Here is a 70,828-nt window from a genome sequence, read left to right as displayed (position 1 = left end):
AACACCAAGCCTTCCAAGAGACTCCTAAACACGCTAAAGTTTTAGAGGCATCAACTGGTTAAAAAAAAGAAAAAATACCCTCAGCAAAGTTCCGGAACATCTGTCTGAGCTGAGAAGTAACATGGTTGGCAAAGTGACAGAAGTTAACATTTTTATTTGAAATAAGAAAGTCAGAATTTTTCTGACACAAACCAAGTATGATTTGGCTTACTGGCTTGCCCATGGACAATGGCTTTGTCATGCAGTTGATAATTCTACACATGGAATGAGTTATGTCTGTAATCAAAGGTTTTTACCAAAAAAAAAGCTCTACAGGAACCCGGGTGTATGGTTGCAATTTCTTATTTTTTTAATTTTTATTTTTAAAGGATTAATTTTTATCTCTCTAATTTTTGTCTCTGCCGGGTCTTCATTGCTGTGCAGGCTTTTCTCTAGCTGCAGCGAGGGGAGGCCACTCTAGTTGGTGCACAAGCTCTAGGGTTCCTCGGCTTCAGCAGTTGCGGTTCTCTGGCTCTAGAGAACAAGCTCAGTAGTTGTGGCACACGGGGAACTTCAGCATTGGCAGGCTGATTCTTTACCACTGAGTCACCAGGGAAGCTCTTCAAGGTTGTGTTTTTTTTGTTGTTGTTTTTTGTTTTTCCTCTTTGATGTGGACCATTTTTAAAGTCTTTATTGAATGTGTTACAATATTGCTTCTATTTTATGTTTTGGTTTTTTGACCACAAGGCATGTGGGAATCTTAGTTCTCTAACCAGGGATCAAACCCACAGCCCCTATATTGGAAGGTGAGGTCTTAACCACTGGACCGCCAGGGAAGTCCTATGTATGGTTATAGTTTAGGGGCAAGGGGAGCCTGAAATACAAACGCAATTACAGGCCAGCCCTGCTCCTCAACCAGAGGGAGGGGCACATTTTCTCTGCACAGAGGGAGGGTCCCTAGAAAACTGTCCATTCCTCTTTCCCCCAGAGGCACCCCTTTTCCTAATCTGCACAAAGGTACCAGAAAGGCTAACAATAGCCCTGAAACCCTTCGAGACAGCAGAAACTAATCCCGGAACGTAATTAAAACATTTTAGATGTCAACTTAAAAATGAGTGCGTGGGGGAAGTTGGGGGAGGTGCAGGTTGCATAGTTTTTCAAAATTATGTTCTGAGTAAACAAGCCAAAAGGGAGATTAGTGTATCTGTCTCTCTTTCCATGATGCTCGGCCACACACACCCCTGCCCATCTCTTCCTTTCTCTGGTTCTTATACCACATCAAAGCCCATCCTTTCCTTTAACCTTCTGCCTGATCTTTCGCCTAAGCGTTCTCAAGTTTATTCTTTTCTTTTGCGGGCGCTGCCAATTCACTTCTAGGACCACACACTCGAGCCTAACTAAATACACCAACCCATCATTAGCTCATCTCGGCTGGATTCTAATTTCCAACTCCTGTAAACCCACAAGAGCAGGGAGGGTGCCCCACAGACACACACTGCCACCTAGCGGCCGACGGTTTACCAGGCGACTCGGGGCGACGCGGGGACAGGCCTGAGTGAGGGCGTTTTGGCAGGGGCACCAGCGCGGAACCGTCAGGGTTACCTCCCTCCGCTGGGGTCATGGCCTTATCTCCGTCTGGAAACATCTTTCCAAGTCTATTTCTCTCAAAATTCATTTCATCTTTCAAAGTCCAGAGTAAACGCCATGATTTGTTTTTTCTGATCTTCCAAGGAAGGGGACCCCATTCCTCTACAAGTCTCAGAGTGGGTTCAGCTGTTTCACTGTAAGGCCGGGAGAGCCACACTGCCTAATTCCAACTCTTTCTCCTCATCTAGTCCGTCAAAGTCTCAGGGCCTCTGAAGTGCGTGCCATCAGGATATTGCAGTCTGCTGATCCCCTGAGCCACTTCCTTCATTCCCTGGAAATCTGAAAACCTGACTCATTCTCCTGGTTACACAACTACTGCTGTCATCATTCCTAGTGGCTTCGTCATCCTTGGAAACAATTCACCCCAGTGTTGGCCTCAGTTCCTTATCCGCTCATTTCCAATCATCCTATTTTCCAGTCCACCTCACACTCATTTTCATGGTGACACCCTAGCCCGAGTCATTAACAATAAATGCTTTTCTTCCAAAACCTGTTTCTTGCATCTCACACTGATCATGGCCTCTCCAACATTTTTTTTTTTTTTTAATGTGGACCATTTTAAAATTCTTTATTGAAATTGATAGTGCTTCTGTTGTTTATGTTCTCATTTTTTGGCCATGAGGCATGTGGGATCTTATTAGCTCCCTGATCAAACCCGCACCCCCTGCATTGAAAGGCAGTTTTAACCACTGGATGGTCAGGAAATTCTCCTTTAACATTTCTTAACAGGAGCAGGATCTCTAAGTTATTAACTCTATTAAATTTTCACTTCATCACCCTTCTATTTTTACTTTCCATATCCCCCAACTTAAACTGTTAGATTCACCACTATAAGCACTCCTTTGCAAAAACTTGCAACTCCTTAGCATTTCTTTCCCTCTTGTTATGTTCCTGGGTAAAACCTCAACCCTTGGTTAAATCCAACTCTAGTTACTCTGCTTGCTTGCATTCACTAGCTAAATAAATATAACTGGAGAAAAAACCTGCAACCATGCTAACTGGTATCACATTGAATTAGATGACAATCTCAAGTGAGCTCTTGTACTGCTCTGCAAAGCTTTATTGTCCCAAATCATTCACTCCCTATTGTCTAAGAAAACAATTTCACACCTTTTCCTCTCACCTCAAATTTCCAAGATCTCCTTGTCCTTTTTCACACTGACTTGATAATCTCATTTCTTATTTCTTTGAAAAACTAAAGAAATTTCTCACCATCCTACTTCACTATCAAATCTAACTGAGTCAGTACCCACACTCTCAGCTTGCTTCTTGTTGAAATGGACGAACTATCTCCTGCTCCCCGGGTCAGGAAGATGCCCTAGAGAAGGAAATGGCAACCCACCCCTGTATTCTTGCCTGGAGAATCCCATGGACCGAGGAGCCTGGAGGGCCACAGTCTGTGGGGTCGCAAGAGTGGGACACGACTGAGTGACTGGACAACAAAAACCCATCTGCTAAGGCGGTCCCTCCACCACAGAACTGACTCCTTTCCCTCTCACCTTACTCAAGAATTTCGTCCTAAACACATTTCCCTTATGTCATCACATTTCCCTTTCTACTAGATCAATACCATCTTATCTCTTAACAACACTATCCTTTAGATAAAGACAGACTTCAGAAAAGTAGATGCTTCTGAGAAGGTGAGAAGTTGGCAGACTCTTACAATACATATGAGATTCTATTTCTCAAGCAGGGTGGGTCTCAAGGTGTCCACTTTAAAGATTCTTGCCTTTTTCATAAAGATGGTGCTGAAAGTGAAGGAAGTGGTACTGAAAGACATCTACATCTGCCTCTGAAGGCAGCCCAACACCCCTGGAAGAGCACTCCCAGGAGGAGCGAGCTTGACCACTGTGCCACCATCAAGGCCTGCTGACCTGGGTGAGGCATGAAGAAGACAGAAGACAACCATATGCTTGTGTTCACTGTGGGGGTCAAGGCCAACAAGCACCAGATCAAACAGGCATGTCATGGCCAAGGTCAGCTTTGTGATCAGGTCTGATGGAGAGAAGTCCAGATGGCTCTTGACTGTGATGCTTTGGAGGGTGCTAACAAAATTAGGATCATCTAAACCCAACTCCAGCTGGTTAATTCTCAATATAAATTGTTTCACCATAAAAAGTTCTTATCATACATTCCTTCATAGTAATGAAAGAAATAATTCTTCTCTGGACCTTAAGTCCCTTCTCAAGAGCCCCGCATCTGTGCTCCCTTTAAAGTAAATTCCACCGATTCCTTAAACCATTCTCTACTAAAAGTGACTTTTATGTAATATTATGTTAGTGTTGACTTTTAAAATACTATTATGTGAGTGAAGTGAAAGTGTTAGTTGCTTAGTTGTGCCCAACTCTTTGCAACTCCACAGACTGCCGCCCACCAGTTCCTCTGTCCATGGATTCTCCAGGCAGGAATACTGGAGTGGATTGCCATGCCTTCCTCCAGGGGATCTTCCCCACCCAGGTTTCCTGCATTGCAGGCAAATTCTTTACCATCTGAGTCACCAGGGAAGCCCATTCTCCATTAGGTTTAATGTTTTTGTCCCTCCTGCTATTTGAACTACTCCTGTCAAGGTCATCAGCAAACTCTGTCTTATCAAATCGAAGGCTCAATTCTCTATCCTGACTTGACCCCTCAAAAACATGACAACACTCATCACACTCTCTTTTTAAAAAATTTTTGACTGCACCCTGAGGCATGTGGAACCTTAGTGTCCCAACCAGGGACTGAACCCTTGTGCCCTGCATTGGAAGGTGGAGTCTTAACAACTAGAACACCAGGGAAATCCTTTTTCTTTTTTTTTAAACTTTATCATTCTGTTCTTCTTGGAATAAATTTCTTCCCTTGGCTTTTCATACACCAGTCTGTTCTGGTTTCTCATTTATCTTACTGCCTTTTCTCAGTATTTCTAAATGCTGGAATGTTCCCAAGGTTGAATCCTTAAAACTCTTTCCTACACACACGCACTCTTTGGGTTGTCTCCTCCAGGGCCACGGCTTTAAATAGCATTTACATCAAATCTCAGTCTCCAATTTGGGACCTGGTCTTTAGGCTGCAGACTTGGATGTTTCCACACGGAAATAGGTTTGCTCTTATTTCTCCCTGGTCAAAACCCTTCAGTGGTGTTTCATCAGATTTAGAAAAAAAGGTAAAGCATCTCATCACGCCCTGCCAGCACTATGTGGTTGGCTCTGGGCTGCCTCCCTAACCTCACTTCCTGCCCCTCTTCTCTCTGATACGTCATCCTCCGTCCCCGCTGTTCTTTGAATGCCACGGGCCAAATGCTGCCTACCCCATTTTTTTTGGTTGTCGTTAGTTTTGTTTCCTTAACTTTTGGATTCCCATGTAGTTATAAGAAATAATACAGAAACCCCGTATGCTCCTCACCCAGTTTCCCTTTCACGGCAACATATTGCATCATAGTCACAATATCACAACCAGGGAATTGATTAAGTCTACTCACTTTATTCAGATTTTACCAGTTTTACATACGCTCATGTATGTGTGTGTGTGTTTAGTTTTATGTCACTTTATCACTTGTGTCAATTGTAATGAACACCATCACAGTCAAGATAGGAAATAGTTCTATAAGAAGGATACCCCTGAAAAAGGAGAAGGAGAAGGTGAGGGAGGAGGTGGATATTTTATGCTTCTTTTTATAGCCAGTTATCTCTTCCACAATCACAACCAGTGGCAACCATTAATCTGTCCTCCATCTCTATAATTTTATAATTAAAAAAATGTAAATGTGACCTCTTTTAGCTTCAGTTGCCATAACAGAGTAGTATAGATGGTGTGACTTAAACAACAAACATTTATTGCCTACAGTTCCAAAGGCTGGAAGTCCAGGCTCTGGGTGCTAGCATAGTTGGTTCTAGTTAAGGTCCTTTTCCTAGTTTCTAGACAGGCATCTTCTCACCACAACCTTTCAAGGCAGAGGGAGACTGAGCTAGCTCTCTGACTTCTTTTAATCTATGATATTAAAAAAAATAATTTTTATTGACTTATTTGTGTGTGTGTCTGTGCTTAGGCACAAAGTCGTGTCCGACTCTTTTCGACCCCATGGACTGTAGTCCACCAGGCTCCGCTGTCCATGGGATCTCCCAGGCAGGAATACTGGAGTGGGCTGCCATTTCCTCTTCAGGGGATCTTTCCGATCCAGGATTGAACCGGCATCTCCTGCACTGGAAGGTGGATCTTTACCACTGAGCCACCAGGTAAGCCCGTTGATTGATTGATTGATGGCTGTGATGGGTCTTCATTGTTTCACTAGTAGGGCTACTCTCTATTTGAGGTGTGAGGGCTTCTCAAAGTGGTGGCATCTCTTATTGCAGAGCATAGGCTCTAGGGTGTGCAGGCTCTAGTAGCTGTGGCACACAGGCTTTAGTTGTTCCTCCACATATGAAGGAACACATCTTTCTGGACCAGGGATCAAACACATGCCACTTGCATTGGCAGGTGGATTCTTATCCACCATACCACCAGGGAAGTCCTCAGCATATAAACTTTGAGGGAACACAAACTTTAAGATCATAACAAGATCATATAACATATATAACATTTTGAGGTTGCTTCTTTTCACTTGGCATAATTCCCTTGGACCCATCCAAGTTGCTATATGTATCAGTAGTTTGTTCCTTTTTACTGCTGAGTAGCATTACGTGATATGAATTTACTATAGTTTATTGCTTAATCATTCATCCTGTCCTGTTAAAGGACAATCAGGTTGTTTCCAGTTTTGGGCTATGACAAATAAAGCTGCTGTAAACCCTCAAGTACAGGTTTTTTATGATTATGTTTTTGTTTCTTTGGGATAAGTGCCCAAGAGAGCAATTGCTGGGTTATTATATATGCTAAGTGCGTGTTTAGTTTCATAAGAAACTGTCATATTCCATACCAGAGTCATTGCACCCTTTTATGCTTTCACCATTAATGTGTGAAGGAGCCAGCTTTTCTGCATGTGCACCAGAAAATGCTGTTATTATTTTTCATTTTAGTCATCCTGAAAGGCATGTGGTTATTTCTTACCCTGGTTTTAATTTGCACTGCCCTAGTAGCTAATGACACTGAGCATCTTTTCCACGTGCTGACTCATCCTTTGTCTGTCTTCTTCACTGAAACATCTGCTCCATGTCTTTTGCCCATTTTTTTAACTGTTGGTTTTTTTTAAATAACAGCTTTATTGGGATATAACTCACATACTATGTAATTCACTATTTAAAGCATATAATTTAGTGGTTTTTAGCATATTCACAGGGTTTGCAACCACCACCACAATTAATTGTGGAATACTTTCATCACCCCCATAAGGAAACTCCATACCCATTAGCGGTCTTTCACCGATTTCCACCATCTACTCCCTTACTTTTTCTTCATAGGATTTATCACTTCCTTCATGAGAATAAGATCCATGAGGGGCAGTCTCAGGCTCCAATAGTGTCTGTCATATAATATCACTTAAAGATTTAAATAAACAAGTGAGTCACAGAGAACAATGTGGAAACCACATCTCTCCAGGAAAAATAATTTTACTTTTTGCTCTATTCCTATTTTTTAGAGGAACAATACTTGAAAGAACAATAGGTCTTATTCTCCTTGTGAACTGTATAATCATGTCCATGTGTCCTTCTGCCTCCATAGCTTTCCCTGATAATATGGAACTGAAACACTACATAAGTCTTTACATTTGTTTTTTAACTCTGTACTCCTTACTGATCTCCTTTTGAGCCTGAACTGAAATTCAACGAGTGGATGATAATGGAAAGTGAAGTGAAAGTCCTCAGTTGTGTCCGACTCTTTGAGACCCCATGGACTGTAGCCCGCAGCCTCCTCTGTCCGTGGAATTCTCCAGGCAAGAATACTGGAGTGGGTAGCCTTTCCCTATTCCAGGGGATCTTCCCAACCCAGGGATCAAACCCAGGTCTCCCACATTGCAGGTGGATCCTTTACAGTCTGAGCCACCAGGGAAGCCCAAGAATACTGGAGTGGGTAGCCCATCCTTTCTCGAGGGGATCTTCCTAACGCAAAGTTACCTTTTTCACACTATACTTGATTTCTCTTCAGGGCTATTGAATTCTGAATCTCTTGGATCTGTCTATAGCTTTCCTGGTGGCTCAGACGGTAAAGAATCCACCTGCAATGTAGGAGACCTGGGTTCGATCCCTGGGTTGGAAAGATCCCCTGGAGGAGGGTATGGCAACTCATTTCAGTATTCTTGCCTGGCGAATCTCCATGGAGACCTGTTTACAGCGGAATAATGTAGATCTGTCTATAGGGGAATAATGTAGAACAGAGGAAAGAGAGTCCTCCTGTAAAGATATTGGTCACAACACACTCTCTTAGTGAAGCTAAGTTGTGTGACCTTAAAAATTTATCTCATGATCTTAAACATGGTTTTCAGAGTAAATATCTGCCTCACAAATCAATGCATGTAAATAATAATAAATTCCCAAGTACTAACATCTTCTATATGCCAATGTGAGATAACAGAATATGAATATTGGTCTCTGTCCTTGGTTCCTGGCACAGAACTTCTAAAATCTTTATAATTTCCTAAGCGATAAGAACACTGGAAACATCTCTTGTTCCAATCATTGTCTTTGACTAGGTCCCAGGCTCCTAAAACCCTTGTAAATTCCTCTGGTCCCCAGCAAGACCAAACCATGATTAGAAGCTTGGGATTATCAGCTCACCTCTCATCCTCCAGAGAGGGGAGAGGGGCTAGAAACAGGAGTTACTGATTGACAGTGCCTATGTGGGGAAGCCTCCATAAAATCCCAGTGGTAGGGGTTTTAGAGAGCTTTCAGGTTGGTAAACACAGACAAGGGAGGGCAACACACCTCAACTCCCTGGGGACGAAAGTGTCTAGCAGAGTTTTCGACTCTGCTAGACGTTGCCCTAAGTATTTCTCTGGCTGTTCATCTGTGTCCTTTATCTCATTTAATCAACTGGTAAACATAAGTGTTTCTTTGAGTTCTGTGATCCATTTCAGCAAATTAATTGAACCCAAGGAAGCCCTCCCAATCTACAGCTGGTTGGTCAGAAGCACAGGTAATCTTGCAACTGGCATCTGAAGTGTTTGTGTGTGTGTGTGTGTGTGTGTGTGTGTGCAGGGGGGCAGGGAGGACAGTGTCAGAATCGAGTTATGCGGTAGGACATCCAGTTGCAGCCACCGAGCATTGCTTGGTATGCGGAAAAACTGAGCCTTTCCCTTTATAGCGAGATTCTTTGGTAAGTGCTTAGACTATAGTATCTAATTTAATTGTCCGCAAAGATTGATGTCATCCAAAGAGTAAATTACAGTGTCTGGCTAATAGATATGAAATAAGACCAACTTTCATAGCCATTTGCATCTGGCTATGTCAAAATGGCCTTGTCAAAAGTAAAGTTACTTTTTTGTTTTGTTTTTTTTGTTGTTGTTGCTTTTGGGGTAGAGCTGATGTCAAATCACTGTTTTTAATGCCAGTAACAACAGCAACAACCGTCTTAAACTTTTGCCTTTACCACTAATTCCCACTAAAATACAGGGGGCTTTGTCCTTTAATTTCTCTATTATTTGAGATGTTTCACAAGCATGTACTTCTTTTTAAATAAAATAACCACAACAATGATATATCTTAATAATGGTAAGGTTGGCATAATTAGGAAGCCCACAAGTAACAGAGACAGACTACTCTGATTTTTGAAATGGCAAAAACAGTAGCTCCCAATCTTAAATAGTCAAATCTAATTATTAGATTAAATAAACATGCAGCAGTGGGGCTTAGTGGGGAGCTGGGGTGGGCAGGAGGCACAGGGGCTTTGCTCACCATTGGTAGAGGAATGAACACATTTTTTAAAAAGGATGGCTCTTTGATTTCTGTCTCACACCTTGTCCTCACAGTGTTTCAACCAGTCTTTCCGAAATCGCCTTAACAACTATCATGTAAACGTACCATCCTTAAAAATGTGTTGACTTTTCAGATTTTCCAAAAGATGCACTTTTTTTTTTTTGGAAAATGTGCTAAGGAAGAGCAGTTACTCCTGTTCTTCCCCCCCACCAGCTCTGCTTTCCTTGGTCTGGCCATTATAAAGACTGGAAAGAATCTAGTCTGAGAAGACTGCCATTCAAGATCCCAGTGAATTCCGTGAGAACAAAGCTTTTTAAAGCCTTCCTAGATAGGATCACAAAGGGTCAACCCTTGACTTCAGGCAATAAATAGGTCATAGTTTAGCCACCAGATAAGGTCTACCCTGCCTCCATCCCAGTCCAAATGGTCATAAATTCTTTTTTTTTTTTTTTTTTTGGGTCATAAATTCTTTAGTGTCTTTTTGTGAATCTTCATCACAAGGCTTTGCAAGTAATATGACTCAGTTACACTCTAGAGTCTGCTCTGTAAGAAGTCTTCTATCTGCTCATGGTATATGATTCTTCACCCCTCAAAAGTCATGGCAGTTTTCAATGAAATTCCCTCTCATCCAGTGTGTAGAATTTTACTGAGGCCTGTTTGCAATTACAATGCTGAACACGGATAGTTTATCATGCAAATACTAATTGTGAAGAAAAAGAATATGGAAAGGTACCAAGTCTATTGGCCCCAATAGTCTCTCCCATCACCACTTATGTGAGTCCACATTAATAAGACAACAAACGTTTAAGATGATAGGTACTCAGATTATTAACATATCCATGACAAAACAAGCTGATACCAATCTGACATAAATTCTTAATACTCACTTCCTGTTTGCTGCTCTCCATCTCTCTGCTATACTAAGAACTGACTCGCCCTCCAATTCTTCTTCAAGGTACTGCTTCCTGTAAATTGTAATTGGTGAGTTATTTGTTCGCTTTATCTACTTAAGCTCCTTGAGAGGTGAGGCTGTAACTTAGCCCCCCCAACCCACTGGCACACCAATAAAAAATACTTGTGGAAGAAGCTAAGACCTCATATAATTCTAATGTCTTAGATTAACTCAATTCTGGGGTCCTCCACAAAGCTCTTTCCACTTGTTCAGTAGCCAGTGGGAAGAACTTTATCAAGTAAAGGGAGAGAAGGGGGAAAGAGCTGAAGATGGTGAAAATAGGACCTCTATATTTTGAGTCATGGCTCTGACATCAGCTAGCAGTCTCGCCATCAGCAAAAAGAGAAGGGATGAGGTGAAATCGCTGTTATAAAATTCTGTGATTTAATGTGGCTTATGCTGCCATATAAGATTATAAAACATTTTAAATAAGCCACCTTCTCAAAGCTTCACCTGAGCCTACACTGCATCAGTGAGCTTTAGTGGAGTCAGAAATCAGATTTGCCTTAACCAGTTATCAAGTCTGTGTCCTCCTCCACCAGCTCTCCTGACTTGGGGGCATAGTTCTGGGGCTCAGCTGAGATGTGTGGTGAAGCACTAGTACTGTTTCCTGAGTTTGTTAGGAGGAAAGGGACAACTAGGACAGGCCATTCCTTTGACTGTGCCACAGCTTCCTTATTACACTTTTCTTTTCACTTCTCTCTGCTGCAACCACTGCCTTCCTCCCCACCTCCCAATCTCTCTCTTTTCCTCTGTCTGCTAGTTCTCCTCTTCCAGGTCATCCTCATTTGGGGGAAAACACACACACCAAACCTCTATAACACTTCAAACTCAAACACACTTTTCTTTGTACTTGCACTGAATAAGTGAGCCATAATTTCCTAAGGGACTTCCAATTTTCATCTTGCAAAAACCAACGAAGTTATCATTTGCAAGGCACTTAAACTCCTGGTAGCTATCTTTCAAGGTGAGCACAGTTCCCTTTGCCTGGATGGCTTTTTCCTATGACTCTCACTTTTTTCAGGTGTCTGGTCAAAAGACAGTCCCTCAGACCCACTTCGTCCCCCTTCTCATTTCTTACTATTTTCTTCGTGAGATTTATCGCTGTCTGGCATTTTATTACACATCCACGCATCTTCTTGTCTATCCCTTCCCTAAAATATAAGCTCCAGGAGGGCAGGGCCATTGCCCACCTCGTTCACTGCGGAGTCTCCAGCACTTGGAGCAGGGTTGGGGGTAGGGGAGGCGCTCAGGAAAGAAAGAACCGATATTCTCTCCATCACGCTCAGGCTACCGGCTCGGTTCTCCAGAGCCCCTGGACCACTTCTCTCTCAGTCCCGCCCAATTGCGAGTCCCCACCCACCTTCACCCGAGCCCGGCTCGGAGGCTGGTCCTCTCGCCTGTCCGCCACTAGGGCAGCGCAGCGCGGCCACCGCGCGGACCGGGCAGCTGCGGTTGGGCCCAGCGGCGCCGCTCAACCGCCCATCTCCGGGCCCAGCCACGCCGCTCCGCGGGTCCCAGGCCGCGGCGCCCGGGGGTGACAGCGATGCCGCCACCAAGCTTCCGTCCGCCCGGCTGCGCGGCCGTTAGGAGCCCCGCGCTGCCACGAGATGTCCAGGATTCTGTTTTGAACGATCCGTTGATGCGGGAGGAAAACGGGACTCGTTTGTCAGCGAGACGCAGGCACCCGCCCGGGGCGTGGGCAGGGGTAGCGCTCGCGGGTTCCCTCAACCGCGGCCCCAGCCTGACATCTCACCTTCGAGCCAAACTGACCAGCCGGGCCGCCACCGCCCACCGCGCTCCCACCCGGCTCCCACCCGGCGCCCCTGGCGTCTACACCGAATGCCAGGGGAAGCCTTTATGGGGAAACGGCGCTGGGCCCCACCATTCTCAGCGCCGCCGTTAAGAGAGTGTTAACATTTCTGTTTTAAGAGATATGTTCCCCCCCCCCCCCCACCCGCCACCGCCCCAACGCCTCTGCGCCCGGGAGGTGGTGTCCCCAGGTAACTGCAGGGAAGGGCCAGAGATGGGCTGAGAAGATCGAGGGCAATTTCTAATGGTTCTTTTGGATCCGTAGCTCTTTTCGGATGAAGAGCCCCCGGCTGTCTTTCCCTCCGCCTCCTGGAAAGGACTCTTTAAAATTTGGGATTAGGAATAATAAAGGTCATTCTCCATTGCCTCGTGCATGCTGCCCCGGGAAGTGGGAAGGGGCAAGAAAGGGACCCCCTGTTTTGGAGAGATTGTTTTTCCTTCTCCCGCCTACCCAATTTGGAATTGTTTGGAAACTCGTAACAGCATGGCCTTGAGCAAGGGTTGAGTCCATAGTGACGAAAGTTTTTTAAAAGGTCTACACCACATTTCTCCAAAGGGAATATTCCCAGTGAGCAATAAACTCGTGAAAAGTGCGCAAGTGAATTGGTCATCTGGGACCTTCAACTTATTAAAACCACCGGAAATTCTACTGCACGCACACCAGGATGGTTAAAATGAAGGAGGAGGAAAAGGAGAGAGTGGTGGTATTGGTGGTGGTGATGATGGTTGGGGTAAGTTGTGCCTGACTCTTTTTTGGCCCCATGGACTATAGCTCTCCAGGCTCTTCTGTCCATGGGATTTCTCAGGCAAGAATACTGGAGTAAGTTGCCATCTCCTTCTCCAGGGGATCTTCCTGATCCAGGGATCGAACCTGCATCTCCTGCATTGGCAACGGGGTTCTTTACCACTGAGCCACAGGGAAGCCCATAGTGAAATATTACTCAGCTGTAAAAAAGAATGAAAGTCACTGCAGCAACATGGATGCGCCTGGGGAATTATCATATTAAGTGAAGTAAATGAGACCCAGAAAGATAAAATATCATTTATATGTGGAATCTAGGGAAAACAATGATAGAAGTAAACATATTTATGAAACAGAAATAGACTCACAGACATAGAAAACATGGGCTTCCCTGGGAATCCGCCTTGCAATGCAGGAGACACAGGTTTCATTCCTGGTCTGGAAAGATCCTGCACTCCTCGGAGCATCTAGGCAGGTGAGCCAAATCTAGAGAAGGCCCTTGCTGTACCAACAAAGACTCAGCACAGCCAAACAAATTACAAAATTTTAAAAAGAACACATGCCTTCCTTATGACCCATGATCCCACCCCTAGATATATACTCAACAGAAATGCATACACATATTCATCAAAAAATAGGTATTAGAATGTGCATCTCAGCAGTATTTGTAACAATACCAGACTGGAAATAATCCAGGGGTCCACTAACAGGAGAGTGGATAATGACATTGTGGTATATTAACACAATGGAATATTATGCAGAAATGAGAGTGAATGCACTACAGTATATGGATGAACCTCACAAAGTTGAGAGAAGGAAAACTGTCATGCTCCAAGCATGGGCTGGAAAACAATTTCCAGCCGTGAGACAGTATGAGAGGAAAATAGAGTTTATTAGAACAGGAGACGCTGTTAGAACAGCGGGCCAGCTCAGGTGAGAGCTGAAGCTTTTTATGGGCTAGTAGCCAATTTTTATAGCCCCAAAAAGAAAATTCCTGCTGGAAGAGTGGCATTAGTTGACTGGTTAGGGTGCTATAGGGTGGGTATTTTTACCTAACATGGGGTCAGGGAGCAGGCTGGTTTAGATGGGGGGGGGGGGGGGCTCATGGCAACGGTTGCTGTGGGACACACTCTGTTCCAGAGAAGACCTTGGTACTGGGCTCCACATCTGTGGCCTTGGTACAAGGATTTACACCTATCACCTTGTGATACACAAGGCACCACAGAAACCAGGTCCAAAAGAGGACATGTTGAATCATTCCATTTATATAAAGCTTCAAAAACAGGCAAAACTAATCTATGGTGTCATAAACTTAAATATGTGGTTACATTTTGAGAGGTTGTAACTAGGAAAGGACACCAGGACTTCTGGGATGTCTCTGGTGATTTCGTCTGGGTGCCATTAGCTTTGTAGAAACAAATATCCAACTGACTATTTGTCATGTGAGACTATGTGTCTCACTTAAAAATATTTTTTTAAAATTAAGAAACAGAAAAGTCTGAACTATTATTTGTCCAAGTTATCTTCTACTCAATTCAACCTACCTTCATTTTATTTTTATTGTCACTATTGCCTTATTGCATAAGGCACTAGGAGGCACTGTGGAGTCCTGGAAAGATGTCTTTGCCTCCCAGGAATTCAGTCTAGGAGGTAGTACAAATAAAAGTCATTGCTTGGGAGTAGTCTTTGACACTATATGGTTAGTAAAGTGAAGTTGCTCAGTCGTGTCCAACTCTTTGCGACCACATGGACTGCAGCCTACCAGGCTCCTCTGTCCATGAGATTTTCCAGGCAAGAGTACTGGAATGGGTTGCCATTTCCTTCTCCAGGGGATATTCCTGACCCAGGGATTGAACCCAGGTCTCCAGCATTGCAGACAGACGCTTTACCGTCTGAGCCACCAGGGAAGGGAAGTCTCAAATAATTACCTTAGAAGAAAGTTTGGGGAAAGAATATGCATCCAAGAACATATTTGCAGGGCAGGAATAGAAATGCAGACATAGAGAACAGACTTTGGACAGACAGTGGGGGAAGGAGAGGGAGGGACGAATTGAGAGAGTAGCATTGAAATACATTATCATATGTAATAGAGATAGCTAATGGGAAGTATTGGATGAAAAGCTATGACAAACATGGTCCACTGGGGAAGGGAATGGCAAACCACTCAGTATTCTTGCCTTGAGAACTCCAAGAACAGAATGAAAAGGCAAAAAGATATGACACTGAAAGATGAACTCCCCGGGTTGGTAGGTGCCCAATATGCTATTGGAGAAGAGTGGAGAAATAACTCCAGAAAGAATAAAGAGATGGAGCCAAAGCATAAACAACATCCAGTCGTGGATATGACTGGTGATGGAAGTAAGTCCAATGCTGTAAAGAGCAATATTGCATAGGAACCTGGAATGTTAGGTCCATGAATCAAGGTAAATTGGAAGTGGTCAACAGGAGATGGCAAGACTGAACATCAACATTTCAGGAATCAGTGAATTTAAATGGAGCAGAATGGGTGGATTTAATTCAGATCACCATTATATCAACTGCTGTGGGTAAGAATCCCTTAGAAGAACTGGAGTAGCCCTTGTACCCAGCATAAGAGTCTGAAATGCAGTCCTTAGGTGCAATCTCAAAAATGACAGAATGATCTCTGTTCATTTCCAAGGCAAATCATTCAATATCACAGTAATCCAGGTCTATGTCCCAACCACTAATGCCAAAGAAACAGAAGTTGAATGGTTCTATGATGACCTACAAGACCTTCTAGAACATTAAAAAAAAAAATTATTCTCATTCATAGGAATGCAAAAGTAGGAAGTCAAGTGATACTTGGAGTAACAGGCAAATTTGGCCTTGGAGTACAAAATGAAGCATGGCAAAGGCTAACAGAGTTTTACCAAGAGAATGCACTGGTCATAGTAAACACCTTCTTCCAACACCACAAGAGACAACTCTACACATGGACATCATCAGATGGTCAATACCAAAATCAGATGATTATATTCTTTGCAGTCAAAGATGGAGATGCTCTATACAGTCAGCAAAAACAAGACCGGGAGCTGACTGTGGCTCACATCATGAACTCCTTATTGCCAAATTCAGACTTAAATTGAAGAAAGTAGGGAAAACCACCAGACTATTCAGATATGACCTAAATAAAACCCCTTATGATTATACAGTGGAAGTGACAAATAGATTCAAGGGATTAGATCTGATAGACTGAGCACCTGAAGAACTATGGACAGAGGTTCATGACATTGTACAGGAGGCAGTGATCAAGACCATCCCCAAGAAAAAGAAATGCAAAAAGGCAAAATGATTGTTTGAGGAGGCCTTACAAATAGCTGAGAAAAGAGAGAAGCTAAAGGCAAAGGAGAAAAGGAAAGCTACACCCATCTGATGTAGAGTTCCAAAGAATAGCAAGGAGAGATAAGAAAGCCTTCCTCAGTGATCATTGCACAGAAATAGAGGAAAACAAAGAATGAGAAAGACTAGAGATCTCTTCAAGAAAATTAGTGATAACAAGGGAATATTTCATGCAAAGATGGACACAGTAAAGGACAGAAATGGTAGGATCTAACAGAAGCAGAAGATGTTAAGAAGAGGTGGCAAGAATACACAGAAGAATTACACAAAAAAGATCTTAATGACCCAGATAACCATGATGTGTGATCACTCACCTAGAGCCAGATATCCTAGAATGTGAAGTCAAGTGGGCCTTAGGAACCATCACTATGAACAAAGCTAGTGGAGGTAATGGAATTCCAGTTGAGCTCTTTCAAATCCTAAAAGATGATACTGTGAAAGTGCTGCACTCAATATGCCAGCAAATTTGGAAAACTCAGCAGTGGCCACAGGACCGGAAAAGGTCAGTTTTCATTCCAATCCCAAATAAAAGCAATGCCAAAGAATGGCACACAGACTACCACACAATTGCTAGTAAAGTAATGCTCAAATTCTACAAGCCAGGCTTCAACAGTATGTGCACTGTGAACTTCCAGATGTTCAAGCTGGATTTAGAAAAGGAAGAGGAACCAGAGATCAAATTGCCAACATCCGTTGGAGCATCAAAAAAACAAGAGAGTTCCAGAAATATATCTACTTCTGCTTTATTGACTATGCCAAAGCCTTTGACTGTGTGGATCACAACAAACTGTGGAAAATTCTTAAGGAGATGGGAATACCGAAGCACATTACCTGTCTCCCGAGAAGTCTGTGTGCAGGTCAAGAAGCAACAGTTAGAACATGACATGGGACAATGGACTGGTTCCAAACTGGGAAAGGAGTATGTCAAGGTTGTATATTGTCACCCTAATTATTTAACTTATATGGAGAGTACATCATGCAAAATACTGGACTGGATGAAGCTCATGCTGGAACCAAGATTGCCAGGAGAAATATCAACAACCTCAGATATGCAGATGACACCACCCTTATGGCAGAAAGCAAAAAGGAACTAAAGAGCCTCTTGATGAAAGTGAGAGAGTGGAAAAGTTGGCTTAAAACTCAACATTTAAAAAACAAAGATCACGGTATCCGGTCCCATCACTTTGTGGCAAATAGATGGGAAACAATGGAAACAGTGACAGACTTTATTTTATTGAGCTCCAAAATCACTGCAGATGGTGACTGCAGCCATGAAGTTAAAAGATGCTTGCTCCTTGGAAGAAAAGCTATGACCAACCTAAACAGCATATTAAAAAGCAGAGACATTACTTTGCCAACAAAGGTCCATGTAGTGAAAGCTATGATTTTTCCAGTAGTCATGCATGGATGTGAAAGTTGGACCATAAAGAAAGCTGAGCACTGAAGAATTGATGCTTTTGAACTGTGGTGTTGGAGAAGACTCTTGAGAGTCCCTTGGACTGCAAGGAGATCAAACCAGTCACTTTTAAAGGAAATCAGTCCTGAATATTCATTGGAAGAACTGGTGCTGAAGCTTCAATACTTTGGCCTCCTGATTCGAAGAACTGACTCATTTGAAAAGACCCTGATGCTGGGAAAGATTGAAGGTGGGAGAAGGGAACGACAGAGGATGAGATGGTTGGACGGCATCACTGACTTGAAGGACATGAGTCTGAGCAAGCTCCGGGAGTTTGTGATGGACTGGGAAGCCTGGCGTGCTACAGTCCATGGTGTGGCAAAGAGTCAGACATGACTGAGTGACTGAACTGAACTGAATGGGAAGTGTAACACAGGTAGCTCAACCCGGTGCTCTGACACGCTAGAGGGGTGGGATGGTGTGGGGTGTGGGGCAGAGGTTCAAGAGGAAGGGGATATATGCATACTTACAACTGATTCATGTTGTTGTATGAAATCAGTACAGTATGTAAAGGAATTATCCTCCAATTGAAAATAAACTTTAAAAAACAAATGGAAAAAAAAGGAATGCTCATCATCTACTCAGTTTCTAAATTAGAAGGGATCTTAGTGTGTGTGTGCTCTGCTGTGTCTGACACATTGCAACCCCACAGCCAGGCTCCTCTGTCCATGGGATTTACCAGACAAGAATACTGGAATGTGTTGCCATTTCCTTCTCCAAGGGATCTTTCTGACCCAGGCAGGGATCGAACTCGTGTCTCTTGCACCTCCTGCACTGCAGGCAGATTCTTTACCACTGAGCCACTTAGGAAGCCCCAGAAAGAATCTGAAGAACCTCATAATTTCCTATAGCTAGGGACCAGTATGATCAACTGTCTCAGCCTTCCTAGCACTCAGGGGTTTCTCAGGACAGGGGGCTTTTAGCACTAAACCCAAGACAGTCTTGGGCAACCTGGATGGGCGGTCACTCTAGCAGGGGCTGAGCCTGTTTCATCGTTGAATTTGTTAATGTTTCTAACACAAAGTCTGGCACATAGGAGATGATTAATAAGCTCAATGGATATCTGTTGAAATGAGGGAAAATGGTAACATAAGTAAAGACACCTACTTAGGTGATGCTAGTCAATTTGGGGGCAGAAATTGTGGGCAATATGCATTAGGGTCAGGTTGAAGACAATCTTGAATGTCAAGCTGAATAGCATGTATTATATTTTACTGATAATTGGTATCCACAGAATGTTTTCAAACAAATAGAGTGACATGAAAAAATCTGTTTTTCCTTATTAAATCTGAATTGCTGAATGGGACAGTTGTAGAGTCTACAAATTGAAGTTCAGGTAGAAGTTTATTAGGAGTCCAGATAAAAAATAGAATAATAGACCTTCAGAACCATTAAGGGAACTAAGAGCTTCACTAATCTATCTTATTTTTAAATTGGCATTTTCTTATTACAGTAGTTCCCTCTTATTCATAGGGGATACTTTCCAAGACCCTCAGTGGATGCCTGAAACCACAGACTGTACCAAACCTTATATTTCCTATACATAAATACACACCTATGATACAGTTTAATTTATAAATTATACATGACACATATATGTAATTACATATAAATTACATATATGATACATACACACCTGTGATAAAGTTTAACTTATAAATTAGACACAGTAAGAGATTAACAATAGTAACTATTAATAAAATAGAACAGTTGTGACAATACACCATAATAAAAGTTATGTGAATGCACTACTTGTACAATATAGCTGATAAAGCAGCCCGCTAAGAGACTAATGGGTGAGCAGAGAATTCAGCATGGATTCATACATACACTGAACAACGAGATGTTTTCTGTCCAGGTAGGATGGCTTGAGATTTCATGATGCTACTTAGAATGGTGCACAATTTAAAACTTGTGGACTGATTACTTCTGGAATTTTCCATTTAATATATTTTCAGACAGCGATTGACCATGGGTAAGTGAAATCTCAGAAAGTGAAACTGCCAATAAGAGGTGCTACTGTATATGTTCTTCTTAGAAATTGTTTCTTCCAAAGCTTTCTTTCCCCTCCTTTCTTAAATGTTAGTATTTATATATAATACTAGTTTTAGTTAGAAAGAAATGAAGGCCCAGCAGTAAGTTTCATTCAGCACGTCTTAAGCAGGACTAAGTAAGAAGCTCCTTTGTTTTTTTTTCCTGGCAAGGGGCAGTGTCCTTACACCTGTTGCTGTCGTTTAGTCACTAAGTTGTGTCTGACTCTTTGTGACTCCAGGAACTGCAGCACGGCAGTCTTCCCTGTCCTTCACTATCTTCCAGAGTTTGCTCAAACTCATGTCCATCGAGTCAGTGATGCCACCCAACCATCTCATCCTCCGTTGCCCGCTTCTCCACCTGTCTTCAGTCTTTCCCAGCATCAGGGTCTTTTCCAATGAGTCGGCTCTTTGCATCAGCTGGCCCAAGTATTGGAGCTTCAGCTTCAGTATCAGTTCTTCCAGTGAATATTCAGGGTTGAGGTTTTAGGATTGACTAGTTTGATCTCCTTGCAGTCCAAGGGGCTCTTTAGTCTTCTCCAGCACCACAGTTCAAAAGCATCAGTTCTTCAGTGCTCAGTCTTCTTTATAGTCCAACTCTTACATCCATACATGACTACTGGAAAAAACCATAGCTTTGACTAGACGAACCCTTGTTGGAAAAGTGATGTCTCTCTGCTTGTCAATATCTAGGTCTGTCATAGCTTTTCTTCCAAGGAGCAAGTATCTTTTAATTTCATAGTTGCAGTCTGTGTTTCCTGCATTAGCAGGCAGATTCTTTCCCGCTCAGCCACCTTGTAAGCCTGACCTTACACTACTTCAGTGCTTTCATAGAATGCCACACTCCGACACAATGTTCACTGAGAAAGACAACCTACTGTTTTTCTTGAAGTTGAGTTTACCAGTTCTTAAATTCTGAGAACGTAACTTTCCCACTTTTTTGGTGTAAAAAAGTATTACTTCTCCTATAAAATGATGGTCATAGTAGATCGCAGTTGGTTAACATCTTTCTGCAACAAAAGTCCTCTGCATCCTCTTACTGGTTTGTAAAATGAAAAAATCTTAAATGTCTGCTTCATTCTCATGCTGCTTTTGGCTCAGATTTTACATGTAGATACATATACATTTGTGATGGACATGACTGACCCATATTCTGTCTCCTTTGCATACACTTTCCTGTACTGCAGTGGCTAGAAAACCCACAACTATACATTCCAGATTTTTTTGCTAGGATTCTAAGTTATGATCTATCTGTAATCTGCACACCCAAGAGACTTGAAAAGTAGAAGTGAGGTAGGAGCCACCTCCTGGCTACTCTGGCGCTTGCTGCTGGCCAGCATGATTGTGAGGTGCTGGGCTTTTGGCAGCAGTGGTCTGCAGCCATGCACTAGCTCTTGGCCACTGAAGGCTTTGAGGCAGTGTTAGCAACATTGCCTCCTGGATCACAGCCAGAACACTGTGTTCTTGAATTCAACAGTTTCAGCAATAAAGCTTTGTTTTTTAAAAATATTTATTTATACAAAGAGTCAGACAGGACTGAGTGACTAACACTTTCCCTTTCATTTAGTTATTTGCCTGTGCTAGGTCTTTGACGTGGCATGTGTGATCTTCAGTAGCAGTGTGTGGGATCTAGTTCCTTGACCAGGGGACTGAACCTGGGCCCCCTGAAATGTGAGCGCGGAGTCTTAGTCACTGAACCACCAGGAAAGTCCCAGCAATAAGTTGTGATTCCTCACCTTTCTTTTTTCTTTTTTTAAAAAGGCTGTGCTGGGTCTTTGTTGCTTCATGGGCTTTTCTCTAGTTGCGATGAGTGGGGGCTACTGTCTAGTTGCGGCTTCTCTTGTTTTGAGGCACGGGCTCCAGAGTGAGTGGGCTTCAGTGATTGCTGCAGGTGGGCTCAGTTGTTGCAGCTCCCAGGTTCTAGAGTACAGTCTTGGTAGTTGTGGTCCACAGGCTTAGCTGCTCTGAGGCATGCAGGATCTTCCTGGATTGGGGATCGAACCCATGTCTCCTGCATTGGCAGGCAGATTCTTTACCACTGAGCCACTCAGGAAGCCTGATTGCTCAGCTTTCTGAAGCTCCCCTCCCATGAGTGTGTTTAGTAATCCCATTCTAGGAGCCATTTCTGGGAAACAGCTGAGACTCTGCTCCTTCAGTTCTTCAAAAGATTTTGTAAGCATGCATGTCCCTGTATTAAGGTCTTTTCTGCTTAAAATAAAATGTAGAAATAAAGAGCCAGCACAGTCAAACATAAATAAATAAATAATTTTTTTAAAAAAGAAAGAAACTCATGATCACAGTATTTCACAAGGTGGTGGGAGGTGGGAGCAGCTAGTCTCCTGGAGGTTGAGGTTTTCCCTGACGTCAACCCGAGAGGCTACCTGACTCAGTGTCTCAGGTTCTCACTGATCAAGATGCCAGTGGTTTATTTTTACTCGCTGGAGGGCTTGGGTCTGTGATGTGGAACAATAGCAGTTTATTCCTTGGATTCTAGGTCCCCTGAGACACAATTTCTAGTTTGACTCATTGGGCATCATCATTGGGAAAGTGACAGCACTTTACGTGTGTGAATTATTAACCTAAAACTAATATTATATGTTTCCATATGCTTCTAACATTTCTAAGAACAAAACGTTTTTCTCTCATAAACACAATTTTTTTTTTCACAATTCTTTTTTTTGAAGGGTGTAATGTGTTTTCATTGATTAGAATTATTACAGTGTAATCATTCCATCATACCTATAATATACAGTCATAATCAAATATCTGATACTAAAGTAACTTACTGATAAATTCTAATATTGAACACAGAGTAGTTCCATCTCTATTAACAATAAAAAACAAAACCACTGAGTTTATCTCAGAAAATTTAAATTCTGGCCATTATTTTACAAGTTGAGAATTTGAGTAATCCAACTTTGAGACGACTTTCTCACTGTAGAAGTTTGCTCTGTTGGCGAACGTTTGTTTTGGGATTTCCTTTGAGTAATCCAACTTTGAGATGACTTTCTTACTGTAGAAGTTTGCTGTGTTGGCGACCGTTTGTTTTGGGATTTCCTTTGAGTAATCCAACTTTGAGATGACTTTCTCACTGTAGAAGTTTGCTCTGTTGGTGAACATTTGTTTTGGGATTTCCTCTTGTCTCAAGCCATTCTTGCAAATGACGCATTTTGGGGCACACCGGCTTAGTTGCTCCTCCGCATGTGAGGTCTTCCTGACTCAGGGGCTGAACCCGTGTCTCCTGCATTGGCAGGCAGATTCTTTACCACGGAGCCACCAGGGAAGCCCATCGTGGGTTATAATACTAATGGGAAGTCCTTACACCGGTCCCTCAATTTCCAAAGGACAATATTTAGACAATGTTAAAGCATTGCTGAAATTTAGCTCTAAGAAAAAGTCTGGACTAGGAAAAAAATAAAAAAAAGGTCTATTAATGCTGGGAAGCAAAGGAATTGCATAATTTACAGTTATAGATGACATATCTCGATTCAAATAGTTCTTCATACCCTGGAATTGCTGATTGTAGGTTAAACACCTTATTTTTCATTCACTGGATGTACAGACATCTTTTCACTAATGCCAACTATCTTTTCAATATTTTTAGGAAGTTACCTTAAGGGGAAATCTGCTTCCAAATTTTAAATGCCTCAGGGTGTTAAGGAGAAAATGGCAGCATTTTCACTGGTAGTTTTTAACAGGTAGGTAGCTTCTCCCAGGTAGATTCACAGAGCAGACTTATTTTTCAGTTTTTGGCTGGAACAATCCAGGTGGTAAGTGTGAAACACTTTTCCAGGATCATAAAATTGCCATCACTTCAGTTCAGTCACTCAGTCATGTTCGACTCTTTGCAATCCCATGGACTGCACCACACCAGGTCTCCCTGTCCATCGCCAGTTCCCAGAGCTTACTCAAACTCACGTCCATCGAGTCCATGATGCCATTCAACCATCTCATCCTCTGTCGTCCCCTTCTCCTCCTGCCTTCAATATTTTCCAGCATCAGGGTCTTTGTCAATGAGTCAGTTCTTTGCATCAGGTGGCCAAAGTATTGGAGTTTCAGCTTCAGCATTAGTCCTTCCAATGAATAGTCTGGACTGATTGGCATAGATACCTTTAAAAACATATTTCAATGTCTGCAATATTCAGAATGTGTGCCACATACTTTGTAAACGTCTTATTTTGTGTGGGTTCACAACCTGCTATGTATGAGATACTGCTAGGCACCGCAATATGCAACGATGCATAAAATACATTCCATATCCTAGGAGAAGGGGACGACAGAGGATGAGACGGTTGGGTGGCATCACCAACTCGATGGACGGGAGTTTCAGCAGGCTCCTGGGGTTGGTGATAGCCAGGAAAGCCTGGCGTGCTGCAGTCCATGGGGACGCAACGAGTGGGACACAACTGAGCGACTGTACTGATCCAAGTAGGTTTCTGTAATTTGATCAATGTCCTTCCTTCAGACAAACTTTTATAGTTTCCTTCACCTCCACCCAGCCTCTCCAATTATTTTGGGAATGGTTTCTTTAGGAACCCACCTGCTTGGATCCTGCCATCCAGTCAGTCCTTAGCTTTCTATACAAGAATCTCGGTTTCCCCATCCTTCCCTAAAGGCATGGTTAAACTCCACCTTTTTACTTTCCTCCGTCTCATTCATCCTTTTGGGTAATATAAGTAAATGGGAAGTCTGGGACCAGAGGCTCATACGAATTTAACTATCACGTGTATTCCAGAAAACCACGGTACTCGCTGACTTCGCTGAGTAAACAGGAAACTATCGATCCCACGCAGGAAATGACCTTGTTTGAGGGCAAGAAAGGTTTCACAGATTTCCCTTTCCCTTCAGCTCCCTACAAAACTCATTTCCGGGTTTCAATCCATTTGGTCCTTCACCACAACAGCCGACTCCGTCTAGCTCTTCCCAGTCCCAGCCTAGACAGCGTCCCTGAGAGAGTGGCCAATTGGCCCTTCCCTTTAGTGGACATTTTTATGCCTTGCTTTACATCACTACGAATCTCAGCCAATCAGTAGTTGGGATGGGAGGTACCAAAATAAACTTCACTTCCTTCCCAAACAGCCGCCCCGCGCTTGCGTCATCCTGATAGATTACTTGTGCAGCCAACCAGCAAGCAACCTTGGGCCCGGCCTACCTTAAACCCAATCAATTAAAATGAAGACGGGGAATTGGGCGGAGAATGGAAAACTTGCCCCCACTTTTGGAAATGGTTTGAAGGAGACGCGTAGGGACCTCTTAAACTTAGAATCTGCGACCAACGATCACTGCCTACTGTGTGTCTCAGACGCCCCAGTTCTGTCCCCCCTCGGCCGCACCCCAAGATGAGCCCCCCCACCCCTATATATCTCCCCCCAACCCTCATGTCAGTAGAACACGTCCCCATCCCGAGTCTTCAGGAAAAGGACCAAACCCCAAAGGGCCGAACTGTCCACGCTCCTCCCCGCGCCGCAGAGCAGGGGGAAGGAGAGACCCCGCAGACTCCCGCGCCAATCTTTCCATTCAGTGCTGTCTCTCCTCCCTTCCCCACGTTCCCGGGTCGGAGCTGACACGGGAGTGGGAGGAGCCGAAGGCCAGCTGGGCCGGCGGAGATGCTATTGCTTCTTAAGGTGGCGCAGAGCTGTGAGGTGCCTCGGCCTCCAAGCAACTGGGATGTGACGTCCTCCTGCCTCCCAGCTTCGCTTCCCACGCAGTTTCTCATCTCTGGTCCCCTCACCTCACGCCTGATTTTATTTTCAGAAAGAATAAACAGGTTAGGTAGAGAATATAAACGAATGAAAGTTACAACAATAAAGTTACGTAAAAGAAAACCAAACCATGGAGAGAACTTTCACGAGTAATCTCATCTCTGTGTTCTTTTCTCCCTGAGAATTCCTTTTAAAGTAGCGGCTAGATGTGCAAATGTGGACTCCAGTTTTGTCTGATAAATATTTCTAAGTGAATCATTTGTGTGTTTGCTTTTTGTCTCCCCACTAGATCTGACGGCAGTCGCTAAAGGAAGCAAGAGCTCGTTGCTTAGTGGCTGTGGGTGACCGCCTACTACTCTTACGGAGGGTCCCTTGGAAGCTGGGAGAGCGGAGGTGGTATATTGGGCCTCCTGCCAGTCATGCCTCTAATTCAGTCTTATCATTTGTAAAATGGGAATAATAATAGCTACCATATACATTCAGTGTAAGTACTAAAATACTTCGTGTAAATAAAAGCACATTGTGATCTGAAATGTGCAAACATCAGATAATATTACAAATATAAAGTGAAAGTGAAGCTGAGCAGTCGTGTCCGACTCTTTGCTACCCCCGTGGACTGTAGTCTACCAAGCTCCTCTGTCCATGGGATTCTCCAGGCACGAGTACTGGAGAATATGGGTTGCCATTTCCTTCTCCAGGGGAGCTTCCCCACCCAGGGATCGAACCCAGGTTTACCCCGCATTAGAGGCAGACGCTTTAACCTCTGAGCCAATATTTACAAGGGCTTCCGTAGTGGCTCAATCGGTAAAAGAATCCCCCTGCAACGCGGGAGGCCTGGGTTGGGAAGATCCCCTGGAGGAGGGCATGGCAACCCACTCCAGTATCCTTGCCTGGAGAATCCCATGGACAGAGGAGCCTGGCGGGTTGCAGTCCATGGGGTCGCAAAGAGTTGGACATGACTGAGCTACTAAGCACACGCAAATATTGACAGTCATTCGATAGCTTTTTAAACAGTATTAAAAAACTGTTTATCTTGTAAAATGTCAAACACATGCAGAAGTAGAACAGTATTAAAAACAGATACATGAAAAAAAGCCCATGTTGTCATAAGCAACATGGGTTATTATCTATACCTCTTTCCTTTATCACTTGATTATTTTGAAGCAAATTTCAGGCATTCCGTGACTAAATTCTTTAGTATGAATCTTAAAAAAATAAAGATCTTTTAAAAATAATAGCATAATTCTTTAACACATCTAAAATATAGCAATAATTCTTTTATATCACCAAAGTCAGGATTGAAATTTTGATTGAGAAATTGGTGTCTTTCCCAGTTGCTTTGTTCAAATCGGGATCCCCTGAAATGTCCATATATAGTATTTGACAGGTGTGTCGAGTCTCTTGATCTGTATGCATTGCATTTGGTTGTTTTGTCTTTTAAGCCTCTTTCAACTTGTAGGTTCCTCTTCCTCCATGCACGTATCTAAGTGCATTCTGTGTGTGGAATCACAGTCCCTCCCCAGCACTATGAAGTAGGTGATATTATTATCCCCATTTTACTGATGAGGAAACTGACTACCAGAGCAGTTAAATGACTTAAGCTCTCAATTATTGAGTGTCAAAGCTGGGATTTGAATACATGAATTTTATCCACTACACCATGTTTCATGTAACACAACAAGTGTTTCATAAATGCTTCCAAAATATGTTTTGTGGCATATTGGTCACCAATACTGGAAGAAGCATTCTGCTCAATAGCAAAATGTAGAATAGCACACATGAATTTGTGTAGAATAGCGCACATGGATAATTAGACAGTAGGTTCTAATATTGAGAAGCGTGGATCCTTTACATTTTGATTCTGTTCCATATCACCTTCCTTAATAGAAAGTAAATGGAGAATGAATGCAAGTGCTTCTTCCTGTCTCAGGGGAAAAACAAAACAAAACTAGATTTTTTTTTTGTTTTTGCATAAGCAAAAACCATACAAATAGTAATTATAGATATAGTGGAAATGAGAAATTATGATAATCTTTAAGCTTACATTTTTGGTGTATATCCATCTATGTGTGTGTGTGTATATACACAAATATATACATACATATATCAATACATATATATTACAAAAATCAACTACATAATCATATTATACAAACTTTTTTTAACATGATATCCTCACTGGAAAATATTTAGATGTATAAAAAAAATTAGTTCTTTAAAATAATAACATGACTATTGCAAAATAGCTAAATGGTAAAGACATAAGAAGTAAAATAATTACTCAGTAATTCTACATTCCAGAGTTAAATATATTTACTCATTTAAAAGCTAAGTAGTATTCTATTATATAGCAGTACTATAAGGTATTTAACAGTTACCTTATTATAGATGTTTAGCTAATTTCCTACAGCTATAGATAATGTTGCAGCAAATATCTTGTATACGTCAACTAATTTCTTAAGCTTTTTACTTTTCTCAGTTTCTAGGAGAAGAGATTCTAAGCCTTGCCTAATTTTCTCACTTTTAGTACTTTGACCTCTCTATCCCTGATCCTCAAATTTCATATACATAAAAAAAAGTAAAAAAAGGATTGAAAAAAGAAACATAACAAAACATGTAACACAAAGTAAGAAACATCTGATGCCAAATTATCTGTATGTGGGAGAATGAATCAATGTTTCAAAGAGGAGAGAAAAATACAATTTTAATTCTGGATTTTGGAAGAGAGGAAAGAGAAGGCTCAGCTGGAATTGACTGCCTTTAATTACAATTAAAGGAATGACTTTTAATTCTGCAGCTCAGGAAGATGGGATGGAAGAATCATTTGGATTTTGAATTTGTTAATTTAACTCCTGATTTTGCATTTTACTAATAATTTGGAACTCAGACACAATCTATGGCTCTATTTCAACTTTCTCATCTGTAAAACAGGCTTAATAATAGTGCCTTATGGGATTGGGAAGAATTAAATGTGATAATACATGCATAGCTCAATCAATGCCTGGCACATTGTAAATATAAAATACAGTATTATATATTTAACCAGAAGAGGAAAAAAAAACTTTGATATCTAAATATGAAATGTAGTGATCAAGTTGTAATCCTGAGTATTCTGCCTTTTTATTTTTTGAGCAATTACAATATTTCACGGATAATATTGTTTTCTTCTTATTTAACAGAAAGTAGAGTAGTTTGAGAAAAGTTCAAGAGGCCAGATGATGAAACACATAAGAATTTGCAGAAGAATAACATGAGTTCAAGAGGAAAAATGGAGGTAGTCATCTGGTGGTGTTTTCTGTCTTTGGGTGGGGATTATTCTGTTAAGGGCAGAGGATATGAACATTCTATACTGTGACCCGGATAAGATATGTTATAGAATTGCCAAGTGAACTGAACAGTATTCTTTACACATCTGTGTACAGAGGATTAAAAAGCATTTCCACATAAATGAGATCATTAGATTCTTGCAGGAGCCTTATTGGGTGGGTAAGGCGAGTATAAGGACCTCCTCTTCGCCGCCCAGGATGCCATAGAACTTGGCCTTGCACAAGTTTAGATTCTGCTAGATTTTCCGATGTTTGGTCCAGGGTTTTCTCGGTTGCACGGTCATTGATCACCTTCTACATTCAGTCGTTCAACAAGCATTTACTGAACTCCGGGATGGTATCAGTGTAATATGCTAACTTCGGCCCAATCCCATACCCCTTTAAAAGCCATCTCAGGAAAAAAGGAAACCCATGAAAGGCATTCCTGAGAAAACCTATGTTCATCTAGGTACGGAAGACAATGAACTAAAAAAAAAAAAAAAAAAAATCAGTATGGCAGAATTAGCGTGGAACTGGAATTGACAGTTCCTGCGGCGAACGAGGGACTCTCCCGACAGACAGCAGTGGGTGTCATCTCGGGCGGATGGCGAGCTGCACGGGCTCCAGTGGCGGCCGGAGGGGAGCGCGGGGGCCGCGCGTCCCCAGGGCCGCGAGCTGCGCGCGTCGGGTCCCCCCAGGAGCTCGGGGCGGGGGTCGGCGGCTCGGCTCCCCGGGCGCAGCGCACCCAAGGCTCTGAGCCGCCCGCTCCTCCTTAACCCGCGCGGGGAGGCGGCGGCGGCGGCGGCCCGGCGGGCGGGGGCGGGGGAGGGGCGCCGAGCGCGGCGCGGAGGCCGGGGAGGAGCCGGGGCCTGCAGCGGAGCCGCGCCGAGCCCGAGCCCCGGCCGAGCCCTGACACCTTCCGTCCGCCGCCTGGCTCCCCGGGGGAGTCCGGACTGGCCGGAGCCCGAGCAGCGGCGGCGCGGGGAGCCCCACGCGCCGGCGGGAGCGGAGCAGACGCGAACTGGACGAGAGGAGGCGCGGCCGCCTCAGGGACGCGCGTCCGGAGCCGCGGCCTCCTGGCCCCGGCTGCCCAGGCCAGCTCCGGGAGAGCGGGGAGCAAGCAAACCCCACCCTCGGGGGCGCCCCGGGAGCGGAGGCGGGAGGGGGGCGGGAGAAGACCCTTCGCGCGCAGGCAAGGGACCGAGGAGACCCCGCTAGGGGGTGAGTCTCTCCTTCCTAGAGGCGAGGAGGATCCCCGCACCGGCCCGGGAATGGAGCCCCCAAAGTAGAGAGGTGATCCTTACCGTGGAAACGAGTGAGCAGCCCCGCGTGCCTCCACTCTTGCAAACACACTCTCCGCAGTTCTGGACTTTTGGGGGACGGAGAGAAGGGGGTATGCCTCTGGAGTAGGCACCCTGCCGCCCAGCCCGTGCTCACGGGGGCGAGGACTGCTCACGTTCAGAAGCAGAGGACACCCCAGGGAGAGAAGACGACTCGGCTTCCAGCCTTCCAGGAGAGGGGAAGAAGTCCCCCCAACTTCCCTGTACCCAGACGGTGGAACAGGGCAGAGCCCCTCCGCTCCGATCTCCAGCCGACAGAAAGAGCCCTCCACTCCCGACAGATTCAGTTTGGGGGAGAGGGGGACTCCCCCAAGGGGGAGGAGACAACTCCGGGTTGAACGAGGCTCCTCCCCTCCTCCCCAGGGTCGCCGGCCGAGTGTGGGGGGTGTACCACCTTCCCCAGGTGGGACCTCCTTCTCCTCCCCCTCGCCCTCCCTCCCCTCCTCATCCTCGGGGGACCCAGTTCCCCTCCCCAGCTTGGGAGGCTCAGCCAAGAACGGGAAGAGCCACTGAGGATGAGGCTCTGCATCTGCCTTTGAAGAGAGGGGTCCCTCCAACCCCAGACTCCAGTACCACGTGGTCCCCGCCCTCTGCTGCGGCTGACGTGGAGATAGGTTAGTGCTTTCTTTCGTCTTCTGTCTTCTTTAGGCACTAGTGGGTGTAGGGGGCCTGAGATGGTGCCTCTTGGGTTTCATTACTGGGATGGTACAGCAACAACTCAGAGACCCTTCTGAGAAATGTGTTCTGAAGCTATTGGATTCAAACCCTCATCTTGCTGCAGAGGCTATGAGAAATGGGTTTCTTAGTGTTGGGGGGACTGATGGGGTGAGGTTCATTGGAGGTCCCTAGGGAAATGTTTGTTTTCATGCCGAGGGCAAGGGACATCAGAAAACCTCTGCATCTCCAGCACTCCATCCACACGGTGTCATGATGAGACACACCCCAACCCGACTGCCACACCACCCTCCATCCTTGGGCCTTGTCACACCGAGAATGGGCTCTCACTGAAGTCATGGTGGCATCTTGTGGCCTGGCCTTGTGCGGGGCTTCCATTGGTATTACATTTTCTTACCTGTAACCCTAGGTCATTTAACGTCCACCAGAGCTGTTCTCTCCAGCCCACTGTGATTACTGCTCCCTTTATAAGAAAAGTGGTCTGTCTCCACCCACTTTGCTTCCCAGCCTCCCCTCATGACATCTCCATTCCTGGCTGGAAGCATAACATCCACAGGTAAAATGGAGATCCCATGTCCCCAGGCAAGAAGAAGGTCTGCAGGGAATGCCAACTCTTGGGTTGAAGTTTGTCCCTAATGCCGGCTGGGTCCCACTGTCACCACTCCTGTCCTTTGCTGACAGTTTCCCAGGAAAAGGCAGACCCTGGAGAAGAGGAGGGGAGGGTTGATGCTCAGCTTACTTCCAGTCTTCCATGGAAATAAGCTGATCACCAGGGAGATTTGACCCCCAAGGAATTTCTTTTCAGAAAATCACTTGATAGCTTCATTCTATCTCTTCCTGTTTTGTGTGCAAGTTCTGGGTCTCTGGAACCTTGAATGTATGTTATCTTTCATAGGAAAATAGCAGGAACCGTCAAAGTCCAGGATCTTGAGAAAAGGCAAGAAAAAGGTGCCAGGACATCCTTTTGGCAGAGCTTGGGCTGTGGGTTTAGTAGCGCTCTGCCTGTCAACCTAGGATCCCCAGCTAGGGGTCTGTGTTCCTGTCTTGCCACTAGGAAATACTTTGTCTCCTGTAAGGAGCGTTAGACCCCACAGTGAATCCAAGTGAGAGGTTTCATCTTTTTTTTCTCTCTCTCTTATTTTTATTTATTTATTTGACTGCTCTGGAGCTTAGTTGTAGCATGTGGGATCCAGTTTCCAGACCAGGGATTCAACCCAGGCCCCCTGCGTAGGGAGTGCAAAGTCTTAGCCATGGGGCCACCAGAGAAGTCCCGGGATGCTTCATCTTATTTGGGTTTTTATGTTTCCTCCTTTGTTTGGCCATTGGGTGGACTGCCTGGATCTCTAAGTACATCCGCTGTGTAAGCTACCTGTTGGTCGTGGTCCATGAGATAGGGCTGTAATCTAGGTTTGTAGAGCTGCGCCGTAAAACAACTTGCATCTGTTTCTTCACATGGACGTGGCTCTGTCCTCATCATGCATCCCATGAGGGATGCAAGGCCAAGTCTATGTGTGCTTTTCAGACTAGGCTCCAATTACCTAGAATTGTGTGTTTCTGGTAGGTTGCTAAAAACAGGTGCACCGGTGCAGGAAAGTGGGGAGAATGCTGGTAAGGATGCCCAGCTGGGAGGACAGGGTTGGCCTGCCCCAGCCAGCGGGAGCCCTCATGAGTGGCTGCAGCCTGGTCTCGGGCTGGGACCACTTCTGCTAGGATTGATAGAGAGCTTCAGCTCTGATGTCTCTGGTCTAATAAGCATGAGGATCCTCGGCTGTTTACTCTAGAACTCCTTCCCCCGTTTTTGTTTGAAAAGAGCTGGCTCTGGAGAACAGCAGCCTGTTTCCCACCAAGCACTTTAGCAGATGCCAGAAGGCTACTTGTTGAATGGCCCAGAGCCAACGGGACCAGGGCATGTCCAGGTGACCCACTGCCACACAGCCTAAGTGGCTGTGCTGAGACTCAGTCTCCCTCATTCTCCTTGCCTCCGTGGGATCAGTTAGGGGCAGACAGCTATTGGGTTGGATTAACTATGACTTAGAGGGTGATATTTTCCAGATCACATCTTATGACTCGACATAGTCCCCCCTGGAAAATAAGAGATGATATTCCCCCATTTCTTCATCCTTGGGAGTTTACTAGTCCTGGCATTGGTCAGTCCTTGGGGGGGAAGGGGGGTGACACTCTCTCCAAAGGGAAGTTTGAGATTCTGACATCCTGAAAACTATTGTGAACTCACTGCAGGTTTTCTGCTTCTTTCAGGCCTACCTGTATGGTCTGTCCATTTTTCTAATTTTCAATGTCTATTATTCTCTCTCTCTTTTTTTTCTCATTCAAAAATAGTTATTGCTACACTTACATAACACTCACTAAGTGCTTTAAAAATTTTAACTCAAGGTAATCCTCCCAACAACCCTATGTATAGACAAGTTATCATCTCCATTTTCCAATGAAGAAACTGCAACACAGAGAGGTTAAGTAACTTGCCCGAGGTTGCACAGCCAGTAGGTAGGCTGTGGTGCCAGGACTGAAACCCAGACAGCTGGGCTGGTAATCAGCAAGGTGGCAAACTTAGCCACTGCTCTGTTAGTTTCTGCATTAGGTACAGAGCAAGAAGTTATCATTCCTTAATGCGTGACCTTGGCACTGTTTTCTGTACAGTTACTGGCCTTTCAGAGAAAATGGGAAGAACACTGTGCCTGTTATCTGGGGTCTTACGCATCTCACCTGGTATCAGTCTTCCCCTCCACCAGAATGTCTTTCTGTTTTTCTCTTTCTCCCAGTAGCGTAGTATTCATTAGACGTTCCATGGATGTGATGGAGCCTGCCCTTTGGCTGCCTTTCCCAGTTTCTATGGGTATTTCCTTTCAGTCTTCCAGCTTGCAGAGAAGAATGTAGCCTGACTCAGGTTCTGCCCCAGCCCCATGGCACAAGGCCCACCTGCAGAGAGAGGTCTGGGTAACTGGGTTGGTTGGACTGAGAAATGGAAGTACCTTTTGTGTACCTTTCTAATAATAGCCCTGAACACTAGCCTGGTGCCATTATTTTGGGGGAATATGGAATGTTGTGGCAGCCACCAGCTCTTTAAGCTTCATTCACATCCCTCCAGGAATGAAGCTTTGACAGTGTTTATGACGGCGTCCCTTTTATTGAAGAGGGAAACTTGAGGCAGGAAGACTTCAGGGAGCAAGGGGTGGTTAGGGAGACTCAGCGCGTAGGTGTCAAGGTTCATAATAGAACCATTCTCTGAGGTTCTACACGCTGGGCTGCCCTTCAAGAATGGGGAAGTGATGGGGGTAAGGAAGTGGGATGGGTTTAGGGAGAATGGTGCTGAGAAATCAGGAGGATCTTTTGCTGTAAGTGGCTTGTAGCTGGTAAGATTGGAAGATATTTTGAGTGCTGGGGCGGTAGCTGGAGGGCTGGCTGGGAGGGTGCTGGAGAAAGGTTAAATTTAACCTCAGTGTCCTAACCTGGTGCTGGGGAAAGGCTAGAGAAGGGCACAGAACCAGCAAAAGGCTGAGGGCACTTCCCTTTACGGAATTCACAGTGATTGGCACCTGCCAAGTGGGTTCTGTAAACCGCTTTGATTGTATCCTCCTGTCCCTCCCTGTCCAGTGTCGGGAGGGTTGCAAATGAAATGTCCCCTGAAGGCTTCTGTGTTCTTTCCTTCTTTTATTATTTTTATTTCTGGCTGGGCAGGGTCTTCAGTGCTTTGCGCGAGCTTTTTCCCCAGTTGCATTGAGTGGAGGCTACTCTTGGCTGCAGAGGCACGCCGCCGGCCTCTCACTGCAGTGGCCCCTCCTGTCGCCGAGCACTGGCTGCAGTAGTTGCCGCTCGCAGGCTCTAGAATGAGGGCTCAGTAGTTGTGGTTCATGGACCCAGCTGCTCCATGGCATGTGGAATCTCTTCCCAGATCAGGGATCGAAGCTGTGTCCCCAGTGGTGGCAGGCAGACTCTTATCCACTGTGCTTCCAGGGAAGCCCCTGCTGTGTTCTTTTTTTTTTTTTTTCCCCCTCCACTGTGTTCTTAAGGTGAAACTTCCCAGGATCTTTAGCAGGAGATAATAGGGTAAAATGTCCTTAGAAACCCAGGAGAACCCTGGTCATTGTGAACCTGCTCATTGCCATGTTCCCGTTCAGCTGGGCTAACATAGCTCCAGAACCAGATGGCTGCGGATTGTACCCTTCTTTACCCCAGTAGCTCTCTGCTCTGCCTTAGTAAATTGCCAGGAGCTCTGAGGCTTCCTGGAATGATTCAGTGTCCCTGTTAGTCTCCAAGTTTACACGGTTTTAGGGCAAAATGGTGGTGGTGGGATGGGAAAGGAGGATAGTGGGGAGAGGAGCTCAGGATAAAGGGGAATTCCCTTCGCGATGCTATTTATAAACAGCCTGGGTTGCTGTTGGGGCTCATGCTGCCCAGGCCAGGCCGCGAGGCACTAAGGTGTTTCCTTGAGTACAGAGTGGGCGGAGTTGATGTGTTGGTGGTGAGGAGCTCCAGGACTTGCACATGCATGCAGAGACTGTGTGGGTGGGGAACTGAGAGATTAGGGGATGAGTGAGCGTGCTGACCCTTGGGAGAAAGTCTCCAGGCCAGACGAGTTATGAACTAGGGGAGTGAGCCGATAGCCGCAAAGATGTGTTGGAGGCAGGAGACTGGGCCCATACGTGCGACTGAGCTTACTACAGTGTGTGGATTTGCGTGTAGTTGTATGTAACGCTGGTGCACATTATGTCAGTGTGGATTTAGGGGTTACACACCCAATATGTTTTCTGTCCAGGATTCTGAGACTTGTTAGCCTTGGCTCCTCAAGAGTGATTACCCCTTCAGCAGGAGTCCGAGGAAGAAACCCCAGCTGGAACCGGGCCAACAGTGCAGGCATAAGGGGGTTCGGCAGCAATCATGGGGGTGGGGCGGTGGGGAGGGGCAGGACGCTTCCCAGGAGGGCTTCCCTGGTGGCTCAGTGGTAAAGAATCTGCCTGCCGGTGCAGGAGAGGCGGTTGGATCCCTGCGTCGGGAGGTTCCCGGGTGGAGGAAATGGCAACCCACTCCAGTATTCTTGCCAGGAGAATCCCATGGACAGAGGACCCTGGTGGGCTATACCGTCCATGGGGTCGCAGAGTCAGACACGACTTAGCGATTGAGCATGCAGGCACGATTGATGTATGTTTGTGTGTTTGGGCGGGGTTGGGGGGGCTAAGGGGATGGGGGGGTAAGGGGTAGGGGAAGGGGGATGGGGTAGAGTGGGGGTGGTGGTGGAGTGGGGTGGGGTGGTGCTGGCTTCCACCCTAGGGAAGTGCAAATGGCTACCAAGGCGATCCTGCCACTCTTTCCAGCCCCTGCAATGCAAATCTCACCCACTGTCCTTCACCTTCCCCCACCCAGACGTCACTCCGGCTGCACCCCTCCGCCGGAGAGAGCGCCCAGGCCGAGTGGGTGGCGGCAGGGCGTGCAGACAGCCGGCGTGGGCGGGTTGGCAGCGCCAGGAGTTTGCATGGAGGTGCCGCGAGCGTGCGTGCCTAGCCGGGAAGGCAAGAGAGAGGAGGAGGAGGCGGCAGAAGGGGAGCCAACCCTGAGCCCCGGAGTGGCTATTTTTAGCCGCCTATCTGATTGTTACCGGTGCGCGCACAGCTGGGTGTCTCCCTGGCTCGGTGCAGCCGGACAGGCCGAAGAGTGGGAGGGCCTCACCAGTGACTTCTTCCTGGTGTCGCCGTCTGTGGGCGGGGACTCGCGAGGGGGCGGTGCTTTAAAGGTGCGAGGGTAGCTCCGCTCCGGCCCGTGCCCTCTGTGTTGTGAGTCTGTGTCCCGTGGGTAATGTATGCCGTGTATCTCCTTATGATCTCTGGTCGTGGGCCGCTGTCTGTCTGGCATCCCTGTTTGGCTGGTTGTCACACTTGTGTAGCTAATACTCCTCGTGTGCACATGGATGTGGGATCCAAGGGCGAGCACTGGGGATGGAACTAATGCGAAATACCTTTGAAAGTGTTGATGTGTGTTTCATTAGGGTATACTTGTGTTAGCTCTGATTGTTTTTCTTTACACGTTCGCTCGTGCTGTCTCTCTGTGGACGTTGAATGTAAATATAACAGGTGACACATAATTGGAGAATAGACTTTGGCGGGTTTTACCTGCTGTCTAAGTGGTTTTTTAAGAAATCAGTTCGACACAGGTGTTTTTTTTTTTTTTTTTTAAGATTTATTTATTTTCTTTTTTGACTGGGCTGGGTCTTCGTTGTTGCACTCAGGCTTTCTGTAGTTTCAGTGCACGAGCTGCCGAGCACTGGCTCTAGCTTCAGTAATTGCAAATGTGTGTGCAGTTGTTGTGACTGCAGGGTTCCAGAGTTCAGGCTTAATAGTTGTGGTGCATGGGCTTAGTTGCTGTGCGGCCTGTGGGATCTTCCCAAATCAGGGAGTGAACCGGTCTCCCTTGCATTGCAAAGTGGGTTCTTAACCACTGGATCACCAGCAAAGCCCTCCACAAAGCTTTAAAATATATGTTGTAGGGCTTTAAGTAAGGAGAATTGAGGAACAGCTTGACTTGCTGGGTGGCTTGATCTCCCTTTTCATCATGCGTGAAGCAAGAGGCCTCTTGGCCTTGTTCCATGCGAAGATGCAGGATAAGTGCCAGTCTGTCATCTGGCAGGCGATTGGTGACGTATGCATTTGAAGGTTCTGGGAACCTGGTTATCTCGTGAGTGGAGTCTTCTATAGGAATTAGAGAAGAAACTCTCCTTCCCCGAGAGCCCTAAGATTTGGTATTACTTGCCACAAGTGACCACAGGTAACACTTGTCTATTCTATTTTTCTCTTCTCTGCAGAATCCAAAAATACCATGGCTTCTGACCTAGAGAGCAGCCTCACCTCCATAGACTGGCTTCCCCAGCTGACCCTCCGGGCCACCATCGAGAAGCTGGGAAGTGCCTCCCAGGCTGGGCCTCCTGGTGGGAGCCGCAAATGTCCACCAGGCTCCCCCACAGATCCGAATGCCACCCTGAGCAAAGACGAGGCTGCCGTTCACCAGGATGGCAAACCCCGGTACAGCTACGCCACCCTCATCACCTATGCCATCAACTCCTCTCCAGCCAAGAAGATGACCCTCAGTGAGATTTACCGCTGGATCTGTGACAACTTCCCCTATTACAAGAATGCAGGCATTGGTTGGAAGGTGGGACAGCTTCTATGCCCTGAGATGGTTCTTAGCTTCGACAACACTTTCCTCTACTTTTGTGTCTTCCTATAACCTGGTCCACTTCGCTCTGAGCTGTCTCAGAGATGTGTGAACTTAAAAATCTCAAATCTCCCATCCCTTACTTTTTTATTTTTCAGAGTTGAACAACTTTCATAGGGTGTATCTGGGAAATTCCAGTGATACCAAACCTCTGAGTATAGTTACGGTATGGCAGGATGCTGATGCTCACCATACCCTCTTTAAAAAAAAGAAAATTGTTTATTTATTTGGCTGTGCCAGGTCTTAGTTGCACCATGTGAACCCTTAGTCATGGTATGCAACATCTAGTTCCCTGACCAGGGATTGAACCCAGGCCCCCTGCATTGGGAGCACAGAGTCTTAGCCATTGGGCCACCAAGGAAGTCGCTCATCTTACCCTCTTGTCCCTTGGTTTATTTCACAGATATTTATTGCCATTCTGCTCTGTTGAAGTCACATGCAAGGCATGGCATTGCTCCATCCTACCTAGAGATCGAACCTCATCTGGTTTGCAGAGCTCTATTGCACACAGTCATTATCTTTTTAAAAACTATGTACCAAGAAAAAAAATAATGTAATTAGGTCCTTCCGCAGCAGCTGATCCACCAAGCAAGGAAGGAGAGGATAAGTGGTTTGGCTGGAGATGAAGGAAAAAGGGGCCTCCTCTTCCATGCGTGGAAGGAAGGCTGATGTTCTCAGTCCTTGGGAGCAATCACTCACTTGCCAGTTGTTGAGTAGAAATGGGGATTTAATGTAGCTGTGTCACTCTGTAAATCATCAGCTCACATACAAGCCAGATGATGAGCTGGGAGACTGTTGAAAGCATTCAGTTTTTCCTTTATAAATATGTTCCTACTAGCTGCCACAGCCCCCACCAACTTCACCCAAGGCATGTATGCAACAATATTTCTTTCCTCCAAATGTGACCATTCCATGGGCTCTTGAGAAGACAAAAAGGTGAATTGTACCTTGTTTCACTTATAATTTATATTTTGTTATCATTTAAATCATCAGCTTTTTTTTCTTTTTTCATGGCTGTGCCACTGTGGCTTGTGTGATCTCAGTTCCTCGACCAGGGATCGAACCTGTATCCTTGGCAGTGAAAGCTTGGAGTCCTAACCACTGGACCTCTGGGGAATTCCCACATCATTAGTTTTAAAATGTTCTTTCACTATTGATAGAATGAATTAAGGAGCTGAGCAGATGTGATTCTTCTTTAATTGAAGTATAGTTGCTCTACCATATTATTAAGTTACAGGTGTACAGTATAGTGATTCACAGTTTTAAAGGTTATACTTTCATTTATAGTTAATATAAAAATCTGTATTTATTCTCCATATTGTATCAATACAATATATCCTTGCAGCCAATTTTATATATAATAGTTTGTACCTCTTAATTCCCTACCCGAGTATTGCCTCTGCTTCCTTCCCTCCCCTCACTGGTAACCTGGTTTGTTACCAGGTTTGTTCTCTATATTTGTGAGTGCTTCTTTTTTGTTGTATTTACTAGTTTGTTCTATTTTTTAGATAGCATGGGTAGATGATATCATGTAATGTTTGTCTTTCTCTGTCTGACTTATTTCACTAAGCATAATGCCCTCCAAATCAGTCCATATTGCTGCAAATGGCAAAATTTCACTCTTTTTAATCGCCGAGCAGTATTCCATTGTGTATATGTGTATATATGTATATGCTGTATATCTATATGCTACATCTTCTTTATCCATTCAACTGTGGATGGGCACTTAGTTTTGTGCAAATGTGATTTTGAGGCATTTATATATCTGTCGTCAGTTGGGTTGATTTGGGTGGAAAGATTGAAAAAATTATATAATCAGCTCTCTAGAAGCACCAAGTAGTCAAATTTACAGCAGTTATCTCTCATCAATTTAATTGCCTTTTCTTATCTCATTGCTCTTGCTATCTGATAGGTGATTTCCTCCATCAGTATGGTTATGAGGTGCTTAGTTTACCCTGACACTTGCACTTTAGCGTGTGTTATGTCCCTTTTTGTATCCTTTTGCGAACTATTGGAAAATTTCCTGCTTTGCATGATACTCAAATCTAACTTGCTTCTCTGCTTCCTCAGAATTCAATTCGGCACAACCTTTCTCTCAACAAGTGTTTCCGGAAGGTGCCCAGACCACGGGATGACCCTGGAAAGGTGAGATTCAGCTGTAATTCAAGAGGGGGGGACCAGGAAGGAAAGGAGAGTAGTTGACAGCTCAGAGTCCTGTGGCTGTTTTAATTACCCAGAAGAGGAAATCGTATTAATTAGAGAAGCAGCTTTATTTTTCTCTCAGAGGAAGAGCTTGGCTATCAAACTTATGGGTCCTCACAAGAATGAATGACCAAGGAAAGCTGTGAAATTTTTTCTTGATGGAAATATTCATGAAAAAATCGACTTCAATGCCCTCTTTTGGTGTATCAGGCTCTTTCTAGATGTAAAATAAGCTTTGGAGGCATTTTTCTATAGAAAAATATCATGGTTTTTATCTTTGAAGGGGAGAAGTGATAGATCATCCTCTTTGTTGGACAGCCATGGATGCTAAAGTCTCAGAGAGTTTTGCCTTAGATCACATGGAAGGGGTAGGTTGGTTTGGGCATTTGCAGCTCTTTGAGGTGGATGCTGTGTTCTGCATCTTCAGTATGATCAAGACCTGTGTTTGGACCACAGAGGGTACCTCTGACATACTCTGTGAGCTGTTAGGACTGGTTTAGTACTCAAAAATAGCTGTTACTCTCAGGATTCTATGTGAATTGCCAGTCATTTTTCTTAATATAGCTCTTATTTTATATGAAGACGTGACAGTCGCGCAGTCGTGTCTGACTCTTTGTGACCCCATGGACTCTTTGCAAGCCCACCAAGTTTCTCTGTCTATGGAGTTCTCCAGGCAAGAATACTGGAATGGGTGTTCATTCCCTTCTCCAGGGGATCTTGCTGACTCAGGGATCAAACCTATGCCTCCTGCATTGCAGGTAGATTCATTACCATCTGAGCCACCAGGGAAGCCCTATTTTATGTGAAAATCCTCTCAAATGTCTGCTTTTCCAGTGGCCGGTATTTCCATATATAATGATATTTTTTTTTTCTCTCGGGCGGTGGATTCTTCTAGGGCTCTTATTGGACAATTGATACCTGCCCTGACATCTCCCGGAAGAGACGACACCCTCCAGATGATGATGTAAGCCTCTACCTAAATGAGATGCCATTTCTGAGCCCACTGCTCCTTCCGCATCTCCCAGTCATTTCCTAAACGTGGGGCAAAGGTCAGACACCAGCAAGGATGGAACCATGGGTCTTGTGGGGACGTTTAGCATCTGCTTATAGACTGCTCTTTTTTCACATCCCTCAGCTGTCCCAGGATTCGCCAGAACAAGAGGCCAGCAAGAGTCCACGGGGAGGGGTTCCAGGGAGTGGAGAAGCCTCACTGCCTCCTGAGGGGAATCCTCAGATGCCACTCCAGAGCCCCACATCGATTGCCAGCTACAGCCAGGTGGGAGGTGGAGGTGGCAGGAGGCATAAGGGATGGATGGACGGGTGGATGGGTGGGTGATCGAATCGATTGATATGTCTGTCAGTTCAAAATTATGTATTGAGTGTCTGTGCTGTAGCAGGCAGATAAATTGGGAAAGAAGGAGAAAGCAAAAGAAGGAAACAGGGAAGCTGAGAGAGGGAGAGCGCAAAAGGCAGAGAGAGACAACAAAATTTTAAGAAAGATCAGAAAAATGAAAATGGTGAGAGGACAAGAAAGGGAGCCAAAAAAGGTTCTGAGAAAGTAAAGACAAGCATGGATGCAACACAGGGAAAGGGCAAGAGACTACATCAAGGTAGGAATGAGAAAAGGAGAAAGATGATATTCATTGAAAGGATGGGAGAGGATGAAGAGGACAGGCAGGAGAGCTTGGCCTCCGCTAAAGTGTTGTATGGGTCCCTCATATAGGACATGGGCCAAGTCTTTCTTGCCTCTTCCTGCAGGGCACAGGGTCTGTGGACGGCGGAGCGGTGGCAACGGCGGGTCCAGGTCGAGAGAGCACCGAGGGGCCCCCTCCCCTCTACAATACCAACCATGACTTCAAATTCTCCTACTCAGAGATCAATTTTCAGGATCTAAGCTGGTCCTTCCGCAACCTCTACAAGTCCATGCTGGAGAAGTCCTCCTCGTCTCAGCATGGTGAGTCTGGGCTGGGGAGGGGAGCTGGGATGTCCTTGTATTTTTTTTTTTTTTAATATTTATTTGGCTGTACCAGGTCTTGGTTGCAGCATTTGAGCTCTTGTTGTGGCATGTGGGATCTAGTTCCCTCGCCAGGCATTGAACCCAGGTCCCCTGCACTGAGAGCGGGGAGTCTTAGCCCATGGACCACCAGGGAAGTCCATGTCCTTGTATTTTTGAACAGATGGTGACATTCTCTTCTCTCCCTCTTTCTGATGTGTAACACGAGGAGAGGGTGATCACTGGTCAGGGAAGAAAGTGTGTCATGAGCCAAAACTGTCTGGAGTCAGTTCTCTTCTGATTTAGTGCTGAAGGACAGCTGTCTCAAGGAGCAGTGGGCTGGCTCCTTAACTGCAGTAAGTGAGCTGGAGGACTCACCCCTCTAGAACTAAGGGCTATTATTTAATGGCTGTTAGCAAGTCATTCTGAGGATGGCCACTAGGGGACAGCAGTTTCCTTTTCTTAAATCTCTGCGTTTGTGAGAAGAACCTAATTTTTTAAAATTTTAGCATATTTCTGTTAATTTGGGGGCTTTCTAGATGGTTCAGTGGTAAAGAATCTGCCTGCTGAGCTGGAGATTTGGGTTCTATCCCTGGGTTGGGAAGATCCCCTGGAGAAGGAAATGGCAACCCACTTTAGTATTCTTGCCTGGAGAATCCCCATGAACAGAGACGCCTGACCGGCTGCAGTCCAGGGGGGTGCAAAGTGTCAGACACGACTGACCGACTAAGCACAGCACATGTTTGGAACTCTATCTGATGTCTGAGGTCTTTGGAAACTATGATTCCTACATCAGTACCCTTGAAAAATAGCATAAAAAGGTGCATGCCGACATTTGGCTAAAATTTCAGCAGTTGTCCTGCTGTCAAGACGCTCCGTCTGTCAGTCGGTTATACCTGCCCCGGGGGGGCTGGCGGGGACCAGAGCTGGAGGGGACCCTGCTGTCCAGACTGTGCTTACCCTTCGAAGGCTGCCTTTTCTGCCTTCGGGTCTGTCTCGGGTCTCAACCCCGTGGAAATCCTGACCCATTTCGCCTCTCTCCGCCCCCCACCCCCCGCAGGCTTCTCGTCTCTCCTTGGGGACCTGCCGCCCTCCAACAACTACTACGTGTACCAGCAGCAGCAGCAGCAGCCGCCGCCTGGGCCGCCGCAGTCACAGCCGCAGGCACCCGCCCAGGGCACCTCTGCCGTCGGGGGAGCGCCGCCACTGCACACCCCCAGCCCCGACGGCTGTACCCCACCCGGGGGGAAGCCAGCGGGGTCCGAGGGCTACGGGCCGCCCCCGGTGATGGCCATGCACCCGCCCCCACTGCAGCACGGAGGCTACCACGCCCACCAGCACCACCCCCATTCCCACCCCGCCCAGCAGCCGCCACCACAGCAGCAGGCATCGGGCCAGGCACCCATCAACAGCTCTGGCTTTGGTGAGTAAGCGAGGTGCGCCGAGCCCGCGAAGCACTGCCAGCCGACCTCCCTGTTCTGAGTCTGGAAGGAGATGGCATTGGTTAGGAAATTAACCACGGGTCTTTTTTTTGTTTCCGGGCCTACTGGTATTTGGGATCCTCCTTCCCCCAGGAGAGATCGAACCTGCCCCGCCCTGCATTGGAAGGGCAGTCTTAACCACTGGACCACCAGGAAAGTCCCAATAGTGGCTCTTTTAGCCTTACGCTCCCACCAGAGCTCCTGTGGGCAACAGAAGTTGCAAATTGGAGCTCTATATATTAAGAGAATTTTTAGACAAATTTGGATTGTTTTACTTACTCTCTTGTCTCTGAGCTGGCTTGTTTGTAATTAAAGCATCAATAGCTCAGTTTGTCCTAAATCTCCAGCTAGGGAGAGTCCAAAGTTATCTTGGTAATGCAACCGATAACCTGTGTAGATGCAAGAATCTTGCATTCATAACTCAGCCTGTTGTCAGTTGGTGACTGTCTCACCCCTCACTATGTCCTCTTCCCCCATCCCCTTCCTCTTCACAGCCTTTCCTCCAGACTGGTGCTCCAACATCGATTCCTTAAAGGAAAGCTTTAAGATGGTGAACCGGCTCAACTGGTCCAGCATTGAGCAGTCACAGTTCTCAGGTTGGTGACTTGAGTGATGGTGCCTAAAATAAGAAAAAAACAGAAGAACCAGTGGTGCCTGGAGGGGTTGAGGGATGTAGTGTAAGTGGAAAAACCCAGTGGAAACTGGAACCAGAGGGGATGGTTAAGTGAAGCTTGCATGCAAGTTTGACATTTGTGACCCCTTGGACTATAGCCCGCCAGGCTCCTCTGTCCATGTAATTTTCCAGGCAAGAATACTGGAATAGGTTGCCATTTCCTTCTCCAAGTAAAGCTTGAGGATGGAGGGTTTCATGTTACACAAGGTGGATAATATTGATACCTTCTTCAAGTTAATCATTCATTCAGTCACTCAGTGGTGTTCGACTCTTTGCGACCCCATGGATTCTAGCATGGCAGGCTTACCTGTCTCAAACTTATGTCCATCGAGTCGGTGATGCCTCCAACCATCTCATTCTCCTGCCTTCAATCTTTCCCAGCGTCAGGGTCTTTTCCAGTGAGCCAGTTCTTCACATCAGGTGGCCAAAGTATTGGAGCTTCAACTTCAGCATCTGTCCTTCCAATGAATATTCAGGACTGATTTCCTTTAGGACTGACTGGTTTGATCTCCTTGCAGTCCAAGGGACCCTCAAGAGTCTTCTCTAACACCATCATTCTAAACCATCAATTCTTCAGTACTCAGCTTTCTTTATGGACCAATTCTCACATCCATACACGACTGCTGGAAAAACCATAGCTTTGACTAGACGGACCTTTGTCAGCAGCGTAATGTCTCAGATTTTTAATATGCTGTCTAGGTTGGTCATAGCTTTTCTTCCAAGGAGCAGGTGTTTTTTAATTTCATGGGTGCAGTCACCATCTGCAGTGATTTTGGAGCCCAAGAAAATAAAGTCTGTCACTGTTTCCATTGTTTCCCCATCTATTTGCCATGAAGTGATGGGACCAGATGCCATGATCTTTGTTTTTTGAATGTTGAGTTTTAAGCCAGATTTTTATCTTGATTAATTTTTGCCTTTATTCAAAATGAAAGTGGTTTATTCTACTGAATTTTATCTCTGGGAGAAGGAGGACTCTTTATTCAGAAACCCTGGATCACCGTTTTATAGTTTTGCCACCATTTATTGACAGTATGGGGGATTCCCAGGTGGCATGTGGTAAAGAATCCACCTGCCAATGCAGGAGATGCAGGAGACATGGGGTTCGATCCCTGGGTCAGGAAGATCCCCTGCAGGAGGAAATGGCAAGCCACTCCAGTATTCTTCCCAGGAACATTTGTGACTGACAGTATGACCACGGCTAATTCACTCAATTACTTTGAAACTTTTATTCACCAGTAAGATGGTAATTATATGAGTCTGGTAAGGAAGAAATAGAATAAGAGTTTGAAAATGTAGATGTCAATTATTGGGGGTTGTTGTTTAGTTGCTAAGTCATGTCTGACTCTTTGCAACCACATGGAGTGTAGATCTCACCAGACTCCTCTATCCTTGGGGTTTTCTAGGTAAGAATACTAGAGTGGGTTGCCATCTCCTTGGTAGCACATATAATCAGTGGTGTTGACTGATAGTGTGACTGGAGCAGTGATTTAGGTATAGAACCACTAGGGGTATTGGGGCTTCAGCAAGGTTAGCATTTCTTTTTTTTTTTAAATGGACTAGGCAGTTTATTTTTTTATAATGCCTGTCAAGCGATAGATAAATTCAGAAAGCAAAAATTAAAATTTGAAATCTCACCACATCGCAAAAATAAAAGGAGTTAGCATTTCTTGCTTCTCCTGGCAGAGCTGATGGAGAGCTTGCGGCAGGCAGAGCAGAAGAACTGGAGCCTGGACCAGCATCACATCGCCAATCTGTGTGACTCCCTCAACCACTTCCTCACTCAGACTGGTCACGTACCCCCCCAGGGGGGCTCCCACCGGCCACCCGCCCCCACCCGCATCACGGACTCCTGTGCCCTCACCAGTGGCAAGCAGGAGCCGGCCATGAACCAAGGTACTGCACGAAGCCAGTTGCCAAGGAGGTGGAGACTGGATGATGTGAAGGAAGGGGGGTGAGAAGGGCAGAAGAGAACTGGGAAACATCAGCTTATGGGCACTGATCCAAATGCCAAAGAAATAGATTGTATTTCCTTTTAGGTTTTTTTTTTTTTCGTTTTGGTTGCTCTGAGTCTTGGTTGCTGCGCACAGACTTTTCTCTAGTTGCAGTGAGTGGGCGCTGCTTTCAAGTCGAGGTGGGTGGGCTTCTCATTGTGGTGGCTTCTCCTGATGTGGAGTGCAGGCTCTAGGGCTCACGGGCTTCAGTAGCTGTGGCACATGGGCTTAGTTGTCCCACGGCTTGTGGGATCTTCCCGGAGCAGAGATTGAACCCGTGTCCCCTGCGTTGACACATGGATTCTTAGCCATTGGACTCCAAGGGAAGTCTTCCTTTTAAATCTTGATCTGGGAGGTCAGGGTTACTTAAGAAAAGGGAAGAGAAAGTCCCTGTTCTAAATTCATGTCTCAGGAAACCCCTCCCTGGATCGTATCACATAGGGTCATGATCGGCAAACCAGTGAAGTGAGGGACAGTCAGTGATTAAGGTTCTGGGTTTATCACCCTGCTGATAGCTGTGATATTGCAGGTGCTAGTTTCGGGTGCCTTTGTACCCTAAGTGACTAGGACTGAGAGCTTCTGCAGAAAGCCTTGATGCCTACAGGAGCTACAGAACAGAGTGGGGAAGGGAGAAGAGCTGAAGGCGATGGGGAGTACATCACCCTCTCTATTGGACTCTGCTTCCTTGAGTACAGGGGTCCCACTCACTTAACTCTTGTCTTGCTTTCACAGCAGTGAACTCTTACGTGCACCCTCAAGCCCCCCATCTCTACCCTGGCCCATCACCAATGTACCCACTCCCCACCCAGGACTCAGCAGGATACAGTCGCCCAGGTAAGAGCCAGGAGGCTTGTTTTAAGCACCAGCGAGTTTGGCTTTCCTGTGGCTCCAAGCCTGCATTCTGAGCCCTTTTGCCTGCACCTGCCGGAGCGGGTGAGCCTTCCTGGTTCCTGAGACTGAGGGTGGGCCGCCTGCTAGGGAGGTGTATGTCATGGGAGACAAGAGAAGATCGACGTGCTTTAAAGTTAACCCATGCCTACCGTGATGAAAGAAAGTAGAAGCATAATTATAAACAAAAGATTGACAAATAGAACATGTATGCCTCACTTCAGAATCTGGATGGAAGATACACTCAGATAAATGAAATGAACATGTTATATACATGCACCTGCTTTGTGCCCATGTCACCTGACCTCTAGTGTTAGGGGCTTGGGGTTGAACTATCTCTGTTGGTGGGAGTCAGCTTGGATACCCTAAATTGTCATAAAGAGTGCAAAATGAACAGATCCTTCACCTTTAAATGCATTTTAGAAAAACCACTGTTATCATCCCACCTAACCACAGTGTTTTCAACTTAGGGGGTCTTTGTCCTTGTATTCCTTCTTATACACAGATCTCTGTATTGCTATTTCAAATAAGTAGTATATTCTGTATATTTTTTGTTGTTATTATATAGTCTTCAAAAATACAATTTTTTTTTTGGCCACTCTACATGGCTTGTGGGATCTTAGTTTCCTGACCAGGGATCGAACCCCGGGCCCTAAGTAGTGAAAACAAGGAGTCCTAACCCCTGGACCACCAGGGCATTCCTCATAAGTATTATTTTTAATGGCTGTTACATTTTACTGCTGTTACATTGCTGTATGGCGTAGTTTACTCTAGTTTCTTTCCTGGGACCTCACTGAAGTGGTGGCGGGCAGAAAAAAATAACTGGTAAGGATGGTAGTTTCCCCAGACCTTCCCCCCCGGTGGTGCTTGGGGTTGACCACCGTCCATCGAGATGGACAGAAAGGCCTCCCATACCCTCTCCTCTTAATCTCCTTTTCTCTCTCCACAGCACACCACATGGTCCCTCGGCCACCGGTCCCACCTCCTGGGGCCAGTGAGGAGATCCCAGATGACTTCGATTGGGACTTGATTACCTAGTGCATTCGAGAGCCTGGCCATCAGCCCAGGGCTGGGTGGTGACATAGGGCAGTGGGGGAAGCCCAGCCCCCGCCCACCCTTCCGCCCTTGCCTGTATATAGATATATATCCTTTTTTTTTCCTTTCTCTGCCAGAGAAGCCACCGCAAGATGCTGCCGAAGATAACCCCCTCTTTCCTGCCTCATTCTTCCTCTTCCTTCTTGTTTTTTTTTTCCTAATTCTTTTATTATTATTCTTATTATATTATTATTATTATTATTGATTATATGCTGTCTCCAGTCTCCTGTCCCCACACCATGGTCCATGTCCACCTCTTGCCTAGTTTAAAGTCATCTGGCTGGAAGGTGAGGCCATGAGAGCCACAGTGAAAGGTCTCAAACTTTGATTTACCTTTCTCTTTGGGCAATTCAGTGCTAATCCCACCTTTCAGCCCTACGTTGTTTTCTGTGGATATCAGTTCAATCCAGGGCTGAAGAGGCCACATCATCAAGTAGAAGGGATTTAAAATGCTGCTTGGCAGCCATGAATTTGCAGGTTTTACTCAATGGTGCTAATTTTGTCCTCTGAGCTCCTCCTTGTCCCTTTATATCTCCAGTCTTACTTCTGCTGGTCCTCATTCCCCATCAAGGGTAAGAGTGATGGTGGTGGAGATAAAATCCTAGTGGAATAAGAGGCCTGGGTTGGGTAGAGTAGAACGCTGTAGAGGGGTGATGGAATACAAAACAGTCAGAAATTGGGTGTCTTCCACTCTTGTCAAATAAACTGCCATTGACTTATTCCTGGCCTGTTCTCTATAGGATATAGAGTCAGCCCTAGCCAGAACTCTGCTTCTCTTCAGGGCATCCCAGGTGGTGTAAGGTGGTAAAGAACCCGCCCGCCAAGACAGGAGATGGGAGTTCCATCTCTGGGCTGGGAAGATCCCCTGGAGGAGGGCATGGCAACCCACTCCAGTCTTCTTGCCTGGAGAATCACATGGACAGAGGAGCCTGGTGGGCTACAGTCCATGGGGTTGCAGAGTTGGACTCAACTGAAGCAACTTAGCATGGACGTGCTGCTTCTCTGGTGGAAATGAGGACAACCCTTCAGCATAGGGTCAGCTTTTTGGAGAGGGTTTCTATTGAACCATTCTGTCTTTTTAAACATCATGTTTTCTGGAAATTAACTGTGGCTTTTATTTGCATTTACTAGTTATCCTTTCATCCCCTTATCTCATTTGGCAAATATTATTTCATCCTCCTTCAGTTGTCTGCCCAACTGTTCCACCCATCAAATTTTCTTCTCCCGTTTTCTGGGATTCTCAAGAAAGAAGAGTAACCCATGATTCCGTTTAGTCTCACCATGTCCTCAGGCAAGACTGGAATCTGTTTCCCACGGTGCAAAGTAGAACCAAACCTACAGTACTGGTGACAGGAGGGTGAGAGAGGAAAGGGGAACTGGTATAGACATGCATAGGGAATATTTCAGTTATTTAACTACGTAGGCAAATGCTTCTCTTGGAATCCAGATCACTGGGGCTGAAGCTTCTGCAATCAGGTTTTTTGAGGGATTAAGGAACTTGGGAGAGGGTAATAAATAACCAAAAACAAAGAGCTCCATGAGGGCCAAGGAAGGACCTCCCCCCCACCCCCCCCCGCCCCTGGAAAAGGTACAGGGAAAACTTACCTCCTTTATCAAGGAGTGGCCATGGTTTATGGCTGCAAAGTACTTAGCATATATTGGATATTAAGTGTTGAATTCTAGTTCTGAGAAGGAAGAACAGTTTTATTTCCATTTTTATTTTACCAAATGGTCACTTTCTCAAAGCTGTAGGACAAAATGTGCGGAATGGACAAGGCCACTGTCTCTGTGATTTCTGGTTTTTGTTCCTGTCCTTTTATTTACCCATGCTTTCCGCTCTCCTGCTTTCCCCCTCATCCTCCCCTTCCTTTCTTCGTAAAGGGTTCTCTATTGAGAGTTTGTTGAGTAAGTCCAGTGAGGCTGAAGTCGGGGGGCAAGAAAGGGCAGTTAACTAAACAGCACTTTATTTCTTAGAAGTTCTTAGTAAGATGTGGGGGTGTGAGTGGCTTGAACCCCCTGTTGTGTTGGAGGGCAGTTTGTGGGGTTGAAGTATGGCGTACGATTTCCCACTGGGGAAAGGAGAATTTCTCTTCCAGGGTGGTGACACGCCTTAGCCAGTGTCCCCATCTGAGGCGTGTCTTCCTTATCCTTCCAGTCAGGGTGCCTCCTACACACAGTGTCCCATCTGTTCTTCCTAAGATTTCCTCTTTTATAAATCATCACATTTCTCAACCCCTCTTCTACCCAGATCCGCACAAGATTTGCCAGGGTAGACTAAATCAGACATGGATATGTCTCCTGTGTATAGTTTATCTGTGTCTTCTGAAAACGAGAACTCTGGTGGGCAGCCAGTCACTGAAGTTTGGGGCTTGGGCTGGAGATGGGCCATTAGGCCTTTGGGGCCTTTAGCCCCCCTCTCCACTAAAACCAGCCTCGCTAAACGGCACAGGACAAACCCAACTCTCTTTGGGCCTCAGTTTCCCCTCCCCTCCCTGAAAGGGAAAGAATACTCCTTTTTCTTGTCGATCCAGCATTGCCAGCCTTGAAAGTTTAGTCATTGTTGTTGTCTTGGGTGACATGTGCAAAACTGCAGGAGCTCACTGCCAAAAGAGGAAATAGAGGAGAGCGTGGGGGAGAGGGACAGAAGGAGCAATTCTTTGGTATCCACCCGTCCCTGCCTTTCTGTCTTCAACCCCCATGTTTCTAGTGGGGTGAGTCCTTCATACCACCCATAATGCTTTGCATTGGCGCAGGCTGGGAAGGGGGGGTGTATGGGCTCACAAGTTGTTGTTGTTGTTTTTTGCATGCTTTCTTAATAAAAAAACCAAAAAACAAAAGGAATGTTTGTGGTTTTATCTTCCTGGTGCTGGTCTCGAATTTCTTTTTTGCCAGAGTAGGGAAAAGGGAAATGTGAAATCATTTGTTTTCTACTGCCCCTCCCCCTCGCTCCCCCACGGGATCGAACCCTGATGTTTTTGGTAATACTGATAAGAAAGGAAGATTAAAAGCATGGCTGTAGCATTTTTCTTTTAATGCTGTTAATTATTGCAAAATATTGTTGGGAGAGGCAGCCCATCCCGCCTTGCAGCTTGATGTGTGAGCTAAACTGCCTTGCTTGCATTCTGGGGTATTTTAAAGATTAAAAATGCTACAATTTGAGAAGGACTTGGCTCCCCCTCTGGGACTTCAGGCAAAGCTTACAGGTACACACCAGAGTTTTACATTGAAAATGAGAGGATTCCAATTGTAGGGATTTCTTCAGAATACATTTCCAAGGGAAACAGAACTCTCAAAAGGAGCCCAGAAATGTCAGCTATTGAACAGGTATGCCAACTTGGGATAATTATGCCAAGATCATTCCCCCTGGTATCCTGTACACTAGCCCTAAGAGTTTGAGACTTCTCTCCAGGGTCCCATGAGAATGTTGGGGTTTCCAGGAACCTAGCTAATCGTCATTACAGCAAGCCTACAGCTACCCACTATGAGTTTTATTTGCTGTATGTTTAGAGATTATAATATATCCCGAATGTCAAACAATTAAAAGGATCCATGAATCTCTGAGCAAGGAGAGTTCCTTCCTCTTGCAAGAAACTGTGGAGAAAGAAAGCATTTATTCACATCAAATATATGAGCAGATTAAATTGGAAAGTAGCATGACAAATCACATCATCTTGGATATCATTACTGCACAAGTGAGAGCATTCCTAATGATTTGAAAATTTCCCACATAGCACTTTATAACTCAGTGGTAGTCCAGACCCTCCCCTCCACCACTTAACAAGGAACAGTGCTTTGCAAGTCGTTTTACATCTGTGCTTTACATCTCATTTTCTATGTTTCAGGTTAAATCCCTGGACTCAGATGAGGCTAAGTTGTAGTATAAACAAACCTGAAAATATAGAGGCTTAATATCTATACATAAAACTTCATATACAGAAAAAAATGAGAAGGTGATGGGGTTGGAGAATGCTTTTTTAAAAATGAAAGAAGTGTGATTGGAATGGATCAACAAAGTAGAAGAAAATGTGTGCTTGTGAACAAATTAAAGGATGATGGTTAATGAATGTTGGGATGCTGCATAAACACAAAATATGAAGGTGTTTAGAAAAAATTCTTCCTCTTCCAAAATAAAAAGTCACTTTTTGTGTACAAAAACTAGCATCATAAGGTCATGACTTAGAAATATCATGGCAAATTTCAGAAGGAACATCTCAGATTGTGGTTTCAAGGGTTATCTCTGGGTAGTGGGAGTGGGAGGAAGGAGACGCTGGCCAGAGTGGGGCAGGAAACCTCTTAGATTTCGTCATGAGCATTGGTTTCTCTTTAAAAAACTGTGTGCATGTATTACATTGATAAAGATTAAAAAAACCCCAGATACATCTGATAATTTTTGTGTGAAAAATACACACCTACAATCATGTTTTTAGGAGTTGGATGGGTAACAAGCCCAGAGGGTACTCAGCTATTTTGCAGTGAATTCAAGAATAGTTGCCTCATCTTATACTCTTTCTCCTTTTGTTTGAAATGAGTTTCTTGGGGAGTAGTGAGAGCAAGTGAGTCATTTGTGTGTTATGAAAGTATCAGTTATTAGAGGCAAAAAGCCTGGAAGAAGATTTCGAGGCAGGAGAGAAGTAAGGGAATTAGGAGCTTAAGAAAAGGAATGAAAGATAGATGATTCTATCAATAAGCAGTTAGAGCAAACAAACAGAGGAGCCATCTGCCCAAACTGTGATATATACAATTTTATAAGAAAGTTCTTAGGTGCCCTAAGTAGTCTTTACACAATAGATGCTTATTTAGCTTATTTAGCTTCGTTATTAGTAACGAAGGCAATTCAGAATTCCTGTGTTCTGTATCCAGAAATATTCCAAGTTGCCGGGGTCCAGCCCCAGCAGGATCCAGGGGAACCCTCAGGATGAACGGCATCGGCGAATGAGAGAGAGAGTGTGACAAAGCTCGGGGCTAAGTCTGAAGTTTATTTTTGCACGGCCCCTTTATACCCTTAACAACATCTTTGGGGGAAGTGCATATTGCTTACACACAGGGCATCTCAAAACATTACAGCAACTTGACCTTCAACAGAAACAGGACGTCACCCACATACTTTTTCATTCACAAGAGTCTTTCTTATCATTTGGCCTTCAGGCCTGCTAACATTTTATGGCTTGCACCTGGTGTGACTTAAGCAACTTCAGTAGCTGACACTTTTTTTCTTATAATTAATCTATTTTCTTTCTAATAAGCGTCATCTCTATGGGAACTATATAGGATTACATTTTTACAGAAAAGAAATGCGAAGGACTGCAGAAACAGCAGATATGGCACAAAACAGGCTCTTAGTCTAAAAGTTAATTACCTGCAAGAAGTCACCAGCTAATCTCTATCTAAAGTATTTTCTATTAGGCACATTTGTGGCTGTCATATTTGTGGAGCTTTTCTCACCCCGCGGAGGGACCTATGCTTAATAGTTTCTTTTGTTAGTGTACTGTGCTTAGGATGTTTAGAACAATCATGAGCATTTTTTGCAATGAGAGCACATATTTATCACACAAGCCAGAATGCCAGCAAAAGGGTTTGAATTGAAGCATTTCCTTCATCCCTGGCCCCTTCATAGGTACCAGCGTCCAGAAGATTTATTAATTAGGGTTTTAAGTTGGTCTTCATTCAGTGAAAGAGGAGCAGGAGAGCTCTCGGCAGGCAACACAAGAATCCGCAGCAGGGCAAACAAGAACAACAGCAGAAAAGCGGGGAGGATATAGGGTGGGGTAGAGGCCGAGGCCAACCTCGAGGGTCCCTTATCCTAGACGGCCTTGCCTGTCAGGTATTTTCCTCGTGACCTCGTCATAGATGGGGTCCCGGATGGCCTTGCCTGCCCGGTATTTTCTTCATGACCTCGTCACGGGCGGGACCCCCCATAACAGCTCCCGGCACCAAGTAGCAGGCATCTGGTCTTGTACTTGCTCCCAACTCAGTCTCATAACTCCTTGTTTGTTTGTTTTTCACGTTTCACCAACTTTATTCAGAAACAGTCCTTTTAGAGCTGTTCCTTGTTTTTAGACTTTTTCTTTTTGCTGCCCCCTGCCTTTTTTTTTCATTTAAAACCATCACCACTGCCATCACCCCAACAAAGCCATTGAATAAAAGATCATCTTTCACTCAGGGAGCCCTAGAAGAAATGGTTTGAAATTGAATCTGGAGACGGTAAACTGTCTGCCTACAAGGCGGGAGATCCGGGTTCAATCCCTGGGTGTGGAAGATCTCCTGGAGAAGGAAATGGCAACCCACTCCAGTATTCTTGCCTGGAAAATATCATGGACGGAGGAGCCTGGTGGGCTACAGTCCAAGGGGTCGCAAAGAGTCGGACATGACTGAGCAACTTCACTTTTCACTTTCTAGTAAGACCATGACAACCTTGAGACATTCTTTTGATTTATTGTAGTAACCAATTGAAAAAGTGTACAGCTCCCTGCTTAGACTAGTAGGGGGTATGCTCCATCCCCCTCCTGGTGTCTGTGTCAGAAGCTCTCTCTGCCCTCTTTCACTTTAATAAACTCTGCTACACAAAAGCTCTTGAGTGATCAAGCCTGATCCCTGGTCCTGAAGCTACATCTTCTTCAGAGATCACAAATCCGACACCGTTCACCATAAGCTATCAATTCCTTACCATCCAAGCCACCAGGGAAGCCCAATAAACATTGCCAGCACTATTTTTTTTTTCCAATTTATTGGAGTGTACGTTATTTACAATGTTGTGTTAATTTCTACTGTACAATATTGTAAAGTAATTAGCCTCCAACTAATAAAAATAAATGAAGAAAAAAGATCAAGCTTTATCCATGGAATCTAAAAAATTAGTACAAATGAATTTATTTTCAAAACAAAAATAAAGTCCCAGAAAAAAAAAAAAAAGAAATTGAATCTGGAAGGAAATTTATAAAATATTTGACAATGGAAACATTATTATTTTTTTTTTTGAAACATCATTTTTAAGCAGACTGCATTCTCATTTATCTCACGTGCCTTTTTTGGGGATCGAAATAGACTATCTTTACAGTGATTCCCAAGTTTAGCATTCATCAGAAACAAGAGAGCTTGTGTAAACACTCTTGGGACCCTACCCCCAGAGATTCAGATTCAGCCAGCCTGCAGGGGGAGGGGCTGGAGAATTTGTACTTCTGACAACTTTCCAGGTGATGCTCATTCCACTAGTCTGGGACCACACTTTGAGAACCTCCAGATGGATTCTTTGACGGTCTCTGCAAGAAACCCCCTGCTCCCCATCTCTCCTGTCTTTTAAGAAACATGTTGCATTTGCCTAAGAACCTCTACTTAGGTCAGTGGCTCCATGTTTTCATACAACTGTACTGATACTGTTTCTTTCAAAAGATGTTTTGTTTGGAGGGCAGCTGGTAGAGTGTGTCATGTCCTCACTGAAAGCTGCCTCGAGAATTCCCTGCATGGACTGTCTTGCTTTTCTCCTAAAGTCCTTTCCCAGGAGAGCATAGAGGAATGGATTGAAGCAACTATTGGCAGATGCTAGAGCAAGAGACACATGATCCCAGGACAACAGAGATTCCCCAAAGGGAGCATCTGGGTCAGTAAACAATAAGAGGACTCCAATAATGTGGTATGGAGCCCAGCAGACAAGGAAGACAACCACTACCACCATAGTGACTCTCAAGAGTTTGCTCCGAGACTTGGTGAAGCGGCTCCGACGCATTTTGAAGATAATGAGGCTATAACAGGCCACCATGATGATAAAGGGCAACAGGAAACCCACCACTAGCCTACTGATGGTTATGGCTACCTGGGGTGTTGGCACTTGATGATTATACGCAAATTGGCCAAAATAATCATCCTGGAAATATTGTGATAGCTCAGATATGTATAAGGAATCACTGGAGGCATTAGGAAAAATCTCAAAATCATCAGGGAGAAAAGAATCCGAGTTCTCCAGGGGGTGAGTTCTGTGATCTTCAATGGGAAAGTCACTGGAGAGTGTAGCTGAGACTTCATCAGCAGACTGGAATAGATCATAATGTGGTTGTTGAACAGATAATCTAGCTGAATCCATAGGGAGTGAATCTCTAGAAGTTCTTTGAAATTTTGGGGAATGGAGGCCAGTGGTGGCTGCCCAAGGCTGATCCTTGGTTTGTGGAGAGAAGGAATCTAACCTGTCATCCATTTCTCCAGGCGGATCAGCAATGGAGTTGTCAAAAGACCCGTTTTCCAGTAGATCAAAGGTGAAGTCTAGATAATCTAGTGAGCCATGGTAACCAAAGTTGTAGCCACACATACTCTGGTTGTCTATAGTGAACGTCTCCCGGTATACAAATGCAGGTATGCACATCACCAAAGCCACCATCCAGATACAACCACAGATAGTGCAGGCTGTTCCCACGTTGCGATGATTCTGGCACCAGATTGGCCTGAGTACCAACAGACAGCGGTCCAGACTAATGGCAGTCAGCAAGAAGACACTGGCAAACATGTTGAGGATGATGATAGAGGGGATGAGCTTGCATAGGAACCAGCCATAGGGCCAGTGTCCTTGGAGAACCAAGTGGACCAGGGAGAAGGGCAGCGAGAGGCAGCAGATGAAGTCAGCCAAGGTGAGATGGAGAAACCAAACTGTGTTCACTGTTCGTTGCATCTTTAGGCCAGCCACCCACAGCACCAGCCCGTTGCCTGGCAACCCCAGTAGGAAAGTGATGCTGAGGATGACCATGGAGAGAATTACATGGGGTTCATCCCAGGGCTGTGAGTGTAGGTCAGTTGAATTGGTCTCAGCAGAGAAAGACTCCATTGCTAAAACTTCTGTAAAAATATAAACAAAAATATTAAAACTAAAAAAAAAATGCATATTCATAGAATTCTAACTTAAAGAGGTAGAGCCACAAAGACCCTAACACTGGTTTATTTTATATTCCTTAACTTCACATTGAATTACTCAAAAACATACTCTGAAAGACAATTTAAAATCCACTGTACTGCAGAACAGACTTTTGGAATCTGTGGGGGAAGGCGAGGGTGGGATGTTTCGAGAGAACAGCAACGAAACATGTATATTATCTATGGTGAAACAGATCACCAGCCCAGGTTGGATGCATGAGACAAGTGCTCAGGCCTGGTGCACTGGGAAGACCCAGAGGGATCGGGTAGAGAGGGAGTTGGGAGGGGGGATCGGGATGGGGAATACATGTAACTCCATGGCTGATTCATGTCAATGTATGACAAAAACCACTACAATATTGTAAAGTACTTAGCCTCCAACTAATAAAAATAAATGAAAAAAATAAAAAATAAAATAAAATCTACTGTACTGACATAGAGAACAGACTGTGGTTGCCAAGGGAAAGGGGAGTATTGGGAGTTTGGGATTAGCAGATGCAAACTAGTATATATAGGATAGGTAAACAACAAGGTCCTACTGTAAAGCACACAGAACTGTATCCAATATCCTGTGATAAACTATAATGGAACAGAATATGAAAAAGAAAATGTAAGTGTATAACTGAGTCACTTCGCTTTACAGCAGAAATTAACACAACATGGTAAATCAACTATGTGCTGTGCTAAGTCACTTCCGTTGTGCTTGACCCTTTGCGACCCTATGGACTGTTAGCCCACCAGGCATTGTCTGTCCATGGGATTCTCCACTGAAGAATATTGGAGTTGTCATGTACTCCAGATCGTCATGCCCTCCTCCCGGGAATCTTCCCGACCCAGGAATCAAACCCATGTCCTTAAGTCTCCTGCATAGGCAGGTGGGTTCTTTACCACTAGCGCCACCTGGGAAGCCCTTGATTTCCTTACCACCCATCATTGCTTTCTTATTTGTTTTTTACGAACATACCTTGCGTAAAATAGCTTGATTATTACAGAAACAGAAATCATTCTTGAAGAAAATTAGAAAACATAAACAAGCATAAATAAGAAAATAAAAATATTACATACCACTAGTCAGTGATTACTCTTAAATATCTTTTTAAAAAAATATTTTTATTTATTTGTCTATGTCAGGTCTTAGTTGCATGTGGGATCTTTAGTTGCAGCATGTGGGATCTAGTTCCCTGACCAGGAATTGAACCCAGGCCCCTGAATTGGGAGGGCAAAGTCTTATCCACTGGACCACCAGGGAATTCCCACACTTTTAGCATCTTAATTTACATTTTTCTGGATCTTTATTCACATTCATATGTGTGTACTATATGTATGTATATTTTTTATTAAGAAAAATTTAATGAAATTAGATTATACTGTGTATACTGGTATTTAAATTGTTTTAATTGTGGTGAAATACAGTGGCTCAGTTGGTAAAGAATCCATCTGCAATGCAGGGTATGTGAATTTGATCACTGGGTCAGGAAGGTTCCCCTGGAGAAGGGAATGGCAACCCACTCCAGTATTCTTGCCTGGAAAATCCCATGGACAGAGGAGCTTGGAGGGCTACAGTTGGGTTACAGTGAGTCAGACATGACTGAGCAACTAAACCACCACCACCACATGTAACAAAATTTACCATCTTAACCATTTTTAAGGGTACAGCTCCATCGTGTTGGGTTTTTTACGTTATTGTCCAGTCAATTTCTAGAACTTTCTCATCTTGTAAAGCTGAAATTCTCTATCTTTTAAAAAACAGCTCCTCACTTCCCTTTCCCCGAAGTCCATGGCAATCACCAGCCTACTTTTGGTTTCTGTGCGTTTGACTACTGTTAGTTGTTCAGTCGCTCAGTCCTGTACAACTCTTTGCCAATCCCATGGACTACAGCACACCAGGCTTCCCTGTCCTTCACCATCTCCAGAGCCTGCTCAAACTCATGTCCATCGACTTGGTAATGCCATCCAACCTTCTCATCCCCTGTCATCCCCTTCTCCTCTTGCCTTCAATTTTTCGCAGCATCAGAGTCCAGCGGATCGGCTCCTTGCATCAGGTGGCCAAAGTATTGGAGCTTCAGTTTCAGCACCAGTCCTTCCAATGAATATACAGGATTGATTTCCTTTAGGATTGACTGGTTTGATCTCCTTGCAGTCCAAGGGATTCTCAAGAGTCTTCTCCAACACTGCAGTTCAAAAGCATCAATTCTTTGATGCTCAGCTTTCTTTATGGTCCAACTTTCACATCCATACATGACTACTGGAAAAACCATAGTTTTGACTACATGGACCTTTGTTGGCAAAGTAATGTCTCTGCTTTTTAATATGCTGTCTAGGTTGGTCATAGCAAGAGTCTTTTAATTTCATGGCTGCAGTCACTGTCTGAAGTGATTCTGGAACCCAAGAAAATAAAGTCTGTCACTGTTTCCATTATTTGCCCATCTATTTGCCGAGAAGTGATGGAACCGGATGCCATAATCTTCATTTTTTTGAATGTTGAGTTTTAAGCCAGCTTTTTCACTCTCCTCTTTCACTTTCATTAAGAGGTGCTTTAGTTCTTCTTTGTTTTCTGCCATAAAGATGATATCATCTTCATATGTGGGGTTATTGATATTTCTCCCAGCAATTCTGATTCCAGCTTGTGCTTCACCCAACCTGGCTTTTTGCATAACGTACTCTGCATATAAGTTAGATAAGCAGGGTGACAGTATACAGCCTTGACGCACTCCGCTCCCAATTTGGAACCAGACTGTTGTTCCATAACCAGTTCTAACTGTTGCTTCTTGACCTGCATACAGGAGGCAGGTAATGTGGTCTGTTAGTCCCATCTCTTGAAGAATTTTCCAGTTTCTTGTGATCCATACAGTCATAGGCTTTGTCGTAGTCAATAAAGCAGAAGTAGATGTTTTTCTGGAATTCTCTTACTTTTTCTACGATCTAACAGATGTTGGCAGTTTGATCTCTGGTTCCTCTGCCTTTTCTAAATCCAGCTTGAACATCTGGAAGTTCTCGGTTCACATACTGTTGAAGCCTAGCTTGAAGAATTTTGAGCATTACCTTGCAAGCATGTGAAATGAGTGCAATTGTGCTGTAGCCTGAACATTCTTTGGCATTGCCCTTGTTTGAAACTGGAACGAAAACTGACCTTTTCTAGTCCTGTGGCGACTGCTGAGTTTTCCGTTTACTGGCATATTGAGTGCAGCACTTTAACAGCATCATCTTTTAGGATTGATTGCTCTAGATCCCTTGTATAGATGGAATCCTAAAGCATTTGTCTTTTTGTGATTGGCTTATTTCACTTGGCAAAATGTCCTTAAGGTTCATCCATGTTGTAGCGTGTGTCAAAATTCTCTCCCTTTTTAAGACAATAATATTCCACTGTATGTGTGTACCACATTTTGTTTATCCATTCATCGTTGATGGACATTGGAGTTGCTTCCACATTTTAGCTATTGTGGATGCTGTTGCTATAAACATGGGTGTAAATGCATATTGTTTTGTATAAACTGCTTTCTTTGATCACTTTTATCATTTAGCAGTCTCCATATTTACAGTTAGACTTACCTTGATGAATATTCAGACTTTATCCATTTTTTCCCACTATCCCCAAAATATCCCTTATAGCTGATTTGTCAACAATTGTAACAGTTAAGGATCACACTTTGCATCAGGGTATTTCTTAAGTCTTTTAATTTAGCAGCTTTTCTTTTTCAAGGATACTGGCTTGTTTTGGGGTCTGTTGTTCTCACCAGTCACTTCTTAACCCTTTGTAATTAGTCTTCTATCCCATCACTCTGCTAAAACTACCTCTAGAGAACAAATGAAAACATCTTTTTCTCTGTCTTTATCCTCCACAATATCCCTATTACTTTACACTGGCTTCTTATCAATCTTTTTCTCTTGGCCTCTGTGACATAACCCTTCCCTAGCTTTCTTTTCTTTTTTTTGGGCTGTGCTGGGTCTTTGCTGAATCACGTGGGCTCTCTGGTTGTGGCTCATGGGCTTAGCTGCCCTGTGGCATGTGGGATTTTAGTTTCATGACCAGGGATTAAACCCACCTACCCTGCATTGGAAGGCAGATTCTTAACCTCTGGACTGCCAGGGAAATTCCTATAATTTTTAACATTCCCATAAACATACCCTACTTTATAGCTTTCCTGAACAACTCACTATTCCAAGTCAATGCCATTTTCTATTCCTTGGCAACTGCTGTTTACTTCTGTCTGGAATGATATTCTCTACCTTAACCTCCTCTTTCCTCCATTCTTAATCCCTGTCTGTTGAAATCCTAGTCATTCTTCAAGATCAAGCTCAAATATATTTCCCTTGAAGCCTCTCTTATAATCCCAATCATAACTTAGTTCTTCAGCCTCCTAAATTTTGTGTGTGTATGGTGGGGTTTGAACCTCTGTGCAATGGTACATTTTGTTCTGCTTTACAATTATTTTCATGGCTGTCTTGTCTATTATTCTAGCCTTAAGTTTCAGAATGGTAAAAAAAAAAAAATCTTATTTCTAAATGCTTGCTCCATAGAATTTAGCACAATGCTTTGTAAGATGTAAGGATTAAAGATTAGTTGAATGGATGGATGCTCATACTTGGGGTTTATTTTCTTTTTCTATTAAATTAAAAATTTTAATTCTTATTCGGTTAATCCAGTAAGGATGCTATCTCTTCTAACTTCCTTTTTTTTGGTTTTCCAGTTCCCAATTCTTACCAGCTATAGCAGCATTTTACGTTTCCTTTGGTAGAAGCCCAGAATACCATATGACTTGTTTTGCTGAGTTGACTAATGCTATCATAGGGATTAGCAGAAGTTAAAATAACTAAGAAAACAAAATAACAAAAAAGAAGAAGTGCTTCTTATTCTCTATTCTGTAGCCTTGCTTATTCTAATATTCAAGTCCTGTGAGGTTCACTTCCTTTGCTGTTGTGCATGGCAGCTACCTTGATCACCTGTCCTACACACATATTCACACATCAATTCATAAAATGTAGAGAGATGGAAAGAGTCATAGAATTTAGAGGTTGAAAAGAAAGTTAGCAATTATTTCTTCTTGCTTCTATTTTTATTTTGTAGTTTTGGACACTGAAACTCAACAAATTAGGCGGCTTTTACATAGTCACAACTAGGGGTATTCTCAAATCCTAGGTCCAATGACTATCAGGCCAAAACTCTTTTTACTATAAATAATCATGTAACAGAAAAGCCTTTGGTATTGCTAATAGAGAAAGGCATCAAGAGCAGCACAATAATAAAGCATAATAAGGAAGTAATAAAGATTGAAAAGAGAAAAATTCCAATGCAAAGAAACTGAATGATCTGGCATGAGCTATACTTTAAATATCACTTTTTAAAAGAAAATGTATCTGAATCAGAATCTTAAAAATCTTTCAGCTCAAGGAAACTTTTTATATTTCTTCAAGCGTTTGGTTGACAAGTACCTTTCTTTCTCTATTTTTTTAAGTTTTCAATACTGAATTGGTTTTGGTTGAAAAGTAACTCTCTCTCTATATATATTTAAAATTTTCAATACTGAATTGGCCAATCTGAATGAAAAAGATAAGTAAAATCCTGAAACTAAAATTCAGCTATAATAGGGAAAGAAAAGTAGATACCAGAATCAAATACTACTGACAGGGTGACAGAATCAGTAGCAATAAAGAATGTGGAAAAAAATAAAAGAGAAAAAGAGCTAAATGAAATTGAAAAACGTATATATTAAGAAAAATAGATAATCACTGATTTGGAAAATGAAACTCTTGGGAAAAGCTGGAATCAAAGATCAGAAGGAGAAACAGCCAATTTAAGAGAGGGGAAAATGATGTAAAAATTCAATATTAGTTCCAGAATGAAATGTAAACAGCAAAGATAAATAGAATGTGGAATAGTTAGAAAAAGAAAAAGGTGGACATGGGAATAAAGCAACAAAAATAACAGTTGGGGAAGGAAGGGGAAATAGAAAATAATGACCTTCAAATCATTATCTACAATGAAGAGAAGAAGCTGGGCACAAGTCATCAGGTGCATCTAGGTTTCCTTACCAAAAACCCGGGATAATAGCTGAAAGCTTCTGCACGGGTCTGGAGGTCCCCACTTGTCCCGTCTGGTCCCCGCGCTGGACCACAGTCAAGTCCTTAAGTATGGTTAGGAACTTTGATGAGTGCCTCCTCTTTCCTCTCTCTTTCTTTCTGATGATAAACCAAACCCAACACTTTCCACTACCATCTGACTCTACAGGAAGAGTTTCAAAGTGAGTCATTTCTAAATGTCTCAGATAAGAAAAATTAAAAAGCGGAAGAGCATGGTTCTCAGAAGTTTTCAGCAGTACAGAGTATGGTTAGAGAAAGCACTTTTGTACATGAGCTTCCCACTTGATAGGGTTTTTCTTTTTTGTTTCTATAATGATAGAAGTAGCAGCTGAAGTGAAATACTGAATAGCAGAAAATAACAGGGGTGTATTTAGCCTGGGGCAATCTAGGAAAGTAGAAATAAGATCTGGGCAGGTCCTTCAAGAATTATGGGACTTCTCTCAAAAGAGGTGACAAACTATTTTACTTATTTATTTGACTGCACTGTGGCATGTGAGATCTTAGTACCCCAACCAGGGATCGAACCTGTGATCCCTGGAGTTGAAGCTCCAAGTCTTAACTGCTGAGCCACCAGGGAATTCCTAGTGACAAGCTGTTTAGAATGTTTACATGGCACATAGTGGCATCTGGCCCCATCACTTCATGGCAAATAGGTGGGGAAACAGTGGAAACAGTGGCTGATTTTATTTTTTGGGGCTCCAAAATCACTGCAGATGGTGACTGCAGCCATGAAATTAAAAGATACTTACTCCTCGGAAGGAAAGTTATGATCAACCTAGACAGCATGTTAAAAAGCAGAGACATTACTTTGTCAAAAAATGTCCGTCTAGTCAAGTCTATGATTTTTCCAGTAGTCATGTATGGATGTGAGAGTTGGACTATAAAGAAAGCTGAGCACTAAAAAATGGATTCTTTTGAATGGTGGTGTTGGAGAAGACGCTAGAGAGTCCATTGGACTGCAAGGAGATCCAACTAGTCCATCCTAAAGGAGATCAGTCCTGAATGTTCATTGGAAGGACTGATGCTGAAGCTGAAACTCCAATACTTGAGCCACCTGACTCATTTGAAAAGACCCTGATGCTGGGAAAGATTGAAGAAGGTGAGAGGAGAAGGGATGACAGAGGATGAGATGGTTGGATAGCATCACTGACTCAGTGGACATGAGTTTGGGTAGGCTCTGTGATGGACAGGGAGTGGTGTGCTGCAGCTCATGGGCTGCAAAGAGTTGGACACGACTGAATGACTGAACTGAACTGAACTGAGTCACCTTGCTATGAAAATTTGAGGTAATTAGAATTGTATTCTTCCTCCACATATCAACTTCAAATTTTTATGTGTATTAGCTACATTGTTGTGATTTATAAAATTGTCATTCTTGATTGTTGTTCAGTCCCTAAATTGTGTCTGCCTCTGAGACGCCATGGACTGCAGCATGCCAGGCTACCCTGTCCTCTATCTCTCGGGGTTTGCTCAAATCATGTCCACTGAGCCAGTGATGCCATCCAATCATCTCACCCTCTGTTGCCTCCTTCTCCTCCTGCTTTCCTGCCTTCAATCTTTCCCAGCATCAGGGTTTTTCCCAGTGAATGGGCTCTTTGCATCAGGTGGCCAAAGTATTGGAGCTTCAGCTTCAGCATCAGTCCTTCCAGTGAATATTCATGGTTGATTTCCTTTAGGATTGATTGGTTTGATCTCCTTGCATTCTTTATTATTAATATAAAAATATATAAATAAATAAATGCAGCATAGTCAGAGTCTGGTGGGTGGGTGAGAGATTCAAGCATTAGAAAACAGGCAGCAGTCTAGTTAATTAAATTAAATTAGTTAATTAATTGATTGGATTAACTAATTCCCTGTATTAATTAGTTTTATCAGGAAGGAGTGCAGAAGACTGAAGAGGGACCTTGAGCAGTGATTTCTCCTTAATGTAGACCTTGAATGGAATTCTCACTCACACTATCCTTTTACATATAAACATGTGAAATAAAGCTTTCAGTCTATATGGATCAACTTATTGTCCAAACAGTAATATCTACATCCCCCCTCGTTTGCAGCCAAATCTCAATGGAATATTTTTGAGGCAGAAAGACCCGAGAAAAATGCCAAGAGTTGAGTTTTACTTATGTATTCATTTTTTCCATTGTTATTATTTAATTACAAGAGTAGTATGTGAGTGTGTTCAGTCACTCAGTCATGCGTGTCTGACTCTTTTCGACTCTGTAGACTGTAGCCCACCAGACTCCTGTGTCAATGGAATTCTCCAGGCAAGAATACTGGAGTGGGTTGCCATTTCCTTCTCCAGGGGATTTTCCTGACTCAGGGATCAAACCCATGTCTCTTGTGTCTCCTGCATTGGCAGGTGGATTCTTTACCACTGAGTCACCTGGGAAGTCACTTATCTTTTAATATCAGGACCTATTAGTTCACATCATACTTTTAAAGTTATTTCATATTATACCATTTAGTCAATCATTCCCCTTTGTGGATATTCTATTTTTATCCAAGTTTAAGCAGTTATAAACAATGCCTCAATGAGTAGTCTTATATTTTACATATCTCGGAATATGTCTGTAGAATAGTTTCCTAGAATTGTATTTGCTAAATCCATGTATGTGCATCCACAGTTTTGAAAGCTGTGTCATTTCCCACTAAGGAGACTCTATCAGGTTATATGCCCACCAACAGTGGAGAGGGTAGCTATTCCCCTTGCAAAAGATAAGGCCTTTATCACTAAGTTAGTACCATAACAAGTACTCCACTCTTACTATAGACATTATGTAGTTTACAATGTGGGAGATTGAAAAAACAAAGAGCTTTGTATATACAATTATAATAATACAGTAAGGGCTGTTAGCAGAGTAACCTTGGGACCAGGAGGAGGGAATGACTAATTCTCACTGAAGCAAATAGGAAGATAATGCACTGAAGAGCTGAGCTTTAATGATAGGTAGAAACTTGACAGCTACTAATAGTGCTACAAAAGAATTTATCCCTGGGTTGGGAATATCCCCTGGAGTAGAAAATGGCAACCCACTCCAGTATTCTTGCCTGGAAAATCCCCCGGAGTGCTACAGTCCTTGAGATTGCAAAAAGAGTCGGACCCAACTGAGTGACAGAGTACATGCATACATATGTACATAATAGTGCTGTAAAAGAATTGATTTCTGTACCCTGGTAGACCAAGAGTTTGCTCCTATCTCCAGTGCCTGCTGCCATGTTTGGAATAATGTGTGTCTGGGGCACCAATAAGTAAATAAATGAAAGAATGAATGTTTGGTTGAAAAGGATGCTGGCTTTTGAATATATAATCCAAAAATTAATTCGGGTCTTTAAAGTTGTTTCTGGTGTGGGCGCAGTTTTACAGATTCCTTTTTCTCTAAAGATTATACAGCAGTTAAAACCAGTTGGAGGGACTTCCCTGGTGGTTCAGTGGTTAAGACTCATCTCTCCCAATGCAGGGGACCTGGATCAGGGAACTAGATCCCACATGCCACAACTAAGAGTTCCCATGTTGCAAGGAAGATTGAAGATACCATGTGTCACAACTAAGACCCACAGCAGCCAAATAGATAAAATTAAGAACAAAAGCCAGTTGGAGAACTCCCAGCTGTATTACTTAGATTTGCAGATCAAGAAGGAAATTAGTGAAAGCACCTGTGGACAGGGCTTTTATTTCTGGAGGGTTTCTGTCCTTTCTTATAAAGTATTAGTTGTTTTATGGTGTAACATGGGCTTCCTTTGTGGCCCAGCTGGTAAAGAATCCGCTTGCAATGCAGGAGACCTGAGTTTGATACCTGGGTTGGGAAGACCCCCTGGAGAAGGAAAAGGCTACCCACTCCAGTGGCTTCCCTGGTGGCTCAGGGGTTAAAGCGTCTGCCTCCAATGTATCCCTGGGTTGGGAAGATCCCCTGGAGAAGGAAATGGTAACCCACTCTAGTATTCTTGCCTGGAGAATCCCATGGATGGAGGAGCCTGGTAGGCTACAGTCCACGGGGTTGCAAAGAGTCGGACACGACTGAACGACTTCACTTTCACTTTCACCCACTCCAGTATTCTGGCCTGGAGAATTTCATAGACTGTATAGTCCATGGGGTTGCAAAGAGTCAGACATGACTGAGTGACTTTCACTTTCACTTTCATGGTGTACTATGGAAAAATTGGGAGCAATGTATGTGATTTTCCTCTGTATTGTTCCTTTTTAGTATCTAATTATAGACTTCTAAGCAGAGATAAGATATTTTGGAAAGACTGAAATTTTGAATATATGTTGCAACACAGCCATATTAAAACCTTTTACGAGTCACTGATTAATTCTACATTTTCAATAACAGAAATCTGTATTCACTTGGTCAAAATAAAAGTTTTAGAGTTGTACACTCTCTGTCCTGCTCTGTCTGAGAGAATTAAAAATGAATATATGACAAAGTTTCTCTCCTTAACAAAAAACGCTTAGATTCATTATTAGACCATATATGTGCAGGTGTGCATGCTAAGTCACTTCAGTCATGTCTGATTCTTTGCGACCCCATGGACTGTAGCCCACCAGGCTCCTCTGTCCATGGGTTTCACCAGGCAAGAATGCTAGATTGGGTTGCCTTGCCCTCCTCCAGGGGATCTTCCTGACCCAGGAATTGAACCCGAGTCTCATATTTCTCCTGCATCGGCAAGCAGGTTCTTTACCACGAGAGCCACCTGGGAAGCCCATTAGACCATCTATAATTTTACTCTAAGTGAAAAATAACCAAATGCCCAATACTATAATGTAGACAAATGCTATGGCTACATAGCAAAGGATGAAACTGATGACAACTGGTTGAGTTTAGAATTAGCTGGAAATTTTTTCATGGAAGAAAATTCTCGAGGTGAAAAATGCTCTAGATTAGAAATCTGAATTCTAGTTTATTTTTCAATTTTTGAGAATAAAAATAAAGCAAGCTTTATTTAGAAGATAGGGGCTTCCCTCGTAGCTCAGTAGGTAAAGAATCTGTCTGCAACCCAGGAGACTTGGGTTTAATTCCTGGCTTGAAAAATCCTGATAAAGCTGGTGGTATCTGTTTTGGTTAATAAAGTTGGGCTCAAGTGTTTTAACAGGTCTTTACTGCCATTACAGACTGACATGCCAAGGGCATTCTGAATGCCAATGACAGATTTAAGTTATTTCAAAATCCAAGATGGTATCAAAAGCCATTGGAATTTGGATTTTTCTTAGACTAATACACTTTTATGGTAAAGAATCTGCCTGCAATGTGGGGAGACTGGGTTCGATCCTAAATTAGGAAGATACCCTGGAGAAGGGCATGGCAACCCACTTCAGTATTCCTGCCTGGAAAATACCATGGACAGAGGATCCTGGCAGACTACAGTCCATGGGGTTGCAAGGAGTCGGACACGACTGAGTGACTAGCATACTTTTATTTGAGTGACTCGATTACTTCGTTCTGAAAATGAAAATGCTACACTGAGCAATTCCCCTCCTCCACAGATCCCTGAGGCAATGTTGCAGTTGCCTCTGACAGCCAAAATCTCAACATTTCAACAGAGGGAAGCTAAGAGGAACTGGGAAAATGAAAAGCAAAATTAATAACTCTAATTGTAATTGATATAGGTAGCTGCTACTTGTGGCAAACCAAAGCCTAGTCTGATGCATATTCCCATTTCCTCACATTTCATTGACACTGTACCAGATGGTAACGACATTCTTGAAGGAATGTACCAAGACTAGAGTGGGAAGGCCCAGACTGTGAGTGGACAGAATGCATTTTTGCATCCAGTTGCCTTAGGTGGTACAGTTGACTAAGGACAAATACCCAGTGGGAAGACCCACTAGCCAAACGTAACTAGAAAAGAGGATAGTAAATGCATAATCAGCATAGTGAGTTCTAGTTTTAGCTTTAACTGCTTGACCTTGGGCTGGATGCTTGACCTAGAATTTTTTTTCTTAGATATAAAATTAAAGGATTGGACCAAATGATCTTTAACATTTCTTTTACATCTAACAACCCATAAGTCTCCCATTTCAAGCAGGAGCAAAACACAAATTAAGGTGGAGGTAAGACCAACACGAGTGGTTGATACAAACCAAGTGGGTTGCCTTGAGCAAAAAGCACATGTGGGAGTTATAGAAGGCACGTAGAGACCCCGAGTTTGAATCCTAGCTCTGCCACCTACTGACTGTGTGATCGTTCAGGAGTTATTCTGGCTTTCCAGGTGGCCCTAGTGATAAAGATCCCACCTGTCAATGCAGGAGACAAAAGAGATGTGGGTTTGATCCCTGGGTCGGGAAGATCCCCTGGAGGAGGGCATGGCAACCCACTCCAGTATTCTTGCCTGGAGAATCCCATGGACAGAGGAGCCTGGCAGGCTACAGTCTACGGGGTCGCACAGAGTCAGACATGACTGAAGCGACTTAGCACGCACACACAAGAGTTATTTAGCCTCTGTGTTTTCACTTCCTTGCCTGCAAAACAGAGATTGTGTCAGATTTTTATTTATTGATACTCAAGCCCATTTCCATTCTTTCTTGCTCTTTCTCTATGAGAAGTTTGGGTATTGCATTTCCTAAAACTTCACTTTGGTAGGCTCTGAATAGGCTCTGCCAGAGGGGTATGTTCATATGCTCTTGGGAAGTGAAGACAAAAGAGAATGATTGTATTTTTTTAAAATTGGTTTTTATTCTAGTGTAGTTGATTTACAATGTCATGTTAGTTTCTGCAGTACAGCAAAGTGAATCAGTTACACATATACATATATCCATCTCTTTTAGATATTATTCCCACATAGGTCATTACAGAGTATTTAGAGTTCCCTGTGCTATACAGTGGCTTATTAGTTATCTATTTTATGCAATCTCCCAATTTATCCCATGCCCCTTTCCCCCTTAATATCTATAAATTTGTTCTCTACATCTGTGTCTCTTTCTGTTTTGCAAATAAGTTGTCTGTACCATTATTTTTAGATTCCATATATAAGTGATGTTATATTTGTCTTTCTCTGTCTGACTTACTTTTCACTCAGTATGAAAATCTCTAGGTCCATCCATGTTGCTGCAAATGACTTTATTTTATCTTTTCTTATGGCTGAGTAATATTATGTTGTATATATGTACCACATCTTCTTTATCCATTCCTCCATCTATGGACACTTAGTTTGTGCACAAAGTTTGCAAATATGTTTTTAAAATAAAAGAACAAAACCCATAACATAGAATAAACCTTAAAAATATTAAAATATAAAAGAAAGAGTGACTGAAAGAGGAGTCACTTAGTTTCTGACTTCTGTAGCTGCAGACAACTCTGGTGGCCTTCTGCAACGAAGATGGCAGGTGACCTTGGCAGCTGCTGATGGCTGTGGGCTCTGGCCAGGATTGCTAGTTTTGTTACTGAAAGGTGTGGGGTCCAGTTACTTGCTGCTCAAGAGCCAGTAAACAGGTCAGGATGGTGGAAATGAAAGTCTGCTTTGTTTTAGATGCTGGTAGCCACCCGAGGAAGAGAGATT

General features: G+C 44.0%; 3 protein-coding genes across 5 annotated transcripts; 1 reads left to right on the top strand and 2 right to left on the bottom strand.

The window, feature by feature from the left end:
* Window positions 1–25,180: 25,180 nt before the first annotated feature.
* LOC133043054 (uncharacterized) lies at window positions 25,181–32,297 on the bottom strand. The gene is made up of 3 exons (XM_061123944.1): window positions 32,193–32,297; window positions 30,113–30,681; window positions 25,181–25,539 (listed from the first exon to the last, which is right to left on the bottom strand). The coding sequence occupies exons 1-3, from the start codon at window positions 32,295–32,297 to the stop codon at window positions 25,212–25,214; spliced, it is 1,002 nt and encodes a 333-aa protein (XP_060979927.1). The 3' UTR covers window positions 25,181–25,211.
* FOXJ2 (forkhead box J2) lies at window positions 29,703–51,201 on the top strand. 2 transcript variants are annotated; one of them, XM_061124873.1, is made up of 11 exons: window positions 29,703–30,762; window positions 37,632–37,978; window positions 40,112–40,186; window positions 41,139–41,207; window positions 41,379–41,519; window positions 42,002–42,197; window positions 43,297–43,659; window positions 44,212–44,313; window positions 46,074–46,283; window positions 47,114–47,215; window positions 48,219–51,201. In XM_061124873.1, exons 2-11 carry the CDS (start codon window positions 37,646–37,648, stop codon window positions 48,305–48,307), a joined length of 1,680 nt encoding a protein of 559 aa, XP_060980856.1. In that variant the 5' UTR covers window positions 29,703–30,762; window positions 37,632–37,645; the 3' UTR covers window positions 48,308–51,201. The 2 variants fall into 2 exon arrangements, with proteins under 2 accessions (XP_060980856.1, XP_060980857.1); XM_061124874.1 differs by lacking the exon at window positions 29,703–30,762 and adding an exon at window positions 36,305–36,433.
* Window positions 51,202–53,310: 2,109 nt separating this feature from the next.
* Window positions 53,311–63,480, bottom strand: C3AR1 (complement C3a receptor 1). 2 transcript variants are annotated; one of them, XM_061124872.1, is made up of 2 exons: window positions 63,287–63,480; window positions 53,311–57,178 (listed from the first exon to the last, which is right to left on the bottom strand). In XM_061124872.1, the coding sequence occupies exon 2, from the start codon at window positions 57,168–57,170 to the stop codon at window positions 55,716–55,718; it is 1,455 nt and encodes a 484-aa protein (XP_060980855.1). In that variant the 5' UTR covers window positions 57,171–57,178; window positions 63,287–63,480; the 3' UTR covers window positions 53,311–55,715. The 2 variants fall into 2 exon arrangements, with proteins under 2 accessions (XP_060980855.1, XP_060980854.1); XM_061124871.1 differs by having other exon boundaries at window positions 53,312–57,181; window positions 63,287–63,479.
* Window positions 63,481–70,828: the final 7,348 nt, after the last annotated feature.

Source organism: Dama dama, chromosome 22, assembly GCF_033118175.1.
Source record: "Dama dama isolate Ldn47 chromosome 22, ASM3311817v1, whole genome shotgun sequence".
Lineage (NCBI taxonomy): Eukaryota > Metazoa > Chordata > Mammalia > Artiodactyla > Cervidae > Dama > Dama dama.
This window is presented reverse-complemented; position numbering and strand designations above follow the sequence as displayed.

Bases quoted from the DNA above. Each gene is read 5' to 3' on its own strand.
- LOC133043054 (XM_061123944.1), bottom strand. From the start codon at position 32,297: ATGAGGACAGAGCCACGTCCATGTGAAGAAACAGATGCAAGTTGTTTT. The intron at 30,682-32,192 runs GTAGCTTACACA...CTCTCTTCAAAG, and splicing joins TCATGGACCACGACCAACAG to GCAGATGCAGAGCCTCATCC. The intron at 25,540-30,112 runs GTAAGGATCACC...AAATAAAATCAG, and splicing joins GCTGCTCACTCGTTTCCACG to GCGTGAGGTGAGGGGACCAG.
- FOXJ2 (XM_061124873.1), top strand. From the start codon at position 37,646: ATGGCTTCTGACCTAGAGAGCAGCCTCACCTCCATAGACTGGCTTCCC. The intron at 42,198-43,296 runs GTGAGTCTGGGC...CACCCCCCGCAG, and splicing joins GTCCTCCTCGTCTCAGCATG to GCTTCTCGTCTCTCCTTGGG. The intron at 44,314-46,073 runs GTTGGTGACTTG...TTCTCCTGGCAG, and splicing joins TGAGCAGTCACAGTTCTCAG to AGCTGATGGAGAGCTTGCGG.
- C3AR1 (XM_061124872.1), bottom strand. From the start codon at position 57,170: ATGGAGTCTTTCTCTGCTGAGACCAATTCAACTGACCTACACTCACAG.